The sequence below is a fragment of the Nicotiana sylvestris genome, chromosome 4, assembly GCF_000393655.2.
Source record: "Nicotiana sylvestris chromosome 4, ASM39365v2, whole genome shotgun sequence".
NCBI classification, from domain to species: Eukaryota; Viridiplantae; Streptophyta; class Magnoliopsida; order Solanales; family Solanaceae; genus Nicotiana; species Nicotiana sylvestris.
Genome location: NC_091060.1, coordinates 168,356,309 through 168,428,397, shown reverse-complemented (window position 1 = coordinate 168,428,397; position 72,089 = coordinate 168,356,309). Strand labels below are relative to the sequence as shown.

General features: G+C 39.1%; 2 protein-coding genes and 1 pseudogene across 2 annotated transcripts; all 3 read right to left on the bottom strand.

Moving 5' to 3' along the window:
• Positions 1 to 43,114: 43,114 nt before the first annotated feature.
• LOC138890499 (uncharacterized mitochondrial protein AtMg00810-like) lies at positions 43,115 to 44,427 on the bottom strand (annotated as a pseudogene).
• Positions 44,428 to 44,612: 185 nt separating this feature from the next.
• Positions 44,613 to 48,651, bottom strand: LOC104216792 (uncharacterized). Its single transcript, XM_070173891.1, has 7 exons — positions 48,588 to 48,651; positions 47,005 to 47,172; positions 46,571 to 46,923; positions 46,411 to 46,480; positions 46,214 to 46,368; positions 45,841 to 46,107; positions 44,613 to 45,263 (listed from the first exon to the last, which is right to left on the bottom strand). The coding sequence occupies exons 1-7, from the start codon at positions 48,649 to 48,651 to the stop codon at positions 44,613 to 44,615; spliced, it is 1,728 nt and encodes a 575-aa protein (XP_070029992.1).
• Positions 48,652 to 57,661: 9,010 nt separating this feature from the next.
• Positions 57,662 to 58,223, bottom strand: LOC138868144 (uncharacterized). Its single transcript, XM_070173889.1, has 2 exons — positions 57,764 to 58,223; positions 57,662 to 57,669 (listed from the first exon to the last, which is right to left on the bottom strand). The coding sequence occupies exons 1-2, from the start codon at positions 58,221 to 58,223 to the stop codon at positions 57,662 to 57,664; spliced, it is 468 nt and encodes a 155-aa protein (XP_070029990.1).
• Positions 58,224 to 72,089: the final 13,866 nt, after the last annotated feature.

Below are 72,089 nucleotides of genomic sequence, written 5' to 3'. Positions count from 1 at the left end.
CCCTCTACTGAGACAGACCATCATGAAGACAAAGACACTGCCTCCTCATATGCCCAAACTCTCCCCACTAATAAAAACTCCCCGGTGCTGGAGATGGGGACTGAAGGGAATCCCTGGCACCGGAATGACCAGTAGAAGGACCTAGAATGGAAGAACCCTAAACCGATGGAGCACGGGATGAACTCTGGGCTAGAAGGGCACTGAGGGATGAATGGCCCTGATGAGAACTATGAGATCCATGATGCGATGATGCCCCACGATAACCTGGGCGAGCTGATTGAGCCTGCCTAAATGGATGGCCTCTGCCATGCTGAAACTGACCCCTCGAAGGAGCACTACTAAAGCTACCAAATCCCCAAGGCCTCTTGACCTCCCTCTCCTTTCGCTCTTGGCGGCAAACTGACTCAATCTCACGGGCAATGTCAACAACCTCCTAGAAAGTAGAACCCGTCACCCTCTCCCTAGTCATGAGAATCCGAAACTGATATGTAAGGCCATCAACAAACCTCCTGATCCTCTCTCGATCTGTGGGAACCAACCAAACCACATGACGAGCTAGCTCAGAGAACCGCATCTCATAATGCATCACAGTTCTCTCTCCCTAACGCAACTGCTCGAACTGCCTGAGTAGCTCCTCTCGGCAAGACTGTGGTACATACTTCTCCAAAAAGAGAATAGAGAACTACTGCTAGGTAAGGGATGCTGCACCAACAGGCCTACGCCTTTCATATGCCTCCCACCAATAAAGGTAGCTCTAGAAAACTGAAAGGGCATAAATGTTACACCACTGGTCTCTAGAATACCCGTTGTACGAAGCACTCTCTGGCACTTATCCAAGAAACCCTGGGCATACTCGCCCTCTGCACCGCTGAAAGTCAGAGTCTAGAGTCTACAAAACCTCTCTAGTTGACGCTGCACGTCGTCCGGCATAACTGGTACCACATACTCCTGAGCTGGTGCAACTGGTTGGGCTAGAGGTGCCCCCGGTGTTTGGAGTCCTTGTACAACCTGCTCAGGTGTGCGAGCAACAGGAGTCTGGTTGCCTCCCCCGGCCTGAGAAGTATCTGCGGCCATAGTAACTAAGATCGCCTGAGCCAAACCAGTATACACTGATAACATCTGAGCGAAAGCCTCTTGAAGGCCTGGATTCACAATAGGCACAACTTGTGCCTGCTGCGGTAGCGTCCAACATTGGGACCTGATCCTGAACTGGGGTAGCTGGCGGATCTACAGGTGCTGCCCTAGCTGCTCTGCCCCTACCATGGCCTCGACCGTGTCCTCGGCCTCTAGTGGCCCCAGCCGGTGGTACTAGTGGTCGTCCATCCTATCCGGTAGCACGTGTCCTCACCATCTATGAGAGAATGGAATAACGGAAGTTAGGTACTCAGATCAACAGATTTGTATGACAAGAATTTCAAGAATATGGATGTCATGGCTCCATACCGGATAAATACAAGGTTCTGCAGCCTCTCGAGGATAAATACAGATGTCTCCATACCGATCCGCGAGACTCTACTAAACCGGCTCATGACTCGCGAGACCTATGTAACCTAGGATCTGATATCAACTTGTCACGACCCCAAATACCTGGTCCTGATGGCGCCTATCACATTACTAGTCAAGCCTACCCAAACATCGATCATAACCCTTTTCTTTTAATAAACCATTTTCTAACATGGGTTTAATTACCAAATATTTCATAATAAGTGTTTTTAACAACTAAAATGTGCGAAAATCAATAAAACATAAACCAACATAGCCCAAACATCTGGTATCCCAAGTTTAGAGCCTCTAAATACATAACCGACTGTCTAATACATCAAAAGTCTAAAAATGCAAAAAGTAACAAAATAGGAAGGAGGAGGCAGGGCTGTGGATGCCATGCAACTACCTTGTAATCTCCGGCAAACTCTGGATCAGCTGAGGACCCTGACTCTGCCGCTCGGGCACCTGGATCTGCACACAAGGTGCAAGGAGTAACGTGTGTACGCCAACTCAATAAGTAACTAAAGTAAATAAGGTCTGAAAGCAGTGACGAACAGTTAAAAATCATATAAATGAATAAACAACAGGATAACAGATCAACTTCACAGTTTAAAACCAGTTTCATCATAAAATCTTTAGTTTCAGTTTAAATACATGAAATCATATATTTAACAATTTTTCAATAGAGGCTTATTTTAAAAGAAGAGTGAAATCAGAAAGAAATATCATAACACTTACACGATCTTTTAAATGATATTTTTGGGCTGAGAATCATGTTTTACTATTGCCCGAGTGGCTTGTGTAGATTTTGACAGAGTAAGGCCGAGGACTTATGTTGTGAGGAAACATTTGATACTGATTATGAGGTCGAGGGCTTGAGATATGTACGCCACGAGGTAGCTTGATTGATATGAGGCCGAGGGCCTAGTGATGATGCCACGAGATGGCTTGATATTGTGCTTGGGCCGTAAGGAGCCCCTCCTGGAGTCTACACACCCCCAGTGAGCGCGGGTACCCATTGTGATTTGAGCCTGAGGGGCTGGTACTATTCTGAGATTGAACCCGAGGGGCTGGTATTGTTCTGAGATGTTGCCCGAGGGGCGGATTTGTTGATACTGTACCCGAGGAAAGAACCTTTATGTGTTTATCTTTTTCTTAATTTCCGGTCAATTACCAAGATTGATTGTTGAAAAAGGTTTTTCACAAAGTTAATTTTGAGTTAAAGGAATTTTACCTATCTTTCACTAGTTTACTGTTTTAGTGGTTTTACTGCTTCATTATAGCATGCTTTTGTGCCTTACATGATTTCCTACTTTCAGTCTTTATTTATGATTATTACTCACTGAGTTAGAGTACTCACTTTACTCTCTGCACCCTGTGTGCAGATTCAGGCATATCTGATCCCGCTCCCGAGTGCTGATCATTCCGGCTCAGGCGGATCCGAGGAGTCTCTAGGTAGCTGTTGGCGTTCGCAGCCCGGAGCTCTTCCCTATCTTACTTCTTCATGTTCTTGTAGACATGTGATTTTTGACCCTCTCCAAGATTTTTCATATTTTAGCACGTAAATATTTAATTTAGGCCTAATATATCTATTTCAACTCATTTTTACTCTTTTACTTTTATTTTATTACAAGAAAACGAAATTACAAAAAAATAGGTTCATTAATGTTTTGTAGTCATTTTTAATCTTGAAAAATACTAAAAAAAATAGTTTTGTTTTAATGGTCAGTCTTATTTTAATAGTTATTTTACTTAAATAGGATTAATTAGTAAATGAGGTCGTATTTTTAGTCTCGCTCGCGGAGAAAGAATGAAATTTGGGTTCGAACGACCCATTTTTAGGCCTAGTTTTTGGACCTAGCCTATAATTCCTAGGCCCATACCCCTTAGCCTAAAAAACCCTACAAAAACCTAGATCCCTACCCTATATAAAGACCAACCTAAAACGCCTAAGGGGGAGGGGTGCAAATACACACAAAAACAAAGGCTGCGCCGAAGAACCAAAATAACGACCCCACCCCCTAAAGATCATTGTCTTTGCCCCACCCAAACGACCTCATTAGCTCGATTCTTCTTCAACATAAAACAAGCACCAGACCCTTAAGCATCAGCCATGAAACAAAGAAGATCATCTTCTTAACAAAACACCCCCTAAATACCTAGAGTCATCAGAAACGTACACGCACAGAGGCATCCATCGCCGGGGCTCCATAACCACTGCCAGACCTCCGTTCACCACGAGTCTGCCATCTCTGGCAAACACACACACACACACACTGCTACCATTCCACCCTCTCACACCTACCGCTACCATAACTGGCCGGCAATCCAGTAGAAACAGTGACAAAAACGTGAGATGTTTTCAGTCATCGAGCCGTCGAGGTCGTCATCGAAATTTCCAGTCCAAGTCCTTGTTGTCCATGTTCCGTTGAAGTCATCTGTACAGGGGTATGTTTTCTTATATTTGTATTCTTCGGATCCGGTTGAACGTAAAATTACGATTGGTTTACCTTACCTTATTGGTTATTATTGTTTGGATCCGTCGTTTGGACGCTAATGTTGTGGCGTTTATTATTTCTCTGTTGAAATGTTTCTCTAGATAGGTGATGTTAGTGATTAATGTTGAGTTCCTAATTTCATAAGATATAACTGAACGTGCTGCTATTTATTTATTTATTCATTCTATTCTAATATCTTTGTTCTTCTTCTTTAAAAAAATGAATACATAATTAGGACCCTTTGGCCTAAGCTCATAAATCGGAATGAGGTCTAACTGAAATCGGGCATTGTAGTTTAGTTGCTTGTATCTTGGCAGAGCAATTTCAATTACTGTCGTATGCATCCATGGTAGGTGCTAGAGAATTTAGCAGTATTACATGAACGCCTGGGAAAAGTATCGTGACCTTGGGTAGTTTGTTTAGGAAAATAAGCATGAGCCTTCGTAGTTTTCTTTTAGCCACGTAATTAATTCATCGATTACTGGTACGGTTCCCCGTAGTTGTGATGCCCAATTTCAAATTAGTTTAAATATGAATATCCGTAGTTTACTTTAGTTGAGTACAATCCTTTGAAATTAGAATCGAGGTGTGCCATTAGTTGAATTTTCCATGGCCCTCGCAAACTTGAAAGTGCGTAGTTGCTTTAAGCGCGCTACTTAAAATATTACTTCCTAAACTCGGGTGTGCATTTATGTGACCCAAATCCAAATCTTAACAATGTTAAATAAAATGTGTCGTGGACCGCGGGTGCATTTATGTGACCCAAATCCAAATCTTAACAACGTTAAATAAAATGTGTCGTGGACCGCGGGTGCATTTATGTGACGTGGTTCAAGATGTGTTTTAGATGACGCTGAAATCTTCCTTAAAATAATTAAAAGTGGTTCTAAAGTTAAAATGCACATAGGCTAAAACATGTATTAAAATCAGATAATAGGCCAATTATAACAGTTGAGTGACCGTGCTAGAACGACGGAACTAGGGAATGCTTAACACCTTTTCCCGGGTTAACAGAATTCGTTACCCAGATTTCTGTGTTCGCGGACTGTAAAACAGAGTCAATCTTTCCTCGATTCGGTATTTGAAATCGGTGACTTGGGACACCATAAATTATCCCAAGTGGCGACTCTGAATTTTTAATAAAATAATCCCGTTTTGATTGTCACTTTAAGTTCGAAAAAACTCCCTTATACTTCCCTTCGGGGGTGTATTGAAAAAGGAGGTGTGACAGCTCTGGCGACTCTGCTGGAGACCGAACCCAGAATCTCTGGTTCAGGGTTCAGAATTCGAGCTTAGATGAATTGTTATATTTGGCTTTATTTATTATCTGATTTTATTACATGTTTGGCCTAATGTGCTAAATATTGCTTTTACCGCTTTGATATTATCTGAATTGTGTATATAAACTGCTACGAAACCCCTCTCTTCTCTCTCCTGAGGAGTGCACGCTGGTTGTGACTTCTTTCTATTAGTGTCATATCCCAAATAGAACAAGGTTCGAACAAGTTGCAAAGCCGGATGATCTTTTGGTTACCGGTACACAGCCCCCCCCGGCTCGAGTTGTCCGCTCGGGTAAGCCAGGTCTAGAACAATACACCCAGGTTTTAAACTTAGAATAACTCAGCCTCATGCCAGATCCCTAGTAGGAGCGTTTGTTTGCATCACATGCATTTGACTTTGGAGACTCAACACAGAGGTTGGGTCTGTCTAGGACAGGTATACCTGAAATGAAAAGATCATCCTGATGCATCTTACTTGCTACTTGTGCATTTATTTGCTTTGGATTTGCATGCTGACCGGCTTTTGAATAATAGAAGGAAGTTGAAAAAAGAAAATATTAGTGTGAGGGCTAAGTGAGATAATCACCGGTTTTGAAAAACCAATGTCCAAATGGTACTAAAACTCTACCAAAATTTTGAAAAAAATAAATAAATTTATTTTGAAAAAAAAAGAGAAAAGAAAAAGAGGTTGGTTTTTGTTTTAAATTGCCCAAACTACGCCAGTTTGATTCTCACTGGATGTGGGATACGTAGGCAACTCCCATCGGGTCCAACTTCCTTTTTGAAAATAAATAGCCCGAAAGGCACCAAAAATTTATTACTTTGTTGGAAATAAGTAAGGTAAAGCCATTCTTTTCAAAAATAGCCGAATGTCCCCAAAAGGACGTCGGAAGGCTATTTTTGCAAAAACAACCACCTTTGGTCTTTTTTTGTTGACATTTTGGTCGTTTAGCAAGAATAACCCTAAAATCTTCTCCCCGAAAGTGCTGAAATGCCGTATTTGCAAAGCTGGGTTTTATTTTGAAATGAAAATTTGAAAAGAAAAGAGAGAAAAACAGTGTTAACTTTGTTTTTGAGTCAAATGAGTTTTGATTTTGCTTAATCACCCTAATAAATGTACAGGGAATGAGCACGAGTCAAAATTTGCCAATAACAGTCATGAACAAGATCCCTTTGGAGTTGTATATGTGGTGAGAAGATCTGGGTAAATTAGGGTAAGATAAGGTCAATCTATACTTGGGAGGTCTCACTGGGTTGTTGAAGATCAGGCCTAGAGGAGACATCGTAAAGGTGTTGGTTACATTTTGGGACCCGGCCCACAACGTGTTTCATTTCTCAGATTTTGAACTCACCCCAACTTTGGAAGAAATAGCCAGATATATTGGGAGCACTGAGGTTCCTATGAGACACAAATATCTGATTGCTCCAAGAGTCGTCGCTGTGCACAAGTTCCTAGATTCCTTAAAGATAAGCAGGGGGGTCCACAACCTAGATTTGGTAGCTGGTTTTTCCACTCCGCAGTTTATATACCAGAGATATGGTCACATATGAGGGTTTAACAATCCAAAAAATAAAATATGTAGCAAAGGGAATCACCTCAAATGGGAAGAGCACCAGTGCTTTGCTTTTATGGTAGTATTCTTGGGTCTTCTGCTGTTTCCTAGGAATTCAATATATGGATAGCTGGGGTCATTAGTACCTTGCTGACTCAGGCCAAAAGCACCCTCGCACCCATGATAGTAGCTGAAATCATCCGCGCTCTCACAGCCTGCAAAACCGGAGGAGACTTTTTTGAAGGGTGCAATTTGTTGCTACAGATGTGGATGACTGAGCATCTATGTCATCGTCCTTAATACATGAGCTATGGGTCGACAGAGAAAACTGCATAGAGGAATTTTATACAAGGGTCGACGGGTTTAGCCTGCCAGAAGGGGTCACAGAATGGATATCCCATCTCCGCTCCATCACTGCAGACCAAATAGAATGGACGTTTGGGTGGCTTCCTATAGATGAAATCGTATACATGCCAGCTACCGGACTTCACTTCCTCCTGATGGGTCTCAGAAGTATCTAGCCTTATGCCCCATACCGGGTTTTGAGACAGTTGGGGAGATGTCAAATAGTTCCAAAGATGAAGACCTTAGTGCTCAGGTAGTCGAGATTGGTCCTGATGGTCAGTTTCATGAAGCAGTAGTCCACCAGATTTGGAGCGAGTGTCAGTACCTAACGGCAAATACCTGTGTGCGCGATCTATCCAAAGGTGAAGTTTCACCAGGGTACCTTTCTTGGTATAAAAGGGAAATTGTGTTTTGAAGGCCGGCCAAAAGACCCATCTTCAAGAATTTGTCGAGGCGTCACAAGTATAATGGGATTGGTTGGCCAAAGAAAATAAATATAGGGATACCATAAGCAAGCTGGAGAAGCAAGTCAAGGACCTTCAATTCGAGAATAGTTTGCAAGCCGCCACAGATGAGGTTGAGAAGAAAAAGCTAGCCAAGGAAAATGAAGCCCTTCGAGCCCAAATTCGGGAAATGAAAATAGCAGCTGGAAATCCCGCCAGAAGTGCAAAAGATGAAAAGCTTATAAAGAACCTTAAGCAGAAGGTGAGTGAGTATGGTTTTGACTTGAACAAGGCGGAGGGTGAATTAGCAAGGGCTCAAACAAATTGGCTAAGAATGCAGAAGAACGAGAGCGCTTGGTTAAACAGTTAAAAGAAAATATGACAATGAGGTTGTGGGGTTGAAGAAAAGGGTCACCATCTTTGAGAACAAAATGATCAAGCAAGCAAAAGACTTTAAGGCAGAAAGAGAACACTGTTATGTAGCGATTGCACAGTTAGAAAGAGATCTGCAACAACTTCAAGAATAGAATCATATAGCTGAACAAACTTTGGAAGCTAGGGCCCAACAGATTGGGCGTTTGTTGCAAGAAAAAGGGCGTCATAAGAGAGAGAGTCAGAAGGATCGCCGACTACATCGCGATGAAGCGCAACAGTTGTGAGGATATGACTAGATCCATGTTCTTTGCCACTGTGATGACCTTTGTCCGCCAGATAATAAAATATCTCTACCACCTCCAAGGGGATTTAGCACGTAGGCCCGTGGCGAGACCGAATGATGTCCCGCGGGCCCCAGGAGCATTTGAGGCATTGATGTATTCATGATTTTTACTCGAGTCTGTATTTTCTTTCCGTTGGAGTCTGTCAATTTGTTTTCGAGTCTGTGTTTTCATCTTGCTGTTGGAGTCTATTAGTTTCCTTTTCGAGTCTATTAGTTTTTGAGTCGTGGTAATCAAAACGTTCATTTTATGAAAAAATTTGAAAATCCCAAAATATCTTTTATTTATTTTTACACTTATCCCCCAGAACTACGCTTGGTCTGATTCATGCGGGGTCATGATATGTAGGCAATTTCCATAGGATTCGACCATAACCAAAAGAAAAAAAAGAAAAAAAAGGGAAAGAAAAGGAAAGAAACAAGAGAGAAAAGAAAAGAAAAAGAGAGAAAGCAAGAAAATGTGGGAAGGAAACAATGGCAAAGCAAGAGGGAGAAATAAGAGAATAAAGAGCAACGAGAAATCAAGCAAAGAAAGGCATGAGTGAAAAGAGAGAGAGAGAGAGAGAGAGAGAGAGGAAGAAGTTGCAAATGGAAATTAGGGAAAGCCGGGATGACGCAAGCAACCGATCAAATGCATAATAGAAATGGTTAACTGCTTACGTGCATTGCATCCCCAATGTGCGGTGGTCTATCTGTTAAATGCCCCAACGCTAACGGGATGACCCCATTTTGTTCCTTTTGATATCTTCATAGCAGAAAAATGGTTGGTTTGTGGTTCTCGAAGTAGTAACTCCTCTCCACAACATAAAGTCAAAAGGCGATGGCAGACAACAACGAAATTGGGTTGGTTGATATCGGTGCCCAAAAGCAGTTGGTTGAACAGGACACTGGTTTGGCTGATGAGGTAAAGATGTTAAGACAACACATGACGGACATGTGTCAGGCCTGGATGACTGGGAAGGCACCACCCCTACCACCACCTGACTTCTTAGATGCTACCCTTACCCAAACTCCGGTCATAGTGTCGGATGATTCCCCGTACTCTCAAGATCCACATGTTTATCACAGCTTTCCCAACCGCCCTAGTATCTCCATCACTCTTCCTCCAATTATCTCTCCCCAAAATTGCCCTCCTGTCATATCCACTATTCCCAACAATGAATACCTACTCAAAGCTCATGATGCCCAATATTACCCCTCAAAGGTTTCCCACAAGGTTCTTGATTCATACAAGAAGAGCCCTCGAGATGAGATTCATGCTGAAAATGAAAAGGTTACCAGAAAAGAAGGGCGAGATGAGATACCCGGGAAGCTGAAAAGCATAGAACAGTCTTTAAAGAACATGCAAGGGATAGGAAACCAGGTTAGCATGTCTTACAAAGAGTTGTGTATGTTCCCTGACGTTCGCCTACCCGCGGGGTTTAAAGTGCCAAAGTTTAACTTGTATGATGGGGGTGGAGATCCGGTAGCCCATTTGAGGGGTTATTACAGTGAAATGAGAGGTGTTGGCAAGAAAGATGATTTGTTGATGGCGTATTTCAGTGAGAGCTTGACTGGGGCAGCTTTGGAATGGCATAATCGTCAAGATGTCGGTAAGTGGCATACATTGGGCGACATGGATCGGGATTTTGTGTGACACTTTCAGTACAATATAGACAATGTCCCAGACCACTCCTCCCTATCTCAGATGGAAAAGAAACCCAAGGAAAGTTTTAAGGATTTTTGGGTCAGATGGAACAAACAAGTTGCTCAGGATAGTCCTCCCATTGATAGAAAAGATGTTGCTGAGCCCCGCTGACGACAGGGTCCAGTGGTCGTTCTTGCTAAATGCTTTCAGCCTCAATGTAGACCCCGTGGATATCCTTGTAATCCTCCCCACTGCTACTTCTCTCCACAGAACCTCCAAAATCGTACATCACTTCCCCGATACCCCATCCACAATGCACCACCATATGCTCCACATACCCGAGGCCCGCGATGGCCCGCACCACTTCCACAAATATCTCACCCTCCCCCTCAGGCATATCAACCACCTTCTCGCAAAAGGTTCCAACCAAGGCTAGAGTATAAAATGAAAAGACTACTGAAAAAAGAAAATGCTTTCATGCCCATCGGAGAATCCTATACAAGCTTGTTTGAAAAGTTAAAGCATTCTGGCCTGATTGAGCCGCTCCTCAGCTATACTCCAGACCTATATGCAAAAGGCTTTGATCTTGATGTACGATGCAAGTACCACTCTAATGTCCAAGGTCATAGCATTGAAGATTGCCGCTCTTTGAAAAGGGAAATAGAAAGAATGATTCAAGAAGGGGTAATTGTGGTCAATGACCGTGACAGGGAGCATGCAAATCCTCTTGGGAACTTGTTGACTAAAGTTGATAATGTTGAAGTTGGTAATGGTCTTGGCAATGCTGATGCGGAACTCAGTGACTAAGATGTCGTGCTTGATAATTGGAAAGACGCTCCATCTCTTGGCTAGCTGGGGAGGAGTCTTGGCGGTTTATTTTGTTGTCATTTCTGTTGTCCGAATTATTTTTAGGGTTGTAATCCGGACATTATCTTGTGACCCATGCCCTTCTATCCTTTTATTTTGCCTAGTTTGTTTAGTCGTAGTAGCTCGTTTAGTGTTGTCTAGGTTTGTTCCAGGTTTGTGATCCCAGTTTAGTTTGCTTGTTTTGTTGTTCAAACCCTTTCACCATTTGTCTAATGCAATTTTTTGTTTTCTGTTATTTCTAGTCATTTTTGTTTAGTTCTCTTTTCTTTTTACAGTTCTTTTCCTGTTGACTCTAGTGACATGGCATGCACGTGTAATTCTCAACCTAGTCTTAAAAAAAATCAGTTTAGTCACGAAGTAGTGAAGCAATTTAGGAGATGATATGGACATTTGAGGGAAGTAAGTGAAGGGATTTTGAGATCACAAAGCCCGAATTGTGTGAAACTGGGGCAGATAGAACATAAAGAAACACTATTGAAACGCATCCTACCACATCAGGTTGAAGCTAAAGGCAACTTTGCCCGTAATTGGCAGGGGCCGTGTTGGTAACAAGAGTGTTGTTCGATGGTGCTTTGTATTTAACAGATGTAGAAGGCAAATGTGTGGATATGGCTATCAATTCTAATGCAGCCAAAAGATATTATGTATAATTTCTTTGGTTTGTTTAATTGTGTGTTTGTACTTGGCATGTTTTAAAGATTGGAATGACGAAGACATTTTATTCTGCTATCTAAACACTTTATCCTTTGTTACCCTTTTGAGCCTTATTTATTTTCTTTCATATCTCTTCGTTGGAATCAGAAGCGGAGTTTAGAAATATGATACATAAAAAAGGAGAGAAAAGAAAAAGAAAAAATATAAGAGAAAAAGAGAGAAAAAATGGAAAAAGAGTAGAGAAAAGAAAAGAAAAGGAAAAAGAGAAAAAGAAAAAAAAGAGAGAAAAGTACAAAAACAAAGCAATTCCTATGTCATGAACTACGTTCGATCTGATTCCTTTTAAGGATACGTAGGCAGCCTCACGGTTCGGTCCCATCAAAATAAAATTCAAAGGTCCCCAAGCAAAGGAACTGGGGCAGAAGTTGTGGTTGTTGTAAGAGATCTGATTCCAAAAGTTGTAATTTTGAGCCCTTTTAAGCTGTTTTTGAGCCTTTATCCTTTCTTTCTAACCCCATCCAAAAGCCCGCATTACGGTTCAAAGAAAGACCTTCCGATAAATCTTTGAGTAGTGTCAAGTCAAGCGAGTTAGAGGTATGATTCACATCAGGGGCAACACTCTGTTCTACACAAGGAAAACAAAAATGAGAGAGTCTTATTGGTAAAAATCTTTGCAGGCACCATAAGGTGATGACAAGTTGAGAGAAAGAACAAAATGAGAGAGACTTGATGGTGAAAACCTTTCGGGCACTACAAGTCGAATAAGGATCATGAATCAGATTGGATAATCGGAACATTGAAGCCTAATTTCACGGTTTAGGAGTATAACAAGAGTTGAACATCAGACTTGCATTGACAGAATAGGCCACAGGTGCGTGTCATGGTCATTAGAGTTGGTATTCACATTTGATAGGTTCCTACTTTGTAGTTTTCTTGTTAGGAATTATCTCTTTCTATTTTTCTTTGCTCTGTTCCTTTTGTCTTATTTACTTCCTATTCCTGAGTCTGTTTGGTCAGAACAAGTGGGAAATGACTTCAAAATTTACCACCAGCTTTCCAAATTGCACAAAACGGGATCTGGCTAGCACATCAAAGTGGCATAAGTCAGGAAAGAACAATGTGCACACTGAGTTGATAACAATCAACATGCTTTGGGGTTCATGTGAAATACAAAGGTTTGGTATATATCAATTCATGAACAATGCAACAGATGGAGGGTTAGGGTGAACGGATCAAAGGTATTTTCTGTGATATGATTGATAAAGAAAGTGGTTAACCAGTGACAAGCAATGTCTTCCAAGCAGAAATCAAATTTATCATGGCAAGTGATGGAGCAATAGACCTCAAGTCCAAGGCTAGTGATTTAAGTCAGGAAAGAACAACATGTGCACTGGGTGGATGGCAATTGATGTGCTTTAGGATTCATGAGAAACACAAAGGTACAGTACATATCAATGCAAATACACAATGCAACAGATGAATGGTATTGGGTTTGAATGGATCAGAGGTATCCTCCATGATAAAGGTGATAGAGAAAAGCGGTCAATCAATAAATAGGCAAGGTCTTTCGAGTTGAAACCGAAGCTACCATAGGAGGTGAAGGAGCAATCGCCCTCAAAGTTCAAGGCCAAAAACCAACCACCGCATTTTAAACTGACAAGATTTTTCTTTGATTGAAATAGAGGCAGAAAATTTCGTTTGTTTCGGATAAACCATTTGTAAGGAAGAGCAAGTACCAGACAGGTTTGACCGTAAATTCTCAGGACCCTCCTGGAAAATGGGACCTAGTTTAAAAATCAAAACAATCATGAGTAGTAAAGCCTGGCATAAATGTACCCCAAAGGAACATAAGCTGGTTTCAAAGTTTGCATATTTAAGATAGGATTCGATTAGAAGTTTTCAGGACCCTCCTGGAAAATGGGACCTAGGTTAAAATTCAAAACAATCATGAGTAGCAAAATCTAGCATAAATGTACCCCGAAGGAATATAAGTTGGCATGTTTGAGATAGGATTCAATTAGGAGTTTTCAGGACTTTCCTAGATAATGGGACTTATCTGTAAGACTTCCATTATATAACAAGATTTAGCGTAAGCTCTGTTGTAGGGTAGTGTAATTCAGCCGTAAAAATTGTCACTCTCAGGATAATACTTGATTTTTGACTTTCAGGACCCTCCTGGATAATGGGATATAGTTTTAAGACCTTCTTAGATAATCGGATTTAGCGGAAGTCATACCTTTAGAAAACATAATTCAGCTTTTAAAACTATCATTTAACTAGGAGTTGTCAGGACCCTCCTGGATAAGGGGATCTAGCTTTCAAATTGTTAGTAATATTTGGTAACATGATTCAGTTTAACACTCACAGATGTGCACAACTACCAAACTGGGGTAGAAAATTTTCTTTGTTTTGTCTATTTTTGTTCAAATCAGGCGCCCACCTGGAAAGCACGAGAATACAGTTCAAGTTCAGCAATCAGGCGCCCACCTAGGGAGCACAGGAATATAGTTCAATGTTTTGGCAATCAGGCGCCCACCTGGAGAGCACGGGAATACAGTTCAAGTTTTGGCAATCAGGCGCCCTCCTAGAGAGCACGGGAAAACAGTTCAAGTTTGTCAATCAGGCACCCACTTGGAGAGCACAGGAATACAGTTCAAGTTCGGCAATCAGGTGCCCACCTGGAGAGCACGGGAATACAGTTAAAGTTTTCGCAATCAGGTGCCCACCTGGAGAGCATGGGAATACAGTTCAAGTTCGCAATCAGGCGCCCACCTGGAGAGCACGAGAATACAGTTAAAGTTTTGGCAATCAGGCACCTACCTAGAAAGCACGAGAATACAGTTCAAGTTCAGCAATCAGGTGCCCACCTGGAGAGCACGGGAATATAGTTAAAGATTTGGCAATCAGGCACCCACCTGGAGAGCATGGGAATATAGTTAAAATTCAGCAATCAGGTGCCCACCTGGAGAGCACAGGAATATAGTTCAAGTTCAGCAATTAGGCACCCACCTGAAGAGCACGGGAATACAGTTCAAGTTTGGTAATCAGGCACCCACCTGGAGAGCACGAGAATACAGTTAAAGTTTTGGCAATCAGGCGCCCACCTGGAGAGCACGGGAATACAGTTCAAGTTCAGCAATCAGGCGCCCACCTAGAGAGCACGGAAATACAGTTAAAGTTTTGGTAATCAGGCACCCACCTAGAAAGCAAGGGAATACAGTTCAAGCGTTGTAATCAGGCGCCCACCTGAGGAGCAAAGGAGTAGAGATAAGGGTTTGGTAATCAGGCGCCCACCTGGAAAGCAAGGGAATACAGTTAAAGTTTTGGTAATCAGGTGACCACCTGGAGAGCAAGGGAGAACAACAACAATTTTAAGGAAGGGAAAGCAATTTAAGTGTCGGTAAGTAGGAGCCCACCTGGAGAATAGAGCAATTCAAGTGTTGGTAATCAGGAGCCCACCTGGAGAACAAAGCAATTCAAGCATCGGTAATCAGGAGCCTACATGGAGAACAAAGCAATTCAAGCGTCAGTAATCAGGAGCCCACCTGGAGAATAAAACAATTCAAGTGTCGGTAATTAGGAGCCCACCTGAAGAATAAAGCAATTCAAGTATTGGTAATCAGGAGCCCACTTGAAGAACAAAGCAGCAATTCAAGTGTTGGTAATCAGGAGACCACCTGAAGAACGAAGGGAAAACAGCAAGTTTCGAAGAAGACATGTCGAGTATTGGCAATCAAGAGCAATTCAAGTCAGCAACAAAAGAAGCTCGCGGCAAGAATACGAGTCAACAGTCCGATAGGATCAACAGAATTTAGTCACAATAAAGAAAAAAAAGAGAAAGGCAAGAAGTTAATCCAAATGCAGAAGTTGATGAAAGATGTGGGCTGCCCAAAGACATGGCCGCAGTCACAAGCACTACATGTCCGGTCTTGATCCGAAATCTGAAGAAGAACGAGCTAGCACCTGCAACTAGTAAGCGTCAAGGTTCAAATCCAAAGTCTGCATGAAGAACCATTCAAGATCCAAGATCAAGTTTCAGAAAACTTATAGATAGGAATCTTGTAACTCGTAGTTGACAGGCTTAGCTAGTCTTTTTCATTTCTTTTGATTTTGATGTAATAACAGGACCACAGACCGGAACCTCGGCGAAATGGCACCTCGTCCGGCTCTCCACCTCGGCATACTCCATCATCTCACTCACCTTTGAACTACACATGACATGATTCCTTTATAGCCAAGGATATGTAGGCAGCTCAGATACTAGGGCTCGGTCACATTCCCCTTTTCTCTTAGTTTTGGTCTCTTTAAATAAGGGTCGGGTCAAAAAACCTGTCTAGTCGTTCTTTGTCCGAAAACTCTTCGTGTTTCCAGTCAAAGAGGGGCAACTGTAGACATGTGATTTTTGACCCTCTCCAAGATTTTTTATATTTTAGCACATAAATATTTAATTTAGTCCTAATATAGCTATTTCAATTCATTTTTACTCTTTTACTTTTATTTTATTACAAGAAAACGAAAATTACAAAAAAATAGGTTCATTAATGTTTTGTAGTCATTTTTAATCTTGAAAAATACCAAAAAAAATAGTGTTGTTTTAATGGTCAGTCTTATTTTAATAGTTATTTTACTTAACTAGGATTAATTAGTAAATGAGGTCGTATTTTTAGGCCTAGTTTTTGGACCTAGACAATAATTCCTAGGCTCATACCCCTTAGCCTAAAAAACCCTACAAAAACCTAAATCCCTACCCTATATAAAGACCAACCTAAAACGCCTAAGGGGGAGGGGTGTAAATATACACAAAAACAAAGGCTGCGCCGAAGAACCAAAATAACGACCCCACCCCCTGAAGATCATCGTCTTCACCCCACCCAAATGACCTCATCAGCTCGATTCTTCTTCAACATAAAACAAGCACCAGACCCTTAAGAATCAGCCATGAAACAAATAAGATCATCTTTTTAACAAAACACCCCCCCTAAAAACCTAGAGTCATCAGAAACGTACACACACAGAGGCAGCCATCGTCAGGACTCCATAACCACTGCCCGACCTCCATTCACCACGAGTCTACCATCTCCGGCGAACACACACACACACACACACTACTACAGTTCCACCCTCTCACAATTGCCGCTACCATAACTGGCCGGCAATCCAGCAGAAACAGTGACAGAAACGTGAGAGGTTTCCAGTCATCGAGCCGTCGAGGTCGTCATCAAAATTTCCAGTCCAAGTCCTTGTTGCCGATGTTCCGTTGAAGTCATCTGTACAGGGGTATGTTTTCTTATGTTTGTATTCTCCGTATCCGGTTGAACATAAAATTACGATTGCTTTACCTTACCTTATTGGTTACTATTATTTGGATCCGTCGTTTGGACGCTAATGTTGTGGCGTTTATTATTTCTCTGTTGAAATGTTTCTCTAGATAGGTGATGTTAGTTATTAATGTTGAGTTCCTAATTTCATAAGATATAACTAAATGTGCTGCTATTTATTTATTTATTCTATTCTAATATCTTTGTTCTTCTTCTTTGAAAAAATGAATACATAATTAGGACCCTTTGGTCTAAGCTCATAAATCAGAATGAGGTCTAACTGAAATCGGGCATTGTAGTTTAGTTGCTTGTATCTAGGCAGAGCAATTTTAAATACTGTCGTATGCATCCATGGTAGGTGCCAGAGAATTTAGCAGTAGTACATGAACGCCTGGGAAAAGTATCGTGACCTTGGGTAGTTTGTTTAGGAAAATAAGCATGAGTCTTCGTAGTTTGCTTTTAGGCACATAATTAATTCATCGTAATTACGGGTTTGGTTCCCGTAATGTAGTTGTGACGCCAGATTTCAAATTAGTTTAAATATGAATATCCGTAGTTTGCTTTAGTTAAGTACAATCTTTTGAAATTAGAATCGAGGTGTGCCATTAGTTGAATTTTCCATGGCCCTCGCAAACTCTAAAGTGCGTAGTTGCTTTAAGTGCGCTACTTAAAAAATTACTTCCTAAACTCGGGTGAGCATTTATGTTACCCAAATCCAAATCTCAACAACGTTAAATAAAATGTGTCGTGGACCGCGGGTGCATTTATGTGACGTGGTTCAAGATGTATTTTAGATGACGTTGAAATCTTCCTTAAAATAATTAAAAACGGTTCTAAAGTTAAAATGCACATAGGCTAAAAACATGTATTAAAATCAGATAATAGGCCAATTATAACAGTTGAGCAACCGTGCTAGAACCACGGAACTCAAGAATGCCTAACACCTTCTCCCGGGTTAACAGAATTCCTTACCCAGATTTCTGTGTTCACGGACTGTAAAACAGAGTCAATCTTTCCTCGATTCGGGATTTGAAATCGGTGACTTGGGACACCATAAATTATCCCAAGTGGCGACTCTGAATTTTTAATAAAATAATCCTGTTTCGATTGTCACTTTAAGTTGGAAAAAGCTCCCTTATACTCCCCTTCCGGGGGTGTAGTGAAAAAGGAGGTGTGACAGTTCTTGGTTTTCTGTATTAAACTCTGTAGTTTGATTTGGAGTATTCCGGATTGTTTAGATGCTCATGACTAGTGACACCCCGGTTTCGGGTTGTGTTGGGTTATTTTTCGCGAATTATGTTGTTATCTGTTAACTTTGGATTATCTTATCATGCTTTAGATTTATTTCTTATGGTTTAATTGTTAATAATTGGATATGGAAAATGTCGGTTGGCCTTGTCTTCACGAGAGGCGCCATCATGGTCAGGTCCGGGTTTAGGGCCGTGACACCACCCCACCCCCTCTCCAAAAAGGCTTTTTTTTCAAATTTCAGTTTTTCCGTTACCACCCACCCTACTACCCCACCACCCCACCCCACCCTCACCATAAAAAAATTATTTTTTACCTTAAATGTTTCTTTTGCAATTTCAAATTTCTATTTTTTTATTTTTCTGCACCACCCACCACCCAGTCCAACCCCCCCCCCTCACATGCCCCCCCATATCCGCACAAATTTTTTTTTAACTTTCTTTTTTGTAATTTATATTTCTATTTTTTTTCATTTTACTGCATCCATTCCCCCCCCCCCCCCGAAAAAAATATTTTTTAAATATATTTTTCAGTTTTAATTTTTTTATTTATCGATTAAAGGTTCAAAATTTACAAGTTCCAAAATTATGAGTTCAGAAGTTTATGTGTGGAAGTTTACGGGTTTAGAAATTATAAAGCTTACAGATTCGAAATTTTGCAATTTTGAAAGTTTAGCGGTTTGAAAATTTATGAAATTTGTGGGTTCGGAAGGTTGTTAGTTTGAAAGTTTATGGCTTCATGTTTATTATATCTAAATTATTTATGAATACTCTTGAGAAGTCTGTAATGACCCGGCCGGTCATTTCATGTGTTACCGCTTCGTTTTTTCCATTTCTACTTCTTATTATCTTGTTCAGCCGTATTATGTGTTATCGGGTTGGTTGGCTCAGGTTCGGAGAAGTTTTGGTAAGGTTTTAGACACTTAGTCTCTTTTGAGTAAGCTTAAGTTGAAAAAGTCAACCGGATATTGACTTATGTGAAAAAGGGCTCGGATGTGAGTTCCGATGGTTCGGATAGCTTCAAAAAGTGATTTGGGACTTAGGAGCGTGATCGGAATGTATTTTGGAGGTACGGAGTAGAGTTAGGCTTGGATTGGCGAAATTGGAATTTTGGCATTTTTCGATTGGTAGGTGAGATTTTGATATATAGGTCGGAATGGAATTCCGGGAGTTGAAGTAGGTCCGTTGTGTCATTTGGGATGTGTGTGCAAAATTTCAGTCATTTGGGCGTGGTTTGGTAGACTTTTTGATCGAGAGCGGATTTTGGAGTTTTTGGAATTCTTAGGCTAGAATCCGATGCAAATTTGGTGTTTTGATGTTGTTTTGAGTGTTTCAAAGGTTCAAATAAGTTTGAATGATGTTATGGGGTATGTTGGCATATTTGGTAGAGGTCCCGAGGGCCTCGGGTGAGTTTCGGGTGGTTAAACGGACCATTTCACCTTGGAGGAAATTGCAGAAAAACTGATGTTGGTGTTGCAAGTTTTTGACCTTTACATTCGCGATGCATGTCTCGCGTTCGCGAAGGGTTGAGATGTGAGGCTGGGAAGTTGACCTTCGCTTTCGCGAAGGTGGTCTCGCATTTGCGAAGGGTTAAGGCTCGTGGTCATCGCGTTCGCGAGGTTCTTGCCACGTTCGCGTAGAGGTAAGTGAGCAGAAGGGGTCCTGGAGGGTTTGTTCTTCGTATTTGCAGGTGCAGAGTCGCGTTCATGATGAGTTATGAAGCTAAGGCTTCGCGTTCGCGTGCATGGGGTCTTGTTCGCGATGAAAGAAAATATGGTCAACTTAAGTTTGTGCTTCGCGAACGCGAGGCGTTGACTGCGTTCGCGAAGAAGAATTTTGAATAGCTGGGCAGAATGATTTAAAGGACCAATTGCACGATTTTTAGCCTAAGTTCACTATTGTTGGGCGGTTTTAGAGCTTTTTGAGGAAGATTGAAGAGGGAATCAAGGGGGAAACACTTGGAGGTAAGATTTATGGACTTAATACTCAATTCTAATGTAATTTTTACCTAATTAATCATGGAATTTGTGGAATTTAAGCCTAAAAATTGGAAGTTAGGGCTTGAAAATTGGAAACCTAAATCTAGGGATTTGAGGGGTTATTTGTGGTCGGATTTTGATGTATTTGATATGTATGAACTTGTGGGAAGACAACAAGTCTATTGATGTAATTTTTGTCAGATTCCGAGATGCGGGCCCAGGGGTCAGGTTTGGTCAATTTCGAGATTTGTGTTATAATTTGATTGCTTTTGAGTGGGCTTTGTTCCCTTAACATATTTTGATGGTTATATACTGATTTTGGTTAGATTGGAACATTCGGAGGCCGATTCGAGAGGCAAAGGCATCGCGTGCTAGAGTTTGAACCGGATAGGGGTGAGTAATGATTGTATATATTATCCCGAGGGTATCAAACCCCGGATTTCATATCGTTGTGCTATTTTGAGGTGACGCACACGCTAGATGACGAGCGTGGGTTGTGCACAGTTGGGGATCGTGACTTAGTCCGTCCCGTATAACTGTTTTACTGCGTATTTGATTGAAAACTGTTTGTTATCATCATGTTTTGGGCTAAATTCCATATTTAGGGCTCGTGCCAACTGTTTTGGATCCTTCAGGGATTTTTACCACTATTCCTCACTGTTTTGACTTTATATTTGTACTCGGTCATGCTATATTCTATTATTTTCATAACTCAGCCATGTTTACTCTATTTTGACATCTTAAATGATATTTTGAGCTGAGTATCATATTTTACTGTGCCTGAGTGGCTTTTAGATATTTCTGACTAAGTAGGGTCAAGGGCCTGTGCCGTGAGGTTATTATGGTATCGGGCTACGCGCCATAGCAGTATTGTGCTGATTCATGGTTATGAGACCGAGAGCCTGAGTTGTACGCCACAAGGTGGCTTGATATGAGGCCAAGAGCCTTAATTATGCCACGAGATGACTTGTTATTGCGCTTGGGCCGTAAGGGGCCGCTCCCAAAGTCTGTACACCCCCAGTGAGTGCGGGTACCCAGTGTGAGATGTGATATAGCCCGAGGGGTTGATGTTGTGCCATGTTATTTCCCGAGGGGTTGGTTCTGTTGGTATTTTGCATGAGGGGCTGATTTATGTTTCTATCCTTTCTCCCTGTTTTCATTCATTCGTTTGAACTGCTAAAAGGTGTTTTAAAGAGGGTTTTACTGAACTATGGTGTTTCTACGAGCTTTAACTGTTTTATTGCATTGTTCTGGTTTTATACTGCCTATTTGTAGCATTGTGTTGTGTTTTACGTGTTTTCTTATCGCTCAACTGCTTTTAGTTTTATTACTCACTGAGTTGGCGTACTCACATTACTCCCTGCACCCTGTGTGCAGATTTAGGAGCCTCGAGTCCTGCTAGTGAGGGTTGATTGCTTCCAACAGACTGTTCGGAGTTCACTAGGTAGTTGCTCGGTGTTCGTAGCCCAGTGCTTCTCCTTCCTATCTTTATTTTTATTTGTACTGGATTTGTAGTAGACTACATAGACTCTTCCTACTTTTAGACGGTTGTTTAGATGCTCATGACTGGTGACACCCCGATGTCGGGCAGTATCTATTTCCGCACTTGTTCTATTTCACTTAATTTTTTGATTTATTACTTATTAATGACTTAAATTGAATTATTATAACTGTTTAAATGGATTGAAGATTTGTGTCGGCTGACCTTGCTTTACGATAGGCGCCATCACGAGCGGGTCCAGGTTTAGGGTCGTGGCAAAGTCATTTTCCTTAATTTTCGTACCAAACACTGAAAAATGAATAAAATTACTACTTGTTTTTCAAGAAAATATTTTTTTAGAAAACATTTTCCGTTATACCAAACACACCCATGGAATAGTAAGTTTTAGTTCAACAACTAAAAATCACTCTTAATTTAATTTCTGTGTATCTGCTATCCAAGCTTAGTGTAACAATGGTGAAACTCCTCACTATATTAATAAGAATATGAACACTGATTATAATTCTCAAGGTACTGAATTACAATGAAAATTACTGAGATAACAAGTAACTAAAGAGTAAGGATAGAGATAAGGATTGGGATGAGAAGATAGATTGAAGAAGGAGATGAGATGCTAGAAGAATCAGGATGAGAAACACGGAATTGCCTTCACACATAATTCAACATGCCTACTGATAGCAGTAACCCGTACTATTTAATCAGCATGGATCCCATATTAAACTTTGTGAAGGCCTGGCCCAATTGCTTCTTCTCGGCCCAATGTCTATTTGTGTGTCATCCATGTTGGTCTCCATATTGGGTTGGAGCCGATTCATAACAATACTCCCGACCTCAATAAGAACCTTGTCCTCAAGGTTCGAACAGAGCAACACTGATATCATAATGGCGAGTTTGGCGAGGCACGAATGTGTGTCACGGGCAACAAGATGAAGAACAAATGTCATAACTCTTAAAATTGCCTCCTGCTCTTTCTTGCTAATACCAATAATTTTCATAGCCATCCTTGTCTCAAAAGTATTCCGAGCAACACCAACAGCTAGGAGTTCATAGAAATTTAAATGACTGAGATGGTGAAATGATTCTGGATACCCCTTGGGTGCTACATCAGTTGTTCTTCCATTTCGAACAAACTGAATCTCCACAAATTCACTTCGATTGTTTAAGTTGGTATTTATAACTATTTTGGTACTGCCAAATGCATCAAGAACTGGATATGACTCCAAAGCTTATTGTTCCACAGCCCGCCGTCCAATGGTTCTATGACCACCAAAACAGGCAAGATAGCGCATCAATACTGTACCCACCAGAACTAGAAATTGAAGATATGTTCTCAAATTCAACCTCTGTACAAGTATGCATAGCAAGACCTATAACCATGGATTCTTGTGTTAATTCCTTAACATGCTCACACCCGTCGAAGCTAGAATTATCCGCCTTAAAGAACTGGTAAACTGTTTTAGAAGCGCACTCTCCACTAAATATTTCCATTGCACCTGCTATCAACCAACTATAACCATTTCGATCTAGATTAGAACTCTGCCGCATTATCAGATTATGTTTAGTTATAACCTGCCCTACAAACCCATACTTGTTCAAGAGAATACCATAAATTAATGCATCGCCTAGGCCATGATGTAACCTATGACGTGAAACCAACTCTACCACTTCAATGATACCAGAAAATGTATAACCAATACCCTGTATTGCTCGAAGCTTCACCTCATATCCATTCCTCAATTCAAATACTTTCCACTCCTGTAACACAACAACAAGTGCAGCTACTGCAACCTGCATCTTCATGTACTATTGTGTGGTGTCATAATGTTCTGTAGTTAAATCTTTCATTAGTTGAATCAGAAGCTGCTTGCTCGTTGTACAAAGAGAATTATTAACCTCACCAGGATCAAAGACAATATACAGAGAAGAAAACACTATTTTATGAACTAGAGCATGTTCTTTTACTGGAAGGCCATACTCAAACTCCCTAAAAAATTTATCAAGATGTGGATCCTCAATATTCTCAGACACCCGAAAACATATATCAAGATACATGGAATAAAAGGCCGCAACACCGAATTCAACTCCACCTAACTGCTCCCAATCAGAAAATTTTGCAAATAAACAGCTCCATCTTTTTCCAATTGCGTCAAATAGTGTATGCGCCTCCACGTTCTCTGTAGAACTTGTTAAAGCCATGAACTCGGAACTTACTCCCCGATCCCATAAACAAAGATGTGATGCAGTTAGGCTAATGGTTATAATAAAGATATTTGCACCAGGATCAAATGAAAATTGACGCAAAATATGTTGATCAGTGAATCTCCCAATAGATTTTCCATTTTTACCTTCAAAAAGTACTTCAACCAAATGCATTGCACTTGTAGGACTAGCGCATCCATTAATCAAAAAAAATTTGTGCAAAATATCGATCAGCAATAATTGCAGGTTCCATGAAAAACTAGAAAGATACACCTCATCAAAGGTCACCAAATCAGTCAGACATTTAGAAGTGCCACTGGTATCAAGAGAGTTAGCATCTACGTACCTCGTTGGCATATCACGTTCAAGATGTTTATTTGACACTGCATATTCTCAGCCAGCAAAAGAAAAAAGGAGTAATACCCGAGTTGCACTTGGCCTTATCTCCCCGAATGAAATGCTATGAGGACTTTCATTGAGCACCTCATCTTCCTCCTTGAAATTCTTCCAATCGTGGAATTGCTTATTGCGAAACAACCAATTGAACCAAGTAAGAGCTTCACCATCAAGATAAAAGGGGGGAAGTGGTAACCAATCCTTCTCCACGAAGCCAAGATAGGTGAAGTACCGCTCGGCACAAAAAAGCCAGCTCAATGCGTTGCCGTTGCCATTAAATCGATCTAATACCTCCATTGGAGTCCGATGGATGAAAGCACCAATGTAACAATGGGAAAACTACTCACTATATTAATAAGAATATGAACACTAATTATAACTCTCAAGGTACTGAATTACAATGAAAACTACTAAGATAACAAGTACCTAAGGAGTAAGGATAAAGATAAAGATTGGGATGAGAAGATAGATTGAAGAAGGAGATGAGATGCCACAAGAGTCAGGATGAGAAACACGGAATTGACTTCGCACATAATTCAATATGTCTACTGTTAGCGGTACCCCGTACTATTTAATCAGCCTGGATTAAGGGTGTTAATCAGGCCGGGCGGATCCGTTTTCAGCCCGCTTCAACTCGGGTCAGCTCGGTTCAGCCCACTAATGTTCATTAATGGACGGGTTGGGACGGGTTGTTTAGGAGGGCAGGTTGTGGACGTTCATGTTTAGCTTAACGGTGGCTCTAACCCGTTGAACCCGAAATGTCTTAACGGGCTGAACACGGGCTGCAACCCGTTAGCAGCCCGGTTACTGTTGGAATTTTTTTTAATTTAATTGAACCATTCCCAACGGTCAAATTGAGAAATGACCGTTGGGGAACGGGAAAAATTGCAAAAATGGCCAATTTCTCCCCCCCCCCCATTAAAAATATAGCCCTCCCACCCCTACTAATTGCAAAATTACTTTTTTAACCTTTTAAAATCAATAAATAGCCCCCTTCTTCTTCTTCATTTTTTCTCACAATTCACTCTCTTACTACTCTAATTCTCTCTCAAGTCTCAATTCTCTCTTGATATTATAGTTCTTAAATTCTCAAATCTCAAATTCTCAATTATTTATTATTTCAAGTTTCATCAATTATTTAGTTTAGCCATTACAAAATTATTATTATCAAATATCAATTATTCAAGTAAAGCATGGTATCAAGTATTCAAGTATTATCAACTATCAAGTTTCGATCTATCAATTGAAGTTTGAATTTTGATATCAAATATTCAAAATTAGTGTGGCATAAGGAATCCTGGTACACTCGTTCCATCTCTTTCTCTTATTTGGTGTACACTTATTTTATTATTTAGAATTATTAATTTAGTTTCTTAATTTAATTTCTTAATTTAATTTCTTACTTTAATTAATATAATGGATTTACTTAGAGCGGCCAAAAAAGCGTGCACTAGTAGAGGTGGTAGTAAGAAAACTTCAAAAAGAACAAGAGATGGTGTTGGTTCTTCTAGTAGCTTTACACATATTTCTGAAAGTTCACCTGAAAATTTAAATGTAGATTATGAGCGAATGCAACAAAATTATGGTGTAGATGATGATTTAGATGCTTTGTTAGATGATATTCAATCACCCGATAATCTTGAAACACCACCACATACACCTGGTAATGCTAGTCAAACTCAAAATATTAGGGGTGTAACAAGTAGGCTTCCTCTCCCTATTAAGAAGAATCGGCACTTAAGAAGTAAGTGTTGGATGTTTTTTGAAAGACTAGAAAATTAAAAAAATTATGTAAAATGTAAAATTTGTAGCGAACATTATAAATATGAGCCCGGTAAAAGAGGGGGAACGAGTCAACTTCGTAGGCATATGGAAGAGAAACACCCTCTTGATTGAGGAGTAGATGAGTTATCTGGGCAACAAAGACTTAACCCGAGTACTAGTGGGTTATTTGGGAAATACGATATTAAGAAAGATCGGGAAGAATTAGCTAAAATTATTGTTTTAGGTTGTTTACCTTTTAGTTTTACTTCTTCACCGTATCTTATTACTTATATTCAAAGAATTTATAACCCTATATTTAAAGGTATTCCTAGAAGTACTTGTAGAGTTGATATCTTTAGGCTTTTTGGACAACATCAGACATATATACGTTATTTGTTCGCAAGTCTTCCTTGTAAAGTTTCTCTTACTTCTGATATTGGTCGTGCTGTGAATGGAAATGATTATTTGACTGTTACATACCATTGGATAGATGATAATTTTTGTATACAAAAACGTATTATTGCTTTTAAATATGATGAAGATCAAAGTCATACTGGTGCATTTATAAGTAATACTATACATGAAGTTGCTATATTTTATAATCATGCAGAAAATGTTTTGTGTATGTCATTTGATAATGCTTCTAACAACACTGCTGCTATTACAATATTAAAATTGCATCTACACCACCAATTCCTGAAATATTTCATGTTAGATCTGCATGACATATTTATAACTTGATTGTGAAGAGTGACCTTGAATTATTTAGAGATGAAATTACTTTAGTTAGGAAAGTTGTTGGTGTAATTCAAGGAAATAATAGAAGTGCTAGATTAAATGCATTTAAGGAAAAATGTGTACACTATGGACTAAAACCAAGACTCATGCCTGAAGAAATAGTTACTAGGTGGAATTATACTTATTTGTTCTTAAGATGTTGTTATAAATATAGAATGCCTATAACTGAAGTTGCTAATTCTCATTGTACTGATCCTAACCGTTTGCTAACATCTAGAATTTGGGAAGTCATTCATGATATTATACAATTTTTACAAAAATTTTATGTGGCTACACTTGAGTTTTCTGGAGCTTATTATCCTACCATTTCAAATGGTTTAGTTCATATTGCTGAAATTTCTCTTTTACTACATAATATGAAGTAGAAAGAAGGATATGCTACTGTTATTGAATCTATGCTAGATAAGTTTAAAAAGTATTTCTACCCAATTCCCTATATTTACCTAATTGGTGCTATTTTAAACCCTACTGTCAAAATGATAAAGTGTCGCCAATTAATTAGAGCTTTATATACTTATATGGATATTGGCCCAACTGAAACTCCTGATATTGACACTTGTATTTCTGAGCTACACAACATTTATAAACTTTATATAATTATTATGCTAACATTGTTGATGCTTCTTCGGTTGTAGATGCAAATATTCCTTCAACTAATCCTTCAACATCTGGAACAACTATGAATGATGATGATTGTGTTCAAGATTATCAGATTTGGTCTACACTAGGAGAGCATCAACAAACCAGTAACAGGAATATTGATGAACTACAATTCTACTTGCAAAAGTCACCAGAGCCCCCTCACAAAGTATTTTCTACCGCTGGGTTGGTGGAGGAGCAACTCAAATCAATTTCCTGTTCTTTCGGCCATGGTTTGAGACGTGCTAAATGTGCCGATTTCAACAGTCGCATCAGAGAACGCATTTAGCCAAGCAAGGCAGCAGCTAGGAGATACCCGTCATTCATTGGGCAGCAACGCTTTGGAAATTCTAGTGTGCATCAGAGATTGGATAAGATCAGAACGGCGAAATCAAGGGCGTGACGAGGTAGACGAAGAGGAGGACCAAGAAATTAGAGACATAATGGTTTATGGTTCCGATTTAACCAATGCCGGAAACCAAGACCTCATGTTGACATGGAAGAACTTACAAAAATGATGCAAAGCATGTGATGTACTATTTCTTATTTTTTATATAATTATTGTAAACTTTTAAGTTTTAATTTGCAAGTTCAAAAATAAAAAAAATAAAAAAAACTTGCAAATTAATTTGAAGTATTAAAAATATAAATGAAAGCCTTCGGAGTTTGTTCCTAACATTGTCTATTGGTCTTATACTCTTATTAAATAATTTTTTGTAGCCACTTACTTTCTAATTTCAATTTTATAATTTTAAAATACAAATTTCAAATATAAAACTTTAAACTTCAAAGTTTAATTCTAACCCTTAAAAGTTTGCAAATACTTAACTATCAATAACATTGAATAAGAAAAATAAAATTTAAATTAAAAAAAATGGAGCCCGGCCCGCCCGAGCCCGTTTGAGGCATAACCCGTACAGGCCCACAAAAACCTGAAAAAACACAGCTCACTAAGAGCCCGCTAACCGAACGGGTTGGGATTTTTCCCGTTCAACCCGTCTCAGCCCGCCCGATAAACACCCATAGCCTTAATCCCATATTAACCTTTGTGAAGGCCTGGCCCAATTACTTCTTCTCGGCTCAATGTCTATTTGTGTGTCATCCTTATTGGTGTCCATATTGGGTTGGAGCTGATTCATGACACTTAGCCACGAAGGAGATAGGAGTAATGGGAGAAACAGAAGTCGTATTTGTTGACATTAAAAAGTATTCTTAAAATTAGACAACATAAGACAACGGAGATCTAGGTTTAACACTTTGTGTATTATATTATGAAGATGCAAAGGTTAATTATAGTGTCATTGGGGTTGTCGATTTTTAAAACAGTTTCATCGCATTTTGTAATGTGAGAATAATACCACTATCATGATTACATAGTAATAAAAGAATTACTTATTAAGTAATTATACTTTTATTAGAAAATATTTGGTTCATTAAAATAAAACTAGAATATATGCAATATAACATAAATATGTGTTTGAATTTAAAATAGATAAACTTAGATATTTTCTATTTCTAATTGTAACCTTGATTTTCTTAAAGAACTTCTGAAAAATATTTTTGAAGAATAATAGTTTTTTTTATTTAGTTGTGTTATCCTCAAATTGATTATCCCCAAATTGTCCTTTCCGATTAAATATAATATAAAAATAACCACAATTATGATAAAACTAATCCCAACTTTCTTATAGTGGGAAAAATCCAATCAAACAAAAAATTAGATATTTCATATATTATCGCTCGTTATCAATGTTATTTGTTATGACATCTGAAGTAGTGATTAATAAACAAAAAATCAGATATTCAATATATACGCTTGATGACATGAGTATATATTGAATTTTACTAATCGTTATCGAAATGGGTTACTTTAATCCATTCTACTTGTGATGACCGAAAGGTCTTCACTTGTTTTAGAAACAAATCCTGTGTTCCGAGGCCTTAAAACCTTGTTTTTACTTCATCTCGATTTGCGTGTGTGGTCCGGACCTATATACGGAAAGTCTTTTATGTGAATATATGAGAAATAGAAATTTCTAGATTTAAAATTTGATTATGGTTGACTTTGGTCAATATTTTGAGCAGACGGACCCGGATCCGTGTTTCGACGATCCCGGGAGGTCCGTAGTAAAATATGGTACTTGGGCGTATGCCCGGAAATGAATTCCGAGGTCCCAAGCTTTAGAAATCAATTTTTGAAAGAAATTATTTTGCTGAATTATTTATGAAATAAAGAAAAGAATTAATGTTTGAAACCATTGGTATCGAGCCCGTATTTTGGATCCGGGGCCCGGTACAAACTTGTTATATATTTAAATGATAACTCTGCAATTTGGTGAAAAATGGAGTTTATTTGACGTGATTTGGACCTTCGGTCGAAGAGTTATGAACTTTAAAGTGTTCTTGATGAAAATGATGAGTTTCGATGTTTAATTCATAGTTTTACATGTTATTTTCATGATTTGGTTGCATGAGCAAGTCCATATGATGTTTTTAGGTTGGTGTGCATATTTGGTTTGTAGCCCCGAGGGCTGGGGTGAGTTTTGGATAGGCCACGGAGTGGAATTGAGCTTAAGGAGTTGCAGGTTTTTAGCTGGTATGTTGCTGGTCTGCAGGTTTCGCAAATGCGAGCCCGCAAATGCGAAAGTCTATCGCAAATGCAAAGAGACCTGGAGTGCCTTGGGGTCGCAAATGCGATGTAGTCATTGCAAAAGCGATGTCGCAAATGCGAAAGGCCCATCGCATTTGCGAAGTGGCCTGGAATCCCTCAATGTCGCAAATGCGACAATCCTATTGCAAAAGCGAGTTCGCAATTGCGAACATTAATCGCAAATGTGATGATAGCAGTCTTCTGAAGGGTTCGCAATTGATCGCAATTACGACATCTGCGACCTACAAATTCATAACTTAGCCGAAAATCTTTCATTTTTCAAACCCTTTCAAAACCAAAATACTTTTGGGCGATTTTTCAAAGACAAGTACTCTTTCAAATCGATTGTAAGTCATTTCTAACTTGTTTTTATTAATCTTTAACATCTTTTCTCATGATTTCAACCCTAAATCAAAGGTTTTCATGGGGAAAATTGGGTGTTTTGGATAGAACCTAGGTTTTTTAAATTTTGGGGATTTGGACCTCGATTTGAGGTCCGATTTGAAAACAAATTATATATTTGGGTTCATGGGGGAGTGGATAATCGGGTTTTGGTTTGAACCTCGAGTTTTGACCATGTTGGGCGATTTTTGACTTTTTGGGAAAAACTTTAGAAAACCTATTTTCATGCATTGGAATTGATTCATTTAGCTTTTATTGATATAGTTAAGTAACTTGTGGCTAGATACGAGCGAATTCGTGGTGGAATCAAGAGGTAAAGCGATAGTTGAGACTTGAATTGTGTTCGTGGCATCGAGGTAAGTGTTTGGTCTAACCTTAGCTTGAGAGATTAGGAGTTGTGTCCTATTTTCTATGTGTTATTTGTTGAATACAACGTATAGGCATGGTGATGATTATCTATACGTTGGTGTCAAGCATGCCCATGAGTCTTATATTATGATTTTTATGACTTCGTTTGTATTTTTCATGTCTTTTATGATGATTTCTATTGTTGAGCAAAGTTTGTGGAAGTAATAGTGGTATTTGAGTATGGAAGAGCGTTGACTCAAGTTGTATAATGAATTGCGGAAGTATAATTGGAAATTGAACCTTATAGAGCATTGGCTCAAGTTGTGAAGTAAGTTGTGAAGTAAATGTGAAAAAGAGAAGAGGATAGTATATTGTCTCCCTTGCCGGGATGTTGTTGCTTTTAATGCTATCTCCCTTGCCGGGATATTGATGTTTTTGATATTGTTTCCCTTGTCGGGATTTGATTATTGTAATATTATTCCCTTGCCAGGATTTTATTGTGATTTCATTTATTTTCTTGCCCCTATTTCTTGTGGTTGTTGCTTGGGTGAGGAAGAGTGTTAAAGCACGAAGGGTGATGCCGTGCATTGTTTTGGTGAGAGAGTATTGAAGCACGAAGGGTGATGTCGTGTATGATTTTGTGAGGAAGAGTGTAAAAGAACGAAGGGTGATGTCGTGCCGCACGATGTACAATTATGTGCTGACTATATTGATTTTATGGTGAGAACGAGAGTAAAAGCACGAAGGGTGATGCCGTGCAGTTTATATTGATTCTTATGGTGAGGACGAGAGTAAAAGCACGAAGGGTGATGCCATGAACTTGTTTGATTTCTGATTCTTGTTGATAATTGAGATACGGTGTTCCTCGCATTTACTTGTTGTCTTTATATATTTAATGATGTTTCCCCGCATAAGTTTCCCCCTCCCATTCTTAATTGTACATTTTTGCTTTTACTTTCCGTCATATATGATTTAACTGCACAGGTTTAATTAGTAGTCTGGTACTAGCTTCGTTACTACTTCGCCGATGTTAGGCTAGGCACTTACCAGCACATGGGGTCGATTGTGTCGATACTACACTATGCACTATATGCAGATCCCGGCGCAACAACGTTTGGACCTTAGCTTGGGTGGCTGCCTTCAGTCCATACGGAGATCCAAGGTAGTCCTGCAGGCGTCTGCAGGCCCAGGCGTCTCCCTCTATCCTTTCATCGTGTTTCATTTATGTATTTTAGAAATAGTGTCGCATTTATTTTTTCTTCAGACCTTGTTTGTAGTATTCCTAGACCGTCTGTGAAGTTGTGACACCAGTTCTAGGTAGTATTTGTTTAAGAAATGGCATTGGAAATATTTAACTGGTTTTATTTGTTTCTTCTGCTTGTTTAAATTCCGCTGTTTATAAACTGTTGATTTCTAATTGATTAAGGATTAAAAAAGGGAAAAGTAAATTGTTCAAACGGTTGGTTGGCCTAGCTTTCACCAGTAGGAGCCATCACGACTCTCGATGGTGGGAATTCTGGGTCGTGACAAGTTGGTAACAGAGCTCTAGGTTACATAGGTCTCACAACTCATGGACAAGCTTAGTAGAGTCTGAGGGATCGGTACAGAGACGTCTGTATTTATCCCTTAGAGGCTACAGAGTTAGGAAAAACTTCACATCTATTCTTTCCTATCGTGCGGTTTGCTTTCTCAATGCTAATTGAATTTTTACTTTGTTCTTTCGTAGATGGCGAGAACACGCGCTTCCTCATCCACTGATCAGCAACCTGAGCCCCCTGCAGCAGCTCCCACGAAGGGCAGAGGGTGTGGCCGAGGCCGTGCTAGAGGCCGGGGTAGGGGCAAAGCTCAGCCCCGAGCAGCAGCACCAGCGGCGGAGCTTCAAGTTGAGTTTGATGATGAGGTTTCAGCCTAGGCAGTTCCGGTAGGTCCAGCTCAGGTCCAAGCGGGGTTCATTGCTACCCTAGAATCCCAGGATGCGCTGGTCCATCTAGTGGGCCTTATGGAGAGTATTACCCGGATAGGCTTGCTTCCTGTAGCACCAACCATCTCTCAGGCTGGAGAAAGAGCCCAGACTCCTGCTACTCGCACTCTAGAGTAGATGGATCCCCTGTTTCAGACTCCAGCAGCTCAGCCAGTTGGAGCAGTTCAGCCGGGTGTGGTAGCTCAGACCGGTGATGGAGCAACTATGTTAGTCGATGCTTTGTGGAGATTGGACAGGTTCACCAAGCTCTTCACTTCCACTTTCAGTGGTGCATCTTCTAAGGATACCCATGATTATTTAGATAGTTGTCATAAGGTTCTCAGGAACATGGGGATAGTGGAGACCAATGAGGGTCGACTTTGCTACTTTTCGCTTATCTGGATCCGCCAAGCCTTGGTGGAGAGATTATTGTTTGGCTAGACCATCTCGGTCACCAGCTTTGACTTGGGAGCAGTTTTCTCAGCTATTTCTGGAGAAGTTTCTTCCTGTCACTCAGAGAGAGATCTATCAGAGGCAATTTGAGCATTCCAGTAGGGTCCTATAACTGTTACTCAGTACGAGACCAGGTTTATCGATTTGTCCCATCATGTTCTACTTATACTCCCCACTGAGAGAGAGAGAGAGAGAGAGAGAGAGAGAGAGAAGAGAAGAGGTTCATGGAGGGGCTCATCCAGCCTATTCGACTTCAGATGGCTAAGGAGACGGGGAATGAGATTTCTTTTCAGGAGGCAGCCAATGTGGCCAGGAGAGTTGAGATAGTTCCATCATAAGGAGGTGGTCAGGGGTCTGACAAGAGGCCTCGTCATTCAGGCAGATTTAGTAGTACCTCGTCTGGAGGCAGGGATTCGTATGGTAGAGGCCATCCTCCTAGGCCTTTTCAGTCAGCACTTCAGGTTTCTCACGGCGTTTCAGGTGGCTGTGGTTCTCATATGCAGTATTCTGATCAGCAGTCCTACAGTGCACCACCAACTCCTATCAGTGCACCGCTGCTCCAAAGTTTTCGGGGTGGTCATTCAGGTCGTCAGGGTCAGCACTCTCAGCAGCCGAAGACTTGTTATACTTTGGTGACATGGGTCACATTGCTAGGTTTTGCCCTCGAACATCGATTAGCTCTCAGCATTAGGGTTCTCATGCCATGGTTGAGGCACCGAGTGTTCCACAGCCCGCTCAGCTAGCTAGAGGTGGAGGTAGAGGTGCTAGAGGTGGAGGTAGAGGTATTAGAGGAGGAGGTCAGGCCGCTAGAGATGGAGGCCAGCTAGTAGCAGGCCATCCCAGAGATGTAGTTCAGGGTGGTAGGGCCCAGCCCCGATGTTGTGCTCTTCCAACCAGGCCTAAGGCAAGGCTTCTGATGCAGTTATCACATGTATGGTTCTGGTTTATAGTAGAGATGCTTCAGTTCTATTTGATCTAGGATCCACGTACTCTTATGTGTCATCTTATTTTGCACCGTATCTGGTCATGCCTAGTGATTCCTGGAGTGTTCCTGTATATGTGTCTGCACCGGTGGGTGATTCTATTTTGGTAGATCGTGTCCATCATTCGTGTATAGTTGTGATTGGGAGTCTTGAGACTCGTGTAGATTTGTTACTTCTGGACATGGTTGATTTTGATGTCATATTGGGGATGGATTGATTATCACCTTACCACGCTATCTTGGACTGTCATGCCAAGAATGTGACCTTAGCCTTGCCAGGTTTACCTCTATTAGAGTGGAGATGGACTCCTGGCCATTCTACCCGTAGTGTTATCTCATATATGAAGGCTCGGCGTATGGTCGAAAAGAGGTGATTGGCCTATTTGGCATATGTTCGTGATTCTTGTGCCGAGGTTCCTTCTATTGATTCTGTGCCTGTTGTTCGTGAGTTTCCTGAGGTATTTCCTTCAGACTTGCCGGGTATGCCACCCGATAGGGATATTGACTTCTGCATTAATTTAGCTCCGGGCACTCAGCCCATTTCTATTATGCCGTATCGTATGGTCCCGCCTGAGTTGAAAGAGTTGAAGGAGCAGCTGCAAGACTTGCTTGAAAAAGGTTTCATTAGACCTAGTGTTTCGCCTTAGGGTGCGCCAGTATTGTTTGTTAAGAAGAAAGACGGATCAATGAGAATGTGTATAGATTACTGGTAGTTGAACAAGGTTATAATCAAGAATAAGTATCCATTGCCAAGGATTGATGATTTGTTAGATCAGCTTCAGGGTGCCAAGGTATTTTCGAAGATTGACTTAAGATCTGGCTACCATCAGTTAAGGATTAGGGCATCCGATGTCCGTAAAACAGCTTTCCGCACTCGGTGCGGGCGTTATGAGTTCTTGGTGATGTTATTTGGGTTGACAAATGCCCCAACAACTTTTATGGATTTGATGAACCTAGTGTTCAGGCCTTACTTAGATTCGTTCATGATAGTCTTCATTGATGATATTCTGATCTATTACCGCAGCCGGGAGGAGCACGTGCAACATCTTAGAGTGGTTCTTCAGACTTTGATAGACAGTCAGTTGTATGCAAAGTTTTCGAAGTGCGAGTTCTGGTTGAGTTAAGTTGCATTCTTGGGTCATGTTGTATCAGCAGAGGGTATTCAGGTAGATTCGAAGAAGATTGAGGCAGTCAAGAACTGGCCTAGACCAGCATCAGCTACAAAGATCCGGAGTTTCTTGGGTTTGGTAGGCTATTATTGTCGGTTTGTGGAGGGGTGTTCATATATTGCAGCCCCGATGACCAGGTTGACCCATAAGGGTGCCCAGTTCAAGTGATTGGACGAGTGTGAGGCGAGCTTTTAGAAGCTCAAGACAACATAGACTACGATGCCAATATTGGTTTTGCCCATAGGTTCAGGGCCTCGCACAGTTTATTGTGACGCATCTCGTATTGTACTTGGTGCGGTGTTGATGCAGGATTGCAAGGTCATTGCCTATGCATTGCGGCAGTTGAAGTTTTATGAGAAGAATTATCTAGTTCATGATTTGGAGTTAGCAGCCATTTTTCATGCATCGAAGATTTGGAGGCATTACCTATAAGGCGTGTCATGCGAGGTGTTCACCGATCACAAGAGTCTGCAGTACTTGTTCAAGCAGAAGGAGCTAAATTTGATGCAGAGAAGGTGATAGGAGTTGTTGAAGGACTATGATATCACCATTTTATATAATCCGAGAAAAGCCAATGTGGTGGTTGATTCTTTGAGTAGGAAGTCAGCCAGTATAGGCAGTCTTGCTTATATTCTGATTGGTGAGAGACCGCTTGCTTTGGATGTTCAGGCTTTGGCCAATCAGTTCGTGAGGTTGGATGTTTCTGAGCCTAGCCGTGCGTTAGCTTGCACAGTCTCTCATTCTTCATTATTGGAGCGTATCCGATATCAGCAGTATGATGACCCTCATTTGTGTGTCCTTAGAGACACGATGCAACACAGAGGTACCAAGCAGGTTATATTAGGAGATGATAGAGTTTTGAGGTTGCAGGATCGAGTTTGTGTGTCTAATGTGGATGGACTCTGAGAATTGATTTTAGAGGAGACCCATAGCTCCCGGTACTCTATTCACCCAGGCGTCGCTAAGATGTATCAGGATTTGCGACAGCATTATTAGTGAAGGAGAATGAAAAAGGACGTTGTTGCATATGTGGCACTGTGTTTGAATTGTCAGCAAGTTAAGTACGAGCATCAGAGGCCTGGTGGTTTGTTCCAGAAGATTGAGATTCCTAAGTAGAAGTGGGAGTGTATCACTATAGACTTCGTTGTTGTACTCCCGCGGACTCGGAGGAAGTTCGATGCAGTGTGGGTTATTGTTGATAGGCTGACCAAATCAGCACATTTCATTCCGGTGGCAGTCTCCTATTCTTCTGAGAGTTTAGTTGAGATCTATATCCAGGAGATTGTTCGTCTTCATGGTGTGCCCATGTCTATCATTTCGGACCGAGGTACGCAATTTACCTCACATTTCTAGAGAGTAGCTCAGCGAGAGTTGGGCACATGGGTTGAGTTGGGCACATGGGTTGAGTTGAGCACAACGTTTCATCCTCAGACGGACGGGCAGTTCGAGCGGACTATTCAAATTTTGGAGGATATGCTCCGAGCTTGTGTCATTGACTATAGAGGCTCATGGGATCAGTTTTTTCCTCTAGCACAGTTTGCCTACAACAACAGCTACCAGTCGAGTATCTAGATGGCTCCTTATGAGGCTTTATATGGTAGGCGGTGTCGGTCGCCGGTTGGATGGTTCGAGATGGGAGAGGCTCGGTTGTTGGGTACAGATCTAGTATAGGATGCCTTGGACAAGGTTATGATCATTCAGGATAGGCTTCGTACAGCTCAGTCCAGGCAAAAGAGTTATGCCGACCATAAGGTTCGAGATTTGACATTCATGGTCGATGAACGGATATTGCTTCGGGTGTCGCCTATGAAGGGCGTGATGATATTTGGGAAGAAGGACAAGCTTGGCCCTAGGTTCATTGGCCAGTTTAAGATTCTTGATCGAGTGGGAGATGTGGCTTACAAACTTGTGTTGCCACCAAGCTTGTCAGCCGTGCATCCAGTGGTTCATGTGTCCATGCTTCAGAAGTATCACAGCGATCCATCCCACGTGTTAGATTTCAGTACTGTCCAGTTGGACAAGGACTTGTCCTATGAGGAGGAGCCGGTAGCTATTCTAGACTAGCAAGTTTGTCAGTTGAGATCGAAGATTTTCCCTTCTGTTCGTGTTAAGTGGAGAGGTCAGCTAGCTGAGGCATTGACTTGGGAGTCTGAGTCCAATATGTGGAGTCGTTATCCCCATCTTTTCCCTAACTCAGGTACTTCATTCTTATGTCTGTTCGAGGACGAACGGTTGTTTTAGAGGTGGAGGACTTGTTTTAAAAACAAATCTTGTATTCCGAGGCCTTAAAACTTCCTTTTTATATCACCTCGATTTGCGTGTATGGTCCGGACCTATATCCGAAAAGCCTTTTATGTGAAAATATGAGAAATAGATATTTCTAGAGTTAAAATTTGATTATGATTGACTTTGGTCAACATTTTAAGCAAACGGATCCGGATTAGTATTCCGACAATCCCGGAAGGTCCGCAGTAAAATATGGGACTTGGGCATATACCCGAAAATGAATTCCGAGGTCCCAAGCGTTAGAAATCAATTTTTGAAATAAATTGTTTTGCTGAATTATTTATAAAATAAAAAAAAGAATTAATGTTTGAAACCATTGGTATCGGGGCCGTATTTTGGTTCTGGAGCCCAGTACAAACTTGTTATAGTATTTAAATGATAACTGTGCAATTTGGTGAAAAATAAAGTTTATTTGACGTGATTTGGACCTTCGGTCGAAGAGTTATGAACTTTAAAGTGTTCTTGATGAAAATGATGTGTTTTGAGGTTTAATTCATAATTTTACATGTTATTTTTATGGTTTGGTTGCACGAGCAAGTCCGTATGATGTTTTTAGGTTGGTGTGCTGTTTGGTTTGGAGCCCCGAGGACTCGGGTGAGTTTAGGATAGGCCACGGAGTGGAATTGAACTTACAGAGTTGCAGGTTTTTATCTGGTATGTTGCAGGTCTGCAGGCTTCGCATTTATCACAAATGCGAAGAGACCTGGTATGGCTTGGGGTCGCCAATGCGACGTAGTCATCGTAAAAGCGATGTCGCAAATGCGAAGGGCCCATCGCATTTGCGAAGTGGCCTGGAATCCCTCAGTGTTGCAAATGCGACAATCCTATCGCAAAAGCGAACATTAATCGCAAATACGATGATAACAGTCTTCTGAATGGTTCGTAATTGCGACATCTGCGACCTGCAAATTCATAACTTAGCCGAAAATCTTTTATTTTTCAAACCCTTTCAAAACCAAAACACTCTTGGGCGATTTTTCAAAGACAAGTACTCTTCCAAATCGATTGTAAGTCATTTCTAACTTGTTTTTATTAATCTTTAATATCTTTTCTCACCAATTCAACCCTATATCAAAGGTTTTCATGGGGGAAATTGGGTGTATTGGGTAGAACCTAGGTTTTTCAAATTTTGGGGATTTGGACCTCGATTTGAGGTCCGATTTCAAAACAAATTATATATTTGGGTTCGTGGGTGAGTGGTTAATCGGGTTTTGGTTCGAACCTCGAGTTTTGACCATGTTGGGCAATTTTTGACTTTTTGGGAAAAACTTTAGAAAACCTATTTTCATGTATTGGAATTGATTCATTTAGCCTTTATTGATATTGTTAAGTAACTTATGGCTAGATACGAGCGAACTGATGGTGGAATCAAGAGGTAAAGCGATAGTTGAGACTTGAATTGTGTTCGTGGCATCGAGGTAAGTGTTTGGTCTAACCTTAGCTTGAGGAATTAGGATTTGTGTCCTATTTGCTATGTATTGTTTGTTGAGTACGACGTATAGGCATGGTGACGAGTATCTATACATTGGTGTCAAGCATGCCCGTGAGTCTCATATTATGATTTTTATGACGCCGTTTGCATTGGTCATGTGTGATGATTTCTATTGTTGAGCAAAGTTTGTGGAAGTAATAGTGGTATTTGAGTATGGAAGAGCGTTGACTCAAGTTGTATAATGAATTGTGAAAGTATAATTGGCAATTGAACCCTATAGAGCATTGGCTCAAGTTGTGGAGTGAGTTGTGAAGTAAATATGAAAAAGAGAAGAGGATAGTATAGTATAATGTCTCCCTTGCCGGGATGTTGTTGCTTTCAATGATATCTCCCTTGCTGAGATGTTGATGTTTTTTATATTGTTTTCCCTTGCCAGGATTTGATTGTTGTACTATTGTTCCCAGGTCGGAATTTTATTGTGATTTTATTTATTTTCTTGTCCCTATTTTTTGTGATTGTTGTTTGGGTGATGAAGAGTGTTAAAGCACGAAGGGTGATGTCATGCATTGTTTTGGTGAGAGATTATTAAAGCACGAAGGGTGATATCGCGTATGATTTTGTGAGGTAAAGTGTAAAAGCACGAAGAATAATGACGTACCGCTACTCCCGAGGGTAAAAATTCCGGCTCGTGACACTACTAGACGCCTCAACTATAACTATTTGACCCTCCAACTATTGAAATCAGTTAATACAATTGTTGGTAGAATTTTAATCTCTAATCAAAGTCCAATGTCATTTGGTTAAGGATTTGGGTTTGGGGGGGGGGGGGGGCGAAGAAGACGGGAGATGATAGAGAGCGAGGAACTAGATGGTTTTTAATTAAAAAGAATTAAAAAGACGACAGTACCCCCACAGAACGTGAATGTAAGGGTATTTAATGTAAAGCAAAAATGGGTACCTTGTAGTATATATTGTATGTTATATATATATATATATATATATATATATATATATATATATATATATATATATATATATATATATATATATATACCATGCTAAAAGTGGATAGATCTTAATTCAAAAGTTGAATTATAAAAATATCCTTCAAAATTAACTTATCGTTTTGCACTTCATCATCATACCCCTACTTCTAGAATAAGAATTAATTTTTTGTTGTTATTTTGCCCTCATCAAAATAAAACATATACTCAATGTTAATTACTAATTATGGCCTCTTTGTCAATAAAAAAAATTTCCTTTTTTTAAAAATAATTTTTTTTTAAAAAATTATAAGTAATTTTTATGTCCAAACGCCTACTTAATATACATTAAAGCAAAATAAATCAATATATTAACCAACATGACTCTTCATTGCTGTAAATTTTTTTGAAGAATTTGAGAATTTGCTCGGAGTAATTCAATAACTAACTTCATTTGACTACTTTAATACAAAGACCTAATTCATCTATCAAATGCAAGTTATACCATATTTTCGTTTATCATTCAAAAACCACACTATATATGTTGTTGCAGGAACCCCTAAATTGAAATGATAAATTACATAAATTCCAACCTTAAACACTTAGTAAGATAAGGCATCAAATTTATTTGAAAAGGTGTAACCCTACGGATTTTAACTCAAAGGTAACGGATCTCAAGCCATGGTAAGCATGTCCTAGATTAATGTAATTAATTTAAATTATAGCTCGTGAAAAGATCAGAATGGATTTATTTCATAATAATAAACTTAGGAGTAATCAATTTTGGCGTTCAAATTTTGAGTTGTGTTCTCATTTTACTACGTGAGCTTCTGTTCACTTGATTATTATGCTCAATTTCCACACTAACAAATATGTATGTCTTCTGTCCCTTTTTTTTTTCTTTTCTTTTTCACATAGTTAACTGGAATAGAAGAATTTAATTGTGATTAATAGCCTATTTGGCGAAGTTGCAAAATCAGTTTATAATTTTTCAAAATTTTGTTATACATATAGGGTAGGGAAAGAAAAACGGGAAAGGAAATTACAAGGTGGATTATACATATAGGGTGGGGAAATCAGGAAATGAAATATGGTACTAATAATAGAGTTAATCACCTTTATCATCAGTCTGCCCATAGGTTGTAATGTAATCTTTTTTTTATTATTGAAAATGACGAGCAGTTATACATTCAAAATAATTAGTGAAATCATGCAAGTATGCAATCATAACATTTATATCCTATCACTGTGTAATCCCTACTTCCCGTGATATTGATTCTATGATTAACCAACTGAAGCTTTTTTTTTTTTTTTTTTTTTTTTTAAAGAGAAAGGCACTGAAGATTCCAAGGTTGAATTTATTTGCATCAACTTTTCATCTCCCCGGCTCTGCGTTTAATGTAAACCTTTTGGCTTTACAGTTACCTTGTTATAATGTTTCAGGAATGGAACTCTTCATCTACTCTATTCACTAATTGAAGTATATATATATATTTCACCCAATGTTTTAAAAGGCGGGGACGTGAAGTAAGGCATTTTACCTCTGACGAGGCGAGGCGTAAAACCTGAGACATGAGGCGTAAGTACCACAAATCTTTCAATTTTACTAATTTCAAAAATTTTAAGATAGTATAAAATAAAAAATAATTATAAAAATTACATTAAAATCATAAAATTATAAAAAATAATCTATTTAAAATATTTATAAATTATAATTCAATTATGAATAATACGAAAAGTATGACATATTTCATAATATGCAAATTAGCTGCAACATCGTTACAACTCAAATATCAAAAGTAATGTATTTGATACGAAATATTATATGTATCTCTTAAGGAGTAATGAATCTTGAAAGAATTTCGATATTATAATTTGATTATTTTTTAAAAACTCCTTTTATTTAATATGTTTTCTATTTGAAAGAGAATTTACATAAAAACATAATTCATAATTTAAATATGATTTTCTAGCATCATTTATTTTTAAGTTTCAACAAGTTAATAAACAAGGCGGATTTACATGCTGATTTTGGGTGCTCAAGCACCCATTATCTTTGACAAGATTTAGTAAATATGTATAGGTAATTATAAAAATATTTAGATAAATATTGATTGAGCATCCATAACTAAACTCTTTTTTCCTCTTCTTTCAAAATTTTTATCAGTGAGCACCCACGACCAGGGGCGGATGCAGCGTATAACCTACGGGTTCAACTGAACCCATAACTTTCGACGCGGAGTAAAAAAATTTGTATGTAAAAATTCATTAAAATTACAAAAATAGTAGATATGAACCCATAAATTTAAAAATACAATGGGTTCAATGTTAAAAGCCCTTAAAATTGAACCCATAAGATTTAAATTCTGAATCCGCCTCTGCCCACGACTTTAAAATCCTGGATCCGCCACTGTTAATAAAGTGACACATGCAAAGTGTAATCATGCAAGCATGCTATGATAGCAATTGTATCCTATGATCACTTAATATAAAACTTTGTAATCCCTACTTTACCTGATGTTAATATTATGATTAACCAACTAATCTTTTCTTTTTTCCTTTGAAGGCTGAATTTATTTGTATTAACTTTTCACCTCCCCGGCTCTACCTTTAATGTAAACCTTTTGGCTTTACTGTTATCCTGTGTGTGTATTTATATACAGGTTTTTTCACCCAGTGTCTTGTCACTACGGAGAAATAAGGAGAGACCAAAAAACAGCCGATCACCAAATGGTACCAATATTTCTCTTTCTTTTGCTCTATAATCTATGCCTTTACTGTATTATTTGATATATATTTAGTTATGTTTTATGAAGGAATATCAAGTACGGTACGATCATGCGGGCTTATGAAGAAGCTCACAGAGATTCTGATCGATATTGAAGCAGAGCAAACACAAATGAGGGAAGAACAATGCATGCAGAGTTTTGGAGAGAATTTTCTGTTCATTATCAATGGAACAGTAGTACAAATGAGCTAATTACACATATATATACAATGCTAGTTGGTGCCAGTTGTCTAACTAACCTCCACTACTTCCACTACTAACATAATTAATCAATAACTAATTACACTGCACTAACTAACATAGCTAAGACAGATTAGATCGTTAGTGCACAGTTAGGCAGTTAGTTAATTCCTTCACACCCCCTTCAAGCTAGGAGATATGAAGATGTTCTTCATGCCTAGCTTGGATAGAAAATAATAATGCTGAGTGACACCCAAGCCCTTAATAAGAATATCTGCCTGTTGCTCTGAAGAGGGGAGATATATTAGATGAACGATCCCAAGTTGCACCTTCTCGCGAATGAAATGACAGTCGATATCAATATATTTTGTGCGCTCATGAAACACAGGATTAGCAGCAATTTGAATTGCTGACTTACTGTCACAGAGCAAAGAAATTAGTTGTTGAAATGCACTCCTAATTCCTCAAACAAACCAGTCGCCCACACTATTTCTGCAACTATTAATGCCAAGCTTCGATACTCTGCCTCAACTGAGCTTTTGGATATAGTAGTTTATTTCTTCGACTTCCATGAGATCAAAGAGCTCTCAAACTTAATCAAATACCCAATAATGGATCTCCTAGTGTTTGGGCAAGATGCCCAATCTGCATCACAATACGCTGTAAGCTGAGATGAAGCATCTGCAGACATTAATATCCCTAAGCTTGGAGACTGCTTGACATACTTAATCACCTTGATGGAAGCCTCCATATGTGATGTTTTAGGACAATGCATGAACTGACACAAGCACTGCACTACAAATGCAATATCTGATCTAGTCATGATTAGATAGAGAAGTCTCCCAACCAACCTTTGATAAGCACTAGGATCATCAAGAACTTTGTCATCTTCAATCCCAAACTGAGTGTCGAACTCCAACGTTGTAAGCTTCTTGTTCACCTCCAAAGGTGCCTTGACTGGCTTTGCACCTGAGAGTACCATGTCTGATATGAGTTCTAATGCATATTTTCTTTGATGCATCAGAATTCCCTCTTTGCTTCTAGCAAATTCAATTCCTAAGAAAAACTTTAGCTCCCCCAAGTCCTTGATTTTAAAGACTTGTTGTAAGTACTCTTTAGTCTACTGTATTAAGATGGCATCATCTCCTGTGATTAAAAGGTCATCAACATAAACTAAGACCACCACTATTTTCCTTTGAACTTTTCTGGTGAATAAGGAATAATCTAAATGACTCTGACAGAACCCAGAAGCTATCAATGCAGATGTTAGCTTGATGTTCCATTGTCGAGAAGCTTGCTTGAGCCCATACAGTGATTTGAGTAGTTGACAAACTTGATGTTGTACTTCGCAAACAAATCCTTGAGGCAACTCCATATAAACTTCTTCAGTTAAATCACCTTGCAAAAAAGCATTGTAGACATCCATTTGTTGAATCTCCTAGTTATTCATTGCTGCTAGCGAAACAACAGTCCTCACTGTTACCATCTTGACAATAGGTGAGAATGTTTCTTGATAATCCAATCCCTCTCTTGGCTATACCCTTTTGCGACTAACCTTACCTTAAACCTTTCCACTTCACCTGTAGCTTTATATTTAATCTTGTATACCCATCAACAACCAATGGCCCTATTTCCTGGTGGCAAAGACATCACTGTCCATGTATTGTTGTCTTACAATGCCTTGATCTCATTCTGCATTGCTTCTATCCATCTGTCATCCTTGATTGCTTCTGCATAATTCTTGGGCTCAATTTCTTCAGAGAATTTGGTGATGAAGCTTTGATACTTGGAGGACAAGGAGTCATAACTAATAACATCTGAGATTGGGTATAAACAAGCATGTACTCCTGACTGTTTATCAGTCCTCACATAGTCTTTAAGCCAAATAGGTGGCTTAGTTATTCTCCCTGATCTTCTTTCAGGCAATGTTGTTGTTTGATGTTCTTCTGCTGCTCCTGTGTCTCCAACTGAGTCTGGCACATCTTTATATGGGGCATGAAAATCATGGTTCTCTTGATCAATATTTGCTGATGCACCTTGAATTTGTTTTGAAGTAGAATCTGCAGCATTATGATTATGCAGAATGTTTCTACTTGCAATATCTAACTCATCCACCACACAAAACTTTTTCAAGCTTGTAATATCAGGACTTTGAAAGTTTTGCTTTTCATGAGTATCCTGGAAAGGGAATATGCTCTCATGAAATACAACATCTCTACTAATAAAACACGTTTTGTTAGACATATTAAATAGTTTGTATCCTTTCTGATAAACTCCATATCCTAGTAACACTGATTTCACTGCTCGTGGACCAAACTTGTCCTGTTTAGGCAAAATAATTGCATAACAAAGGCAGCCTATCACCCTCATGTGAGCCAAAGAAGGTGTACTGTCGTACAATGCTTCAAAAGGCGATCTACCTTTCAAAATAGTAGATGGTACCCTGTTTATTATATATGTTGTTGCCTCAACACATGTGCCCCGGAATCGAATTGGCAAATTAGACTGGAATTTGATTGCTCTTGTTGTTTCTAAGATGTGCCTATGTTTCCTTTCCACCACTCCATTCTGCTGAGGAGTGTAAGGACAAGAATTCTGATGCAAAATTTTGTGACATGTAAACAATTCCTTATAAATTATGTTAAAAAAACTTAGATCTATTGTCTGACCTGAAAATTTTAATCGTCTTTCCAAATTGGTTAAGGATCATTGCAATAAATGTTTTGAGCAACTCAGATACATCAGATTTAACTCTCATTAAGAAAATCCATGTCCACCTCGTATGATCATCTACCAATATCAAAAAGTAATTCATTCCATTATAGGTTGGGACCTTATAATGGCCCCATGCATCCATGTGTATCAAATTAAAAGGTTCATCTGCTCTATTAATACTAACAGAGAATGGCAATCTTGTTTTTCTAGACAATTGACACACATCACAATGATGTAGAGGAAAAGCATCTTTATTTCTAAAACTAGAAATCTTTCTAATAACTGCCATGGGCACATGGCCTAATCTCTTATGCCAAATCTCAGGTTCTTCCATCTGTTCCACTGTCATAGCCTTTTCTCTATTTATTCTAGCTTCCTTATGGTGTGTCCTTAGAATGTACAAATCATCTTCCCTACTACCAGTCGCCTTTACTTTCCCAGTGCAAAGATCCTGAAATATGAAGTGTTCAGGAAAAAAACATTGCACAACATTTCAGTTCCTTGGTCAATTTAGACATTGACAATAGATTGAACTTAAACCTTGGTACACAAAGTACATCCTTAAGGGTATCACCTCCTCCCAAATGACTGTTTCCTATCTTGGTCACTTTAGCAAACTCTCCCGTGGGCATTTTTCCAGCACTTCCTACTTTACCATCATCCAACAAAAAACTTTCATTTCCTGTCATATGATTCGTAGCTCCTGTGTCCACTATCCAATATATTGCATTATCTTTAATAAGAAAATACTTACCTGCTAAGTTTGCACTTGTTTCAAATGTGGAAGCCTTGCTAAGCATGTTGAGCAGCATATTGTATTGTTCCTGTGTGATCATTAGAGCAACAATGTTAGTAGAATTGATGTTTCCTTGATTGGTTGCATTAGTCTCAGGCTACATAGAATGACCACCTACCACATTAGCTCTGGCCTTGGACTTAAAGCCTGCAGGATATCCAATTAGCTTGTTGCAGTTTTCCTTAAGATGACCCTTCTTGTTGCAGTAGCCACAATGCATCAGCTTGAAATATCCATCTCTTGTGTGACCCTTTCCATGACAATAGTCATATTCCATACCCCAACTTCTCTTCTGTTTAGGCATATTATTTCTGGCTGTGAATAATGCAGCTAATTCCATTGTTTCAGTTGTGACATAGTTACTTCCTGCCACAAGTTTTTGGCTCTCATCTTGAACAATCAAGGCATACACTTGATTCACATTAATCACTTTAGATTTCATTAAGATTTGACTCCTTGCCTGACTATAACCTTCATTCAGTCCCATTAAAAACTGTAATAGACGTTGATACTATAAATGCACTGCAAAATCTTTTGATTTATCACAATCACATGAAGGAGGTGGCATCATTGAGTCATATTCATCCCATAAATCATTCAACCTCGAATAGTACACTGACACAGATGATGTTCCTTGTGTTAAGGTAAATATCTCCTTGTGAAGAGAATACAAACATGATCCATTCACCTTATTGAACCTCTCCTGCAATTCCTTCCAAACTAGGAGTGCATTAGAACAAAACAGAGTTCCACTTAGCAATTCTTTGCTCACGTTTCCAGTAATCCATTAGACTACTATCGCATTACACCTATCCCACTGATGTCCTAAAGTTGGTCCAAAAATATCCCTAGTGATTGTGCCATCAATAAAACCTAGCTTATTTCTTCCTAGAAGTGCAACTCTCATTGCTCGATCTCACAAAGTATAGTTTTCCATTCCTATAAGCTGAATACCAACTCATAAGGACCCAGGGGCATTAGAAGGATGAAGATACAAGGGATGATTGTGATCAATCACCACCGGAGCTGGAACAAAGGTTCCTGAATCGGATCCATCCTCAATCGCCATGATTATACAGTAACAAATTCAGTTAATTACAGATGAAGAGAAGAATTTCCAATCAAAACAGAAATCAGAAACAAAATTTATCAATTAAATCTAGGGCTTGTTACAACTCAGATCAGAAATCGTTTTCTTACAGAATTGTCAATAAATCTCTTGATCATCTTCAATCCGCGAAGAACAATCCTTAGATCTAGCTGATGAAACCTCGCTCTGATACCATGAAGAAACTCACAAAGATTCTGATCGATATTGAAGCAGAGCAAACACAAATGAGGGAAGAAGAACGCATGTAGAGTTTTGGAGAGAATTTTCTGTTCATTATCAATGGAACAGTAGTACAAATGAGCTAATTACACACACACACACACACACACATATATATATATATATATATATATATATATATATATATACAATGCTTCTCTTTGTCAACTGTCTATATACTACTAAAAAATCAGGTTTTAGCGATGGACAAATTCTGTAGCTAAACAGAAAAATATGTCGCTAATCTCATTTAGAGACGGATTAGCGACCGATTATCAAAAGATTCTACTAGCTAAGAGCATTTTATCAACAGATTAGCGATGCCGTTCGTAGCTAATTCCAATTTTTTATAGTGTCGAACTACTTCCACTACTTGAACTACCAACATAATTAACCAATAACTAATTACACTGCACTAACTAACATAGCTAAGATAGATTAGATCGTTAATGCACAGTTAGGCAGTTAGTTAATTGCTTAGTAAAGGTGGAACCATGGGGAGCAACCAGTGGTTCGCAGTGCTAAGTACACCGCGCCAGGTGGTTAAAATTGTAGTAGTTAACATATATTTTCTCATTATTTTCTCTAGTGAATTTTATTTCATGTCAAAGTAATACAATGTGTTTGTAGAATCAGGGGTGTGCGCAAATTCTTTTATAAATGGTGTCGTATTTATATATATAAAAAAACAATAAGTTAATATCATTTTACAACAAGTTGAAAGCCTTGGTCCAATGGTTTAGTTGAATATTTGGTGGTGTAGGTTTGATTCTCCTTAGCCTCAAATTTTTACAAAAATGCTCACCTTTACAAGGCCAAATATGAGCTTGACCAGTGAACCAGTACCCTTTGTCAAGAAGCGGTGTCATTATTATATATTGCTTTATTTTTGCAGAATGTTAGTATAAATATTTAATAATCTTTTCCGACGAAGTGGTATCGGATGGCACCGCTTCAACCAATGTGTTGGGTCTATCCCATAAATCAAGGAAGAAAATGTTTGTGGGATCCATCCCATAAATCAAGGAAGAAAATTTTCTTCCTTGATTAGCAGCCCATGTTTCCCTTCTGCATTTGTCAAATATGGCAGGCGTGCAGAAGAAAATGTCAAGCGTAGTAGGCGAGGTTCTACCTATAAAAGAAGAGCTTTGGCTCTCATTTTTGACACACAAATCTCAGAGGAAAAATAAATCTGAGAGTTAGAAAGAAAGAGTGAGGTTTCACAGACAGGGTATAAGAAAATAGTTTATGAAAAAATAGAGAGTGAGTGATATTGTAGTGAGGTGAGAATATCAAAAGAGGGTTATTTATTTTGAGTGTTGTAGTGGTCTTTTGAATATTTTACTCGGACCTACAAAGTATAAAATTACTTGCTATCGTGATATCAGTTGCTCTTCTCAGGGCCGTGGTTTTTTCCCTTATTCAAAAGAGTTTTCCACGTAACAATCTTGGTGTAGTTGTTACTTTTTTATTCTTGTTAATTACCGTATCTCGGTGCTACATTATTATTCCGCTTTTATTACCGTGAATATTATTTTTATGGAGGGTTTATTCCCAACAACTGGTATCAGAGCACAGGTTCTGCTCGTTCACTGAAATACTATTCACTGTCGGTAGTACTATACTCGGTGAAAAATAAAAATGTCCGTAGTAAAGTACGAGGTAGCAAAATTCAACGGAGATAACGATTTCTCAACATGGCAAAGAAGGATGAGGGATCTCCTCATCCAACAAGGATTACACAAGGTACTAGATGCTGATGCCAAAAAAACTGATACCATTAAAGCTGAGGATTGAGCTGACTTGGATGAAAGAGTTGCTAGTGCAATTAGGTTGCACTTATCAGATGATGTGGTAAATAACATCATTGATGAAGACACTGCACATGGAATTTGGACACGGTTGGAAAGCCTATATATGTCCAAAACGTTGACAAATAAATTGTACCTGAAGAAGCAGTTATACGCCATACACATGGGTGAAGGTACGAATTTTTTGTCACCTTTAAATGTATTTAACGGACTAATCACACAGCTTGCCAACCTCAGAGTGAAAATCGAGGAAGAAGATAAAGCCATCTTGCTATTAAACTCGTTGCCATCTTCGTACGATAATTTGGCAACAACCATCCTGCATGGTAAGACTGCTATTGAGTTGAAAGATGTCACATCGGCTCTTCTACTCAATGAGAAGATGAGAAAGAAGCCTAAAAATCAAGGACAAACTCTTATCACAGAAGGTAGAGGCAGGAGTTATCAAAGGAGTTCGAGCAACTATGGTAGATCCGGAAGCTCGTGGGAAGTCAAAGAACCGATCCAAATCAAGAGCCAGAAATTGCTACAACTGTGATCAACCAGGTCACTTCAAAAGAGATTGCCCAAATCCAAAGAAGGGCAAAGGTGAAACCAGTGGCCAGAAGAATGACGACAATACAGCCGCCATGGTGCAAAACAATGATAATGTTGTCCTCTTTATAAATGAGGAAGAGGAATGCACGCACTATAGGTGTTAAACGGGCCGGGTCAGCCCGGTTCCGGACCGGCCCAGACCGGTTAAAACTGAAACCGACCCGGACCGGTATAAAGGGGCTGGGTTGGGCTGGGTTAAGGGGGACATGCAGGTTGCAACATTCATATTTGAAATACCGGTTACTCGGACAGGTACAACCCGGTAGATGAACAGTGATATCAAACCGGTTAATCGGCCCGGCCTGGACCGGCCCAGACCGGTTTAACGGTAAATTTATTTTTAAAATATGGGCCCAAATCTGAACGTTGGCAACGGTCCATTTCAGAAAATGGTCGTTGCCCAACGGTTGAATTGCACAATTATCCCAATTTTGTTTTTTTTAAATTAACCCCCTTTCAAAAACTATAAATACCCATCTCCTCATTTTTTCACTCGTCTCTCAATTCTCAATCTCAATTCTCATATTCTCTCATTCTTCAATCTTTATTCTTCACCTATTAAAGTGCAATCAACTATTTGGCTATTTTTTTTGGAGTTTAGTTTATCATAGTATTTATTTTTTGAAGTTTGAACAATCGAACTTCAAAATTGGAACAATTGACATTTCTTCGTGGTTACATTGGAGTTGCAAAATTATCAAGTGCTCAATTTATTGCGGAATTCGATGCACTCCCTCCAACTCTTTCTCTTATTTACTATTTTATTTGCATATTTATTTGTTTTGTTGCTAATAGTTAAATTTTTACAATATGTTTAATGCTGCATAAAGAGTTTGTAACAAGGTTACTAATCGGGGAAATAAAAAAAGAGGTAGTACTTCAGCTTCAGCATTTGGTAGTAATTTAAATACCTCTCCAAATATTCCTGAAACATTACCTGATAATAATATAGATTATGTACAATTAAAGGAAGATTTTGGTATAGATGATAATGAATTAGAAATGGAAAATGAGATACCACTTATACCTAGTAGTATTGGAGCTGCTAGCAGGGATGGTGGTCTGGTGCTAGTAGTAGACCACATGTGGCCCCGACTAGTAATTATAAAAAAAGAAGTAAGGTTTGGAAATTTTTTGAGGAAATAGAAGGTACTGATAGAGTTAAATGCAAATTTTGTAACGATACTTTTAAACATAAGACTGGGGGGACAATTAGGGGGGACTGGGACACTTAGTAGACATATGAGAATTGAGCATCCTATAGAATGGGGATCTGATGGAGATAGAAATCAATCAACTCTAAACCCTACTACTGGAGGTCTTGTGAAATATGATAAAATGAAGGATCGTGAGGAGTTAGCAAAAATGATTGCTTTGGGTTGTCTACCTTTTTCTTTTGCTTCTTCATCATATCTTATTATGTATATTCAAAGGATTACAATCCTTTATTTAAAGGTATCCCTAGAAGTACTTATAGATCTGATATCTTTAGACTTCATGGACAATATCAAACATACATACATTATTTGTTTAGCCACCTTCCTTGTAGATTTTCTCTAACTTCTGATATTGGTCATGCTGTTAATAGAAATGATTATTTGATAATTACATGTAATCGATGTCACGCCCCAAACTAGGGGAGGCACGACTGGCACTCGATACTGTATTCGATCGAGTTAGCCACTAAACATACTAGCTAACTAAACCGGGGGCCCAACAGATCGGGTAGCACAACATCTAAAATACTAAGCCTGGACCATTAAGGTCATGACCTGCATAACAATAAGCCATATAAACAAAGGTAGACAAGCCTAAATAAGAAAGTACTAGCTGGCCGACGAGGCCGCGATTGGAGATATACATACCTACACACATATATATACATGCCAAACCTATAGGCTGGAGACTGAAAGCTACAAAAAGAAACCCAGAATACTGTGTCCACAATAACCTCTAAGAATGTCATAAGCGCTGTCGGAACAAGGCCCCGACTGTACCCAAACTGTACACAAACGTAACCATCCTATGAAAGCTCCAGGAAGAGGTGGAGCTTACCAACTCACAGCTAAACCCCGAAATCCTAGCGGAGGGGTCTATCAGAGTCCCTACCTGGACCTGCACGCACGAAACAAAAATGTAGTGTCCCCAGGCAACGGGACATCAGTACAAATAAAAATGTATTGGTATGTAAGGCAGAAAGTAGAATCATACATAGCTGATGTAAAAAAAAATAGTGAAACCACCTGACACTGAAACTCTTATAGCCTCCATGACCGATATCCGACCTCATAGTAATCAATTATGCATGGTATGCTTATGTAAGCGTATGTCATGAATACATATATATTGATGCAAATACATGACATACCCAACCAAATGCTAGCAATGGCGGTCTCTCCCGGTAGCTAACTGGTATCATATTGCCAACCTGTGGCCACCTGTACAATATATATAGTTTTTCGGGCAAATAGGCCCCTTACCTCCGATTATAGCTCGAAGTCCATGCATAATATGCCATGTATGATATGAACTTTGAATGCACATAATAGGCCATAACAAGAACTTAGCCAATCTTGTCTCATAGGTACTCTTATCCTCATGATCTCGCATACAATTGTCTCGCGGAACCGCATATGTTTTCTTTAAATAAATAAGCTTGAAAACTTAACTCGACTTTTAGAAAGATAACTTAACTCTGAAGATGTTCATAAAAAGCTTAAGGTGTTTCACTTAGTCCTTATACCTGATTTCTTGATAATTAGTAAAGGAAAGTATATCAAAAATCAAGTGTTTTAATAGTTTAAACGAAAAATTTATATTTGAGATTTTTGAAAATCGATGTGTCACTTTAGAGATTTTAAAATATACTTTAATAAGGAAGAAGGACTGACCGTAAATACTACATGCCTTTATTTTGTTTAGTCACACAATCCAAAGACGAATAAGAATTCATATATATAGACATATGGATAAGAAAACCGACAAAATAACATATATAGATGTCGAATACCCTAATTAGCCGAACGAGTGGAATACCAACCTAATAGCATCATGAAAATACTTCAGCTACGATCCCAATGCCTTTCACAAAAGGTCTTTCTAGCAATAGAATAGTAAAATATCACATTTGACGTCTTAGGAATTTCCAAGAATTCGTGCAAAAAGGAAGGACGGAGCTTAGCCTTAACATACCTTTCCAATGAACATCTGAATGCCTATAGTTCCTTCACGAAAGTTGTTCCTTACGTCCTAAGCTTCGCAAACACTATATATATGCAGCTTATACGCACCTATAAACAGTTCATAATTGAGTTTAAATCGGCAAATTTGCCATATGGCCCTAACTTGACGAAATGTTCGTAGAACTTTGTAAAAACGATCATAAAAGAGTCCCAAGATGATCACCTTGGAAAATCAAGTATAAAGCCTGAATAACCAGCAAGAACAACAAATTCTTATCTTCCAAATTTAGCTCCAAAAACAGCTAATAGAAGGGGGAAACGATTGCAAAGCGTAGAGATTGAGTTTCTAGGCACGGGGATAAACTTTAACGTTAGAAATCATTAAAAACATACCTTAATCAATCAAGAACACCATGGAACCCTCTCTTCATCTCCCTCACTGTTTTGGGACTAAAATGAAATGTTTTGGGGTCTTACAAGTAGGATTTGCCGACTTATACCACTTGTTTGACCCGACTCAGTTCGCGACCAGGTTTCAGCCTGGACAGTCCGGGGTAAAACAATCATAACTTTTTACTCCAATTTCCATTTGATATGAGGTTTTTTTGGTTGCAAACTAGACATGTAGACCTTCAATTTGATAGGTTTTGAGTCCCATAGCACATTATATATTGGGAGAAATTATCTGATACATTTGACCCAAAGTTTAGAAAAATTATTAGAGAAATTTACGATAACCTTTGCCGACCTTTATTTCGCAACTTGCTTGACTCCAAAACTTAACATGTGACCCGTGTGATATTATAATACCTCATAATATACTATTCTTAGCATATTAGATACTCTTAGTCTTATCCCACAGGTACAAGTTAACTTAAACCTTCCGAACGCGCGGGGTGCTGCCCGAGCCATTTCTTTAACCACGAACCTTTGTTTAAGGGATTCCTTTGACCTAAAGCTTTAGTTAGTTCCTTGATATTACCACACATTTTCAGTATTATTCTCCCAATGTGCTATACCCAATCGTATATACCTAATATAACCCCGCCACATTACGTATATTACGTAAGAGAAGATAAAAAAAACACATGGGGTCTCACAGTCTCCCTCCTTACGAACATTTGTCCGTGAATGGGTCAAGTCAATTCCTTGGTTTCATTTTTTTCCGCTAATACGTTGTTTGCGAGGCTATATTTGTTACATTTGCAAAGCATAAATCAAATTCTGAAGATTCCAACTACTAGGCTTCATATAGCTATCTCGCAATAAGAAATTTAAATTGCACTTTCTTGTCATTTAAAATCCAGTTAAGTGTTGTAAAGAAATAATTGTCAATTATTTAAATGCGACTCACGTTAAGTCGTAAATAGGTAGGGGTACTTCTTCCTCATTTCCTCCTCAGCCTCCCAGGTCATTTCCTCGATGTTGTTATTTCGCCATAACACTTTCACGGAAGCCACTTCTTTAGTTCGAAGCTTTCTTACCTGCCGATCTAAAATAGCTACTGGTACCTCTGCGTAAGATAAGTCTTCAGCAATGTGAATATACTCAATGGGCGTAATACGTGAAGGATCTCCAATGCACTTCCGCAACATAGATACATGAAACACAGGATGGACTGCTCCCAATTCTGAAGGCAAATCAAGCTCGTACGCCACCCTACTAATCCTCCGAATAATCTTATACGGTCCAACATACCTGGGTCTGAGCTTCCCCTTCTTTCCAAATTGCATGACGCCCTTCATAGGCGATACTTTCAGGAAAACCCAATCTTCTACATCAAACTCTAAGTCTCGTCGTCGAACATCTGCATAAGACTTCTGCCGACTTTGTGTTGTACGCAGCCGGTCTCTAATAAGTTTTACCTTTTCCATTGCTTGCTGGACTAAATTAGGACCTAGCAACTCTGCTTCCCCGACCTCGAACCAACCGATCGGCGACCTACACTTCCGCCCGTATAGTGCTTCGTAAGGGGCCATCTGAATACTAGCTTGGAAGTTGTTATTATAAGCGAACTCAATAAGAGGTAGATGATCATCCCAACTTTCTTTAAAATCTAGCATGCAAGCACGTAACATATCCTCAACTGTCTGAATAGTACGCTCTGCCTGTCCATCAGTTTGCGGATGAAAAGTTGTGCTAAGATTTACCTGCATGCCTAGACCCTTCTGAAAAGATTTCCAAAAATGTGATATAAATTGAGCCCCTCGATCAGAGATAATAGATAATGGTACCCCGTGAAGGCCCAATCTCCCAAATGTAAAGCTTGGCATATTCCTCGGCTAAATATGTCGTCCTGACTAGCAGAAAATGAGCAGATTTTGTAAGCCTATCAATAATTACCCAAATAGAATCATACCTCCGTGGAGTGCGAGGCAAACCGGTGATGAAGTCCATATTTATCATGTCCCATTTCCATAATGGAAGTTCAATACATTGAATTAGGCCTCCAGGCCTCTGATGTTCGGCTTTAACTTGCTGGCAGTTAGGACATTAGGCTACCATCTCCGCGATATATTTTTTCATTCCATTCCACCAATAGATTTGTCGAAGGTCCCGATACATCTTTGTCGCTCCGGGGTGAACTGCATATCTAGAATAATGGGCCTCCGAAAGAATCTTGGCACGGAGCTCTCCGACTGTCGGTACACATAAGCGGCCCTGTTATCTAAGGACTCCATCTCCAGTTAGCTCAAATAAAGGTTGTCTCTGCTGTGGAATAATTTCCCACAGTTTTATAAGCTCAGGATCCTCGTGTTGTCGCTCTTTCACTTCAGTAACAAAAGAAGATTTTTCCGTATTCTGAACGAGAATGCGTCCACCCTCTGCATCTACCAAACGCACCTGCAAACTAGCTAGCTGGCATAGATATTTGGTCATCTTGACCTTATCAACTTCAACATGGCTTAGACTGCCCATGAACTTCCGGCTAAGAGCATCAGCAATAATATTAGCTTTGCCGGGATGATATAAAATATCAACATCATAGTCCTTTAGTAATTCTAGCCATCTTCTTTGTCGTAGGTTCAGCTCCCTCTGTTTAAATAAATACTGAAGGCTCTGTTGGTCGGTGAAAACATCAATATGAACCCCATATAGATAATGCTGCCAAATCTTTAGGGCGAAGACAACTGTGGCTAACTCAAGATCGTGCGTAGGATAGTTCTGTTCATGTTTCCGCAACTGTTTGGAGGCGTACGCGATAACATTACCATGCAGCATAAGAACACAACCTAGGCCAATTCTCGAGGCATCACAATAGACAACATAACCCTCGGTGCCATCCAGAAGAGTCAAGACAGGTGCCGTCGTAAGCCTTTTCTTTAGCTCCTGAAAACTTTGTTCACATGCCTCAGTCCACTGAAACTTAGCTCCCTTATGTGTCAGCTTCGTCAATGGTACAGAAATAGAGGAAAATCCTTCCACAAACCTTCGGTAATACCTTGCCAAGCCTAAAAAGCTACGAACCTTTGTTGGATTCAAGGGCCTCGGCCAAGTCATCACAGCTTCAATCTTTTGGCCATCAACCTTGATACCATCGTTGGTAATAACATGACCAAGAAAAGCTATAGAAGTTAGCCAAAATTCACATTTAGAGAATTTAGCATATAACCTGTAGTCTTGGAGAGTTCGCAATACAGCTCGCAAGTGGTCCGCATGCTCGGCTTCCGATCGTGAATATATCAAGATATCATCAATAAACACAATCACAAATTCATCCAAGAATGGTTTGAATACCCGGTTCATAAGATCCATAAAGGCTGCTGGGGAATTTGTAAGCCCAAAATACATGACAAGGAATTCAAAATGGCTATACCTCGTCCTAAATGCTATTTTTGGGATATCAATATCCTTGACTCGTAGCTGATGATAACCAGATCGCAAGTCGATCTTCGAAAAGCATTTGGCACCTTGTAACTGGTCGAACAAGTCATCAATCCATGGAAGAGGATACTTATTCTTGATAGTGACTTTATTTAGTTGCCTGTAGTCAATACACATCCGCAAGGAGCCATCTTTCTTTCGAACAAAGAGCATCAGAGCACCCCATGGGGATGTACTTGGCCTAATAAAGCCTTTATCGAGCAAGTCCTTCAGTTGTTCCTTCAATTCCCTTAGCTCTGTAGGAGCCATTCTATAGGGAGGAATGGATATAGGCTGCGTATCAGAAAGCAAATCTATAGTGAAATCAATTTCCCTTTCGGGGGGAATTCTTGGAAGCTCGTCAGGGAACACCGTCGAGAATTCATTCACAATAGGAACCGATTAAAGAGTCGCTAGCTCTTTATTTATATCCCTGACATGAACCAGATGGTATATACAGCCTTTAGCAATAAACTTCCGAGCCCTAAGGTATGAAATAAACTTACCTTTGGGCGTGGCTGCATTACCTTTCCATTCAAGGACAGGCTCACCTGGAAAATGAAATCGGACCAACTTTGCACGACAATCAATATTAGCATAACAAGCTGCCAACCAATCCATACTCATAATGACATCGAAGTCTAGCATAACCAATTCCACTAAATCAACAGAAGTTGGACGGTCATTAATTAACACTGTACAACCTTGATAGACATGATTAGCAACAATAGAGTCGCCAACTGGCGTAGACACATCAACTGGTTGTGGCAACAACTCAGATCTCATGTCAAGCTTACCAGCAATAAATGGAGTAATATATGAAAATGTAGAGCCGGGATCTATCAATGCATAAATGGCATGAGAATGTATTGTCAATATACCTGTGACAACATCTGGGGATGCCTCTGAATCCTGTCGGCCTATGAGTGCATAAAAGTGATTCTGGCCACCACTAGAACCTGAGATGTTTCCTCCACCTCTCCCCATACCACGTCCCTGAGTAGACTATGGACCTGGTCGGGGAGCACGGATTGACGGTGAAGAGGCTGCTGTGGATCCTGAAGGCTGAGCTAGTGCACCTCTGCCTAACCCCGGGCACTGGCTAATAAAATGTCCTGTCTGCCCATAATGATAACATGCACTCGAACCCTGTCTACACTGCCCGATGTGCAGCTTACTGCACTGAGTACATGGAGGAATAAGCTGTCTCATTTGTGCGGAACGCTCCTGTCGATGGCTCTCAGGCTGGCCTGAGCTCTGCCCTGGTCCTGACTGAATATAACGATCAAACCGCTGGCCCTGCATCTGCGGTGGGAAACTACCTGCTGATCGAGGTGGATATCGATAGAGTGGGGACTTGAAATCACCCTATGGATCCTTATAAGACCCCATAGTACGAGCCCTCTTACTCTGCTCCATATCCCTGCGAGTATCACGAATCCGACGGGAAAGGTCCTCTGTAATCTGAGCAAAAGCCTGTATGCGGGAAATATTTACATCATCCGATAGGGATGCTACCCTACAGTCTCTAATCAGATGATCCCCCAAACCATCCACATAATGATGAACTTTAGCCCTCATGGTACGTACAATATCTGGTGCATACCTCGCCAAAGAATTAAACTTATGGCTATAATCCCTCACACTCATATCCCCCTACTTCAGGCTAACTGGTCAAGACGGGCCTCCTGAACCTCCCGTGGCAAATAATGGGCTAAAAAAGCCTCAGAGAAATCCTCCCACTCTGCTGGCGGAGTATCAGGTCCTCTAGATCTCTCCCATGCCTCATACCATAGGACGACTACATCACGTAGTCGAAAAGAAGCCAACTCCACAGCCTTGGTGATGGAGGCATGCATCACCCTCAATACTCTATACATTTGGTTTATAAAGTCCTGGGGATCTTCAGTGGAATTGGATCCTGTAAATAATGGAGGGGACAAGTGAAGAAACTCTCGTACCATCGAGCTTCCTGTCCGATCTCTCCGGGCATCTGTTCCTGACTCTAGTTGTCGCTCATTAATAGAAACCCTCCTAGTCAGCAACTGAACTGCCTCCCTCATCCCCTGCTCCCCAGTCTCTAATGGCGGAACAACAGGTGCTAGAGGTCCTGTGTCTCTAGCTGCCTCAAATACTAATATAACTGGTGAGACTGGGGCTACTGCATCTCCCTGGGCTCCAACAAGTGCAGGGGAAGCTGAGACTAGGGGTACTGGAGACTCACTGTGTGCCTCTAAGGGAAATCTATCCCTCTGACCCGGTGGGGAACGACTGGTACTTTCCCCCGGAGGAAGCTGAGACTAGGGGTACTGGAGACTCACTGTGTGCCTCTAAGGGAAATCTATCCCTCTGACCCGGTGGGGAACGACTGGTACCTTCCCCTGGATTCATACATATCTCTCGCTGTGCCATCTCCTGAGCGTAGGTAGCCTGTAAGATAAGAAACACAAAGCACGATTTAGATTTCATATGTTCTTATAACTTCGCTCTATAACACGATCTATTAATTGAAAGAAACATAATCATTCCTAAATGCCTCATAGTCTCCTGATTATAAGTGTAGACGTGTGATTTTTGACCCTCCCCGAGAATTTTCACATTTTTAGCGTAAATATTTAATTTAGGTCTAATATAGCTATTTTAGCTAATTTTGACTATTTTTATTTTATTTCGTCACAAAAAGAAAATTACAAAATATATATATATATAAATTTTAGTTTATGCATTTCTCATAAACTTGAAAAATACAAAAATGTTACTTTATATTTTTTATCTTCATATAATTTCGAAAATTACAAAAAAAAAATTTAGTTTCATTAACATTTTATAGTCATTTTAATCTTTAGAGAAAAAAAATAATACTTTATATTTTATCTTTATATAAAAAACGAAAATTACAAAATAGTTTTATTAATGTTTTGTAGCTATTTTAATCTTGAAAAAATATTAAAAAATAGTTTTGTTTCAAATGTCAGTCTTATTTTGGTAGTTATTTTACATACATAGGATTAATTGAACAACGTCGTGTTCTTATTCTTGGGTCTGGGCAAAAGAATAATATTTGGGTTCAAACTACCCGTTTTTAGGCCTAATTTTTGGACCTAGCCCACAACAATCCAAACCCCCCACACATGGGGGACACGCATGGGGAACATGAACAGAACACAATGTGATGGGGCTCACATTTGGAGACATTTGTCTCTCATGCTTGCACACGTGAGACCCATCACATGCTTTTATATACACGGACAAGGCTAGAAGCTGGGGGAGGAGAAAAAAGAAAATTTTAAAAACAAATTGGAAGAAGGCACTGTTCACCTTCTTCTTCATCTTTTGAACTGAAGAAAACGAAAAACAAAAAACGAAAAGGTTGGCCATTGCTTCTTCTTCTATCACGTCCAAACGATACCAGTTTTCTGTCCCGTCGACCATTCCGTCGAGCAGCAGTTGCTGCAGCTGCTTCACGCAATAACCATCGCCACCCCTTCTTCCTCCATTGAAACCAGCTCCATACACATCCCGTCGACCACCCTCCGTCGCTGTTTCTGTCCAAACGACCCAGTCGCCATAACCAGCCCCAACTCCCACCGTCGTCCATCACCCACGAACAGCCACGAACACCATAGCCATCCATTCGTTTCTTCTGCCTCTGCTTCGTCACCACGAACAGCCACAACAACAAGCTTAACCCCCGTTTCCCGTCGTCAATACCACCCTAAACGACGACCATGACTGCCTGAAACCGGCGACCACCAGCAGTCTGTCACTCCAGCCACAGTCTTCTTCTCCAGCCAGCGACCAAAACCCCCGAATTAGCAGCCCGCCGAGCAGCTGTTGCTGCGTTCTTCTCCTTCGTCGACCACCTGCTTCGCCGCCCCAGTTTCTACTTCAGTCCGAAGAACCAGCAATCTGCTTCTTCCTCACATCCAAACGACCCCTTCTGCTTCATCTTCTCGTATCAGTCTGCTGCGTCGGAAAAAACCAGCAGCAGCCAACATCTCGGGTCACTGACAGTCTTGGTTCGAGCTTTCTGTTTCCGTTGAGGTCGTCGTTGTTCGTCGCGGTCCGGTACGTCGAGGTTGTTGTTCGAGGTTTCGTCGCAGTTCCAACACATCAGACGTTAATCACAAGTAGGTCACCTCTGCCCATGTCCTTCATGTTAGAAAAATAATAAACAAAATTGGCTTTGAGGCATGAAAATCGACTGTCATTAAAGAGTTATCGCTTGTATACTAATTTAGGGAAAATACAAAACGATTCTCTTCAGGATACAACAAAGCCTGCAGTAACACTTGTGATTTTCTATATCCACTTCGTTGGAATTCTTGTGTATTTATAGGCAACCAATAGACCCTTTCAGAAAAGATGTCTTGTTTCACAAACAGACACGACTATTTATTCGAATTTTGAATTTAAAATTCAAATAAATAATTAACTCTAGGATCTCGTGCCTGTTGAGTTAATCTGGTACCTGTTGAGTCAGTCTCGTGCCTGCTGAGACAATCTCGTGCCTGTTGAGTCAGTCTCGTGCCTGTTGAGACTATCTCGTGCCTGTTATGTGCTATTTCATAATGATCAGTTCCGAAGCTAACAGGCACGGTACGAGTAAGGTCGGTCCCGGGAGTGTTTCACATGACAGGTACAGAACTTCTTTCTTCCGATATGGAAAGAATCCAACTTCCAACTTGCCAATAACAAACTATCTTACAATCCCCCACTAGTTTGTTATTTCACTTCATAACACTTGTAAATAATTGAAAGTATCTTTTACAGATTTGAACTTTCCTTTAGTGTAAGTATATTAAAGTTTTGACGAAGTTAATGGTATCTTAAGATTTGAACCACAACTCCTTGTGCCAAAACCGAAAGTACCACACACACAGTGTTATCTAGTAGCTTAGAAAATCCAGTATTCGCTTTAGCACGTTTACGGCCATGTGCTCATCCTGAATTCATGAATATTTACAAGATCAACCCTTTAAATCTTGCTAGAAGCGGCACCACTTCAATATTCATATAGGTGGAATTAGTTAATATGTCCCTGTTACTCCAGACATTAATAATTCCATTAAGATTAATCAACCTCTTCATGTAATAGTATGCACTTTGGAGTTTGTCTTTATGCCCCTGTTATAACAAGCATTTAACAACTCCTTAACTCCTCATATAACAGTAAGTAGTACAATAGAATTAGGGCTCCTAAAGAGGAGATCAGTGCTTAAACAATACAAGTAACTTGTTATTACCCATTGAACTTATATTGTTAGAGTGTATACTAACTCAAAGTGGGGTTCCCATTCCTTGTATTTAATTTAAGGGTCTCAACCTCATCCCTCCACAAGTTTGTTGTACTACATCTCTACCTAATGGCTTCGTAAGTGGATCAGCCAAATTCTTATTTAATCTCACATATATTATAGCTATAGCTCCATTTGTAATTAATTCTCTTATATAAGCATGTCTCAAGCTTATATGTCTCGATTTCCCATTATATATTTTATTGTGAGCAACACACATTGTAGTCTCACTATCACAGAATATGGAAATGGCTGGCATAGGTTGTGGCCACAACTTTATATCAAGTAACATATTCCTCAGCCATTCTGCTTCTTTTCCAGCAGCTGCTAATGCAATAAATTCAGATTCCATAGTAGAATGGGAAATACATGTTTGTTTCTTGGATGCCCAACTAATGGCTCCACCGCCTAGAGTAAATATCCATCCTGATGTGGATTTATTATCATTAACACTTGTAATCCAACTTGCATCAGAATATCCCTCTAATACATTAGGAAAACCATTATAGCAAATGCCTAAGTGCTTTGTATATTTTAAATATCCAAGTACTCTACTTATTGCTTTCCAATGATCATTACCTGGATTACTGGTAAACCTTGAAAGTTTACAAACAGCAAATGCAATGTCGGGTCTAGTGCAATGCATTGCATACATCATACTACCTATCGCACTTGCATACTCCAACTGTGCTACTGCTCTTCCAGTATTTGCAGTTAGCTTAACACTAGAATCATAAGGAGTATTATACCCCTTTATTCCTAAATGACTGAATTTAGTAAGGATTTTATCTATATAATGTGCTTGTGACAAAGTCACTTGCTTGTTATCTCTTTTGACCTTGATTCCCAAAATAGTATCAACTTCATTTAAATCCTTCATTTTAAAAACTGAGGTTAGATACTTCTTGGTCTCGGTAATTCCTTGTAGATTCGTACCAAAAATCAGCATGTCATCGACATATAAACAAATTATTACTCCATATTCTTTTGTAAATTTAGAGTAAATGCACTTGTCTGCATTATTATGTACGAATCCGGTTGATAGTATTACACTATCAAATCTTTCATGCCACTGTTTAGGCGCTTGTTTAAGACCATAAAGAGACTTTATCAATTTACAAACTTTCTTCTCGTTTCCCGGAAGAACAAAACCTTCAGGTTGTTGCATATATATTTCTTCACTAAGGTTCCCATTTAAAAAGGCTGTTTTAACATCCATTTGATGTACGTAAAGATCATAGATAGAGGCCAAGGATAAAAGGACTCTAATGGATGTTATTCTTGCAACAGGAGCATATGTATCAAAATAGTCTATGCCTTCCTTTTGAGTGAAACCTTTTGCAACTAATCTTGCTTTGAAGGTTTGGACAGAACCATATGTATTGTACTTTCTCCTAAAGACCCACTTACAACCTATAGGTTTTGATCCAAGAGGAAGATCAACCAAAACCCAAGTGTTGTTGGATATAATTGAGTCCATTTCATCATTAATGGCCTCTTTCCAAAAGGCAGCGTCTCTAGAAGACATTGCTTCTTGAAACGTCTTTGGGTCTTCTTCAACATTTAATACAATAGGAATTTGATTACAAACGTTTGTCCTATCTCCTTCAACAAGAAATACTATAGATTGTGAAGAAATAAAATCAGAACCAAGATGTTTTTCTTTTCTTATTCTTTGGCTTTTCCTTGGTTCTATCTGCATATCATCACTTCTTTCCTTAGTTTTAATAATTTCAGAAAGCGACAATTTATTAGCATCGATACGTTTTCCATTTATTTCAGTCATTTCATCAACATTGTCATTTATAAATCTATTTTCAATAAATTCAACATGTATAGATTCTATAATGACATTAGATTCTAGATCTAGCAGTCTATAAGCTTTGGAGTGTTGTGCATATCCTACAAAAACACTTTTAATTCCTCTAGGACCCAATTTTGTTCTTTGATGGTCAGGTACTCTATAATAGGATATACACCCCCACACTTTAAAATAATTTAAATTTGGTTTTCTACCATTCCAAAGCTCATAAGGCGAAATATGCATACTCTTTGAAGGCACTCTATTTAAAATATAACATGCAGTTAGTAGTGCTTCACCCCATAAATTATGTGGCAAATGTGCATTAAGTAACATAGCATTAACCATATCCACCAAAGTTCTATTTTTTCTTTCCGCTAACCCATTTTGTTGAGGAGTATAAGGGGCACTCATTTGATGTATTAGGCCATGCTCTTCACAGAACTTATTAAATTCGTTAGGAAAATATTCTCCGCCTCTATCACTTCGAATAATTTTAATTTTCCTACTCCTTTGATTTTCCACAACAGACTTGTATTCTTTAAACTTTTGAAAAGCTTCGTCCTTAGTTCTAAGTAGGTAAACATATGTAAATCTAGAGAAGTCGTCTATAAAAGTAATAAAATATCTTTTGCCTCCTCTAGTTAATTCTCCATTTAATTCACACAAGTCTGAATGTATTAAATCTAATAGTTCTGTGGATCTTTCAACTTTACGAAATGGTTTCTTTGTCATCTTTGCTTGTATGCAAATTTCACATTTTATATGTTGAGTTTTACATGAGATATAACCATTTTTGGACATATAATTCAAGGAGCCAAAATTTAAATGTCCTAGTCTAGCATGCCATAAACAAGAATCAGACTCAACGATGTAAGCAGAAACATAATTTATTTCATTAATACTCAATTTGAACATGCCGTTACAGTTATAGCCTTTTCCAACAAAAACACCATTCTTAGACACTATTACATGATCAGACTCAATAACTATCTTGAAGCCTTTCTTTGACAGCAAAGCAGCGGACATTAAGTTTTTCTTCATATCAGGAACATGATACACATTCAGTAATGTCAACTTCTGGCCAGATGTGAAGTTAATCTCAATACTTCCTTTTCCAGCAACATCTGCCGCAACATGGTTTCCCATCAAGACTTGTTCAGAATCCTGCACTTCTGCATATGTCTTGAACATCTTCTTGTCATAACAGACATGAATAGTAGCACCCGAATCTAGCCACCAGTCTTGAGTATTTGTAGCAGCGGTAGCCACATTCAACTCTGTGACCATACCAATTTGCATTGCGGAAACCATGGCAACCAGTCCTTGGGCAGAATTTTCCACTACGTTTGCCTTTTCAGAATTTCCAGATTTTTTAATCTTTCCAGACTTTTCGGTTTTGCCTACATTGAAATTTATTCCTGCCTTTCTATATCTGCAGTCCCGAATCATATGGCCTTTCTTTCCACAATGATGACAACTAAAGTTCTTTCTCTTTTTAAAAGAAGACTTTTTGGAAACTTTCAGATGTTTGTTCCCACTTCCTGAATCATTCTGACTGACAAAATTGACTGCAGAACTCGAAGGCTGACTAATAGCATCACGAGCACGAGTCTCACTTTCAGTTTGAATGTGAGTACGAAATTGTTCCACAGTCATTTTATCCATAGAATGTAGGATTTACTTTCTATAGTCATTCCAAGAGGAAGGCAATTTCGAAAGAATAGCACCTATTTGAAGTGCATCAGGAATTTTAACTTCAAGATCACTTAGTTTTGATACTAAGATTTGTAGTTCATGAATCTGATCCATTATAGGCCTAGTATCAAATATTTTAAATTCAAAGTACTGCAGAGCTAGGAATTTGTCAATACCTCGTTTTTCATTCTGGTATGCAGTTTGTAGAGCAGTCCAAATCTCTCTTGGCGACTTCAGATTGAAGTAAAGATCATAGAGTCGATCTGTCAAAGTATTCAGAATATGGCCGCGACACAACAGTTCATCATGTTCTCGTTTCTTCCTTGACTACGTCAGAATCTTCTGTTGTGGGCTCAGGCATCAGAGGCAAGGCAGAATCAAGAACATAGTAGATATTGAGAGCGGACAACAAGAATATCATCTTGTCTCTCCAACAGGTAAAGTTCGTTCCATCAAAGCGATCAAGTTTGATGAACTCCTTCGGATTCTCAACAACAGACATCAATTTCTCCATAGCAGATTAACTCTTTAAGATTGTTAGAAAAATAATAAACAAAATTGGCTTTGAGGCATGAAAATCGACTGTCATTAAAGAGTTATCGCCTGTATACTAATTTAGGGAAAATACAAAAGGATTCTCTTCAGGATACAACAAAGCCTGCAGTAACACTTGTGATTTTCTATATCCACTTCGTTGGAATTCTTGTGTATTTATAGGCAACCAATAGACCCTTTCAGAAAAGATGTCTTGTTTCACAAACATACACGACTATTTATTCGAATTTTGAATTTAAAATTCAAATAAATAATTAACTATAGGATCTCGTGCCTGTTGAGTTAATCTCGTGCCTATTGAGTCAGTCTCGTGCCTGTTGAGAAAATCTCGTGCCTGTTGAGTCAGTCTCGTGCCTGTTGAGACAATCTCGTGCCTGTTATGTGCTATTTCATAATGATCAGTTCCGAGGCTAACAGGCACAGTACGTTTATAGTCTCCTGGGTTTTCTGCTATTCCTACTGTACTGGTTTGCGATGTTGCTGAATCTGCTGTTGCTGTGTTATTACTGCTGCTGACTTCTCCTTCTTTTGTTCTTGTACTGCTGTTTCCAGGTACACATTTGTACAATCTCGGCTTGAAGCAAAAAATGAAATATTAATCAGGCTTTGTTCCTGTTGAATTCCTCCTGTTTAGATTTGTGGTTGAATATAATTTTTCTTTCTTCGTATAAAGATGTAGTTGAATGATTAATGAATAATGAGGTTGCATATGTATACTTTCTTCATCTAATAATGTTAGTTTAAATTACGGAGAATAATTAATCTGTTTTGATATTATGGTCAATCTCATGTTCTAGTATTATTGAATAACAGAATATAAAATGAAAGCAGTTTTTCTTTGTACAAACTCGATCGCAATTTTCCATTCGCATTAGCCGTAAACTAATAACTAATAAGTTACGTTTTTCAGCATGTAAATAATTAAGAGATTTTCTTTTATTTTAGAGACGAACTTAATAGAAAATATAGTCATTGTAGGTTTATCCTTTAAAAATAAAAATGAGACGAGCCTCGCCAAATAAAACGTATAGATTGCGGGGCCCTCACAAAATGTATGGTTTAATTAGAATTCGGAAGGACCGTTTAGCGAATTTCACGGTCTTCCCCAAAATAATAACGCGATAGTCTCTTTAGGCGCGTGTTTAATATTTTACTTTCTTAAGCCTGGGTGTGCATTTCATGTGACCCGAATCCAAATCCCAAAACATCAAATAAAACGTGTTCCGGATTGTGGGTGCATTTCATGTAACGCAGTCCAAAGACGTGTTTTAAGCGATGTTCATATTTCTTTTAAAAACAATAATAATAAAGCGGTTAAAAGATAAAATTTGCACATAAGTTCATATTTGTATAAAATCAGATAATCAAGCCGAATATAACAGTTGAGCGACCGTGCTAGAACCACGGAACTCGGGAATGCCTAACACCTTCTCCCGGGTTAACAGAATTCCTTATCCGGATTTCTGGTACGCAGACTGTAATATGGAGTCATTCTTTTCCTCGATTCGGGATTAAAATTGGTGACTTGGGACACCCTAAATCTCCCAAGTGGCGACTCTGAAATAAACAAACAAATCCCGTTTCGATTGTCCTTTAATTGGAAAAACTCCTTCACCCCTCGCGGGGACGGAAAAAGGAGGTGTGACAGCTCTGGCGACTCTGCTGGAGAATTTACCCAGAACCACTGGTTCAGGGTTAGAAATTCGAGCTTAAATGAATTGTTATATTTGGTTTTATCTGATTTTGTTACATGATACATGCCTAATGTGCTAAATGATGCTTTTACCGCTTTGATATTATGTGAACTATATATAAACTGTGCCGAAACCCTTCTCTTCTTACCTCCGGGGAGAAGCTCGCTGGTCGAGACTCCCTATTCTGTTAGTGTCAATACCTGAAATAAGAAAGAGGCCGGATAAGTTACAAAGCCGGACGACCCCGCGGGTCCCCGGTACGTAGCCCCCTCCTCGACTCGAGTTGTCCGCTCGGGTACACAGTCTAGAACAAATACCCAGGTTATGAACTTAGAATAACTCAGCTTCATGCCGGATCCCTAGTAGGAACGTTTGTTTGTATCACGTGCATTTGACTTTGGAAGCTCAACATAGGGGTTGGGTCTGTCTAGGACAGGTGTACCCAAAATGAAAATGACCATCCTGATGCATCTTACTTGTTGCTACTTGCGCATTTATTTGATTCGGGCTTGTGTGTTGACCGACTTTTGAATATCAGGAATAATATTTGAAATTGAAAAAAAAAGAAATAGCGGTTAGGGAATTGATTGTTTATTTTTGAAAAAAACCCAATGCCCAAATACTGTCAAAACTCTGCCGAAATTTTGAGAAAATGAGAAAAAAATGTCTTATTAGTTTGTTTTATTAAAAGCAAAGGAAAAATAGAGAAAAAAAAGTCGTTGTTCTGTCTTGTTTTTAAAAAAACAATAGAAAAAAAATAGTTTGTCTTGCCATGAAAATGAAAATGAAAAAGAGTCTTGTTTTTAAAATGTTTTATTTATTTATTTATTTGTTTCTGAAAATGCAAAAAAATAAAAAAATAAAAAGAGTCGGGCGTTGAAAGTGGTTTCATTATTTGTTGCAAATATATGTATGTATATATATATATATATATTCCAAAAGTTTTTCTTTATTTCCAAAAAAAAAATATATATATCTTTATTTGTTGCAAAAATATTTGTCTTGCCAAAAAGTCTAGAAAAGTTTTTTAGACCCCCAATTTTCAAAACAAAAAATCCAAAAATATTTTCCATTATTGACTTCTTTAGAAAGTCTTTTTAATTATTTTAAAATATATATATATATATATATATATATATATATAATAAAATAATAAATTCGAAAATATTTTCCGTCTTCTTTCAAAATTGAAAAGAAAATTCAAAATTCAAAAAATACTTTTAGAAGCATTTCTTTCATTGAAGGTAAAATTCCAAAAACATTTTCTTAGAAATCCTTCTTTGCAAAAATGTTCCCTTTCTTCTTTATAAGTCTTTCCTTCAAAAAAAAAAAGAAAAAAAAAAGAGGTTAGTTCATTTACTTATTCTTGATCTTTCCGAACTACGGGGGTTTGATTCTCACCGGATGTGAGATACGTAGGCAACCCTCATCGGGTCCAACCTCCCATTTTGCTAAAAGTAACCAAAAACAAATAAATAAAAACATGTCAAAATTTTAATTTTGTCATAAAGAAGTCGGGTGACGCTGTTTTGTCAAAATATAGTCGAATGTTCCCGAAAGGGACGCCGGAAGGCTGACTTTGCATAAACAGCCACCTTTTGGGTCATTTTTTTAGGATTTTGATCCAGTTGACCCACACAGCCTTAAAAATCTTCGTCCCCGAGGCGCTGAAGGGCCGTGTTTGCAACACCAGGTTTTCATTGTAATTTGAAAAAAAAACAAAGAGTCAGCGGTCAGGTGAACACCGTCTGGATTTTTAGTCAAAAATAAGCCAAGCCAGCTTCGGCCGCGTCTTAAACCGTTCTTGCCAAAATAGCCTCAGAGTATCTTTCAGTTGTCGAAAGGCTATTTTCGTAAAAGAATGGGCAAGTTTGTAAAGTGTCATAAATAATCCTCCCCGGCCTCAAAATTCATATGAAATTGGGAAGGGGTCACATTTGAAAAATAACCGTTTGGTTGCCTTTGTCAAACCGGGGAAAGAAACTGGCCGTTTGTAAACCTTTTGATTAGAATATGCGGGTTGTTTGATTTTCAAGTTTGTAGGTCATCTTTAAACCTTTGAAACCCAGTTTGTTTTAATATGAAAATTGAAAAAATGTTTAGTATTGTTTATCTTTTATTGGTCCGAACTACGCAAGGTCTGGTTCATGCGGGGTCATGATACGTAGACAATCTCCATAAGATTCGACCACGACAAAAAGAAAAAAAATGATGAAAAAGAATGAAAAAAGAAAAAAATGAAAAAAGAATGAAAACAAAAATCGAAAACAAAAGAAAAATGAAAAAAAAGGAAAAAAAAGGAAAAGATGTTGTTAATAATGAGGACCGACTGAGTCCATTTTAACCTGTTTTGTTTTGAATCACAAAGAAAGAAGGTGGTCGGTTTGTGGTAAGCCGGAAATACAAGATCCAAAAGCACACTTTGCGGGGATCAGGCCTAATGACCGAAGCATTCGAGTCCTATTGGGAACTTGTTGACTAAGGTTGATGATATTGAAGTTGGCAATGGTCTGGGCGATACTGATGCGAAGCTCAGTGGCTAAGATGCCAGTTTTGATGAAGTGGGAGGACGCTCCGTTCCTTGGTTAGCAAGAGAGAAGCTTTTGGTGGCTTATTTTGTTGTCATTTCTGTTGTCCGGATTATTAGGGTTGTAATTCGGATATTGTCTTGTGTCAAACTTTCTTATCTTCCCGCTTTGTCATAGCGGTTTGTTTAAGTTTTGTACAGGTTGTTTTAGGATTTTATTCTGGTTTGTTTTTGTTTGTTTTGTTATTCAAACCATTTCACCGGTAGTCTAATGCAAATCCGGTCTTTTATTATTTCCAGTAATCTTTTTGTTTAGTCCTTTTATTATTTTTTGTTCAGCGCCGATTCTAGTGACATGACATGCGCACGCAGTTTGGGCCTATTCTTAAAAGTTAATCATAAAACCCCGGAAAGGTGATCAGAACATTTAAAGGAAATAAGGACGGTTTGAGATTATTCAGAGCTCGATTCATATGGAACTGGGGCAAGTAAAACATAAAGAAAACCGTTAAAAGCAAGATTCACCTTTCATGATAATAAGAGTTAGAGTGTCGCCCAACGGTGCTTTAGAAGTGACAAATGAACAAGTAGATGTTGAATATAATTGTCAAGTCCAGCACCATCAGAAGAGGCTACAAATCTTTGTTGTGTTGTTTGCATTTGGCATGTTTTGAAGACTGGAATGACAGAGACATTTTGTTCTGCTACCTAAACACTTTATCCTTCGTTACCCCTTTTTGAGCCTTATTTATTTTTTCTTTCGTACCCCTCGTTCGGAATCATTAGCAACGACTAGAAAACACAAGCATGACAGGTAAAGAAAAAGAAAAAAAAAGAGAAAGAAAAGAAAACAACAAAACGAAAAAAAGAGAAAAGAGAAAAAAGAGAAAAGAGAAAAGAAAAGAAAAATGTTAACAAAAAAAAAAGAAAAAAAAAAGAAAAAAGAAAGTCAAATGAAAAATAAAAAGAGGAATTGGGAACTACGTTTGACCTGATTCCTCAAAGAGGATACGTAGGCGTTTCACGGCTCGATCATAGGGTGCATAATGGCCATAATGGTCATAGTGTGCATAGTGTAACATAGTATAACAAAAATAAAAATGCCCAAGCAAGAAACTGGGGCAAAGGTTGCGCTTGTTGTAAGCAAATATGGTTCCGAAGGTTGTAATTTTGAACCCCAAATTTATTTTATTTTTTGTCGAGCCTTTAATACCCTTTCTTTCTAGCCCTATCCAAAAACCCACGTTACGGTCCAAAGAAAGACCTTCTGATCAGTCTTCA

What these genes read in the sequence shown, in the direction of transcription:
- LOC138868144 (XM_070173889.1), bottom strand. Translation starts at nt 58,223, where the DNA reads ATGGGGAGAGGTGGAGGAAACATCTCAGGTTCTAGTGGTGGCCAGAAT.
- LOC104216792 (XM_070173891.1), bottom strand. Translation starts at nt 48,651, where the DNA reads ATGACACCGCTTCTTGACAAAGGGTACTGGTTCACTGGTCAAGCTCAT. An exon ending in AACAAGTGCAAACTTAGCAG is followed by an intron (nt 46,369 to 46,410) that starts GTAAGTATTTTC and finishes TATATTGGATAG; the next exon opens with TGGACACAGGAGCTACGAAT. An exon ending in AAACAAGATTGCCATTCTCT is followed by an intron (nt 45,264 to 45,840) that starts GTTAGTATTAAT and finishes TTGCCTAAACAG; the next exon opens with GACAAGTTTGGTCCACGAGC.